Source organism: Gossypium arboreum, chromosome 9 (genome assembly GCF_025698485.1).
Source record: "Gossypium arboreum isolate Shixiya-1 chromosome 9, ASM2569848v2, whole genome shotgun sequence".
NCBI lineage: Eukaryota > Viridiplantae > Streptophyta > Magnoliopsida > Malvales > Malvaceae > Gossypium > Gossypium arboreum.
In genome coordinates, this window is record NC_069078.1 from 51,340,754 (window position 1) to 51,412,842 (window position 72,089).

General features: G+C 33.2%; 1 protein-coding gene and 1 non-coding gene across 4 annotated transcripts; one reads left to right on the top strand and one right to left on the bottom strand.

Annotated features, from left to right (window-relative positions):
- The first annotated feature begins 24,307 nt into the window (after positions 1 to 24,307).
- On the top strand, positions 24,308 to 41,118 carry LOC108456691 (probable serine/threonine-protein kinase SIS8). Of its 3 annotated transcripts, none has more exons than XM_053018851.1 (13): positions 24,308 to 25,711; positions 27,338 to 27,775; positions 28,262 to 28,365; positions 28,727 to 29,988; positions 30,108 to 30,148; positions 31,779 to 31,847; positions 32,434 to 32,534; positions 33,102 to 33,180; positions 33,612 to 33,710; positions 33,794 to 33,862; positions 34,658 to 34,707; positions 34,803 to 34,979; positions 35,847 to 36,669. In XM_053018851.1, the coding sequence occupies exons 1-13, from the start codon at positions 25,217 to 25,219 to the stop codon at positions 35,851 to 35,853; spliced, it is 2,991 nt and encodes a 996-aa protein (XP_052874811.1). In that variant the 5' UTR covers positions 24,308 to 25,216; the 3' UTR covers positions 35,854 to 36,669. The 3 variants fall into 3 exon arrangements, with proteins under 3 accessions (XP_052874811.1, XP_017610775.1, XP_017610776.1); XM_017755286.2 differs by lacking the exon at positions 35,847 to 36,669 and adding an exon at positions 40,671 to 41,118 and having other exon boundaries at positions 24,315 to 25,711; XM_017755287.2 differs by lacking the exon at positions 35,847 to 36,669 and adding an exon at positions 40,671 to 41,118 and having other exon boundaries at positions 25,570 to 25,711; positions 27,319 to 27,775.
- A 29,233-nt stretch (positions 41,119 to 70,351) lies between these two features.
- On the bottom strand, positions 70,352 to 70,458 carry LOC128281069 (small nucleolar RNA R71). The gene has a single exon (XR_008271284.1). It is a non-coding gene; the product is annotated as a small nucleolar RNA R71 (small nucleolar RNA).
- Between the last annotated feature and the right edge of the window lie 1,631 nt (positions 70,459 to 72,089).

The following is a 72,089-nucleotide window of genomic DNA, read 5'->3' on the forward strand; positions in this document are numbered from 1 at the left end:
CGGGGTTAGGTAAAACTTCTGAACAATGGTGCCATGAAATTCGAGAGGAAAAGACCAAAGCTGATTGATGGGAAAGGAAATTCCGATAAGCTCAGGCATGAAATAAAGATTTAGAGAAGAGTCTATCAGAAAGCAGAAATGAACGAGGTGAATTAAGGGCTAGAGTGGAGGAACTCGAGAAGTCTCTTCATCAGTATCTAAACCGTAATACCGTAATGGAGTTGAGGGCAAGTTTGAGCAAGGTAGAAGAAATAAAAAGAAAAGTAGAAAAATTAGAAACGTCACTACAAAACTGTGAAATGCGGATTCAGTTTTTGGAGGTAAATGAGGAGCGTTGGAAGGAGCAACTTCACCATGCCCAAAACCAAATCAGAAACAGGGATTACCTTATGGGCAAGGCCATAACCCAGATTCGGGAGGTAGCTTATTACTTGCAAGTTTTAGCGATACAGGCGGACACACTGAGCGTAAAGTACGAGTTGGAGTCAGATCGCAGGCAGGAGTTGGCCTTGTTGCTTAGGAAAATTAAGATTTTGAGCATTAGAGCAAAGTTTTATTTGTAACTCAGCTTTATGTAAAAGAATTTTATTTTCTAGTGAAGTTTTCTAAAGGGAATTGAATCAAAATTGATGCCTCCTTTTCATTCATGCATTTGCATTACATCACATCAGTATGCATTAAAGGTCATAAAAAGTTTCTAATTAATTAAAAATCATTTCAGTAATCTGGAAACTAATGAAAACAAACCAACTACGCACCCCTAAGGTACAAGGAAAAAGTCAATGGATAAAAGACTTGAGAAATTGGAGCAAATGCAAAAGGACATGCAAACAGATCACGATCCACAGATGCAAGAAGCGGACTAGCCAAGATTCAGTGAAAGATGAAAGAGCAAATGATGGAATCCCAAAGAGAGATGATGAGTCAGTTATCCCAATTGCTGATGGGAAGAATGGATAAAGGAAAAGGTCCCATGGACAATATTAGAGAAACTAATGAAGACCCTCAATACCCTCCCGGCTTCACTCCGACACATGTACCGACGCAGTCTGAGATTAATCTACAAAGACCATCTGTTACGATTATGCCTCAGCAGATTCAGGCCGGAGCTTCGATACCGATGAATTTCTAAGCCGGCTCAGGCTCTAACCCTGTTAATAACCCAAATTATCCACTTGTTCCCGATTTAGATGAAGTTGCAGAAGAAGAAAAGGTGAGGATAGAATCGCAGAAACAATTAGAGGAACGTTGTAAATGGCTGGAGGAAAAATTTAGAGCTATGGAAAGTGCCGATAGTCATCACGGGGTATATGCTAAGGACCTGAGTTTGGTCCTAGACTTGGTCCTTCCCCCCAAATTCAAAATGCCTGAATTTGAGAAGTACAATGGAACGAGCTGCCCCGAAGCTCATATCACTATGTTTTGTAGGTGAATGACGGGATACGTCAACAATAACCAGCTATTAATTCACTGCTTTCAGGACAGTCTGGTTGGGGCGGCATCTAAATGGTATAACCAATTGAGCCGTGCTAAAATTAACTCATGAAAAGACCTAGCTCAAGCCTTTATGAAACAGTATAGTCATGTGACGGACATGACCCCCGACAGGATCACTCTCTAGAATATAGAGAAAAAATCAGTTTCAGATAGTATGCGCAAATATGGAGAGAAGTTTCCATACAAGTTCAGCCGTCGCTTCTAGAAAAGGAAACCACGATGCTCTTTATCAACACTTTGAAGACCCCTTTTATCACTTATATGTTGGGAAGCTCCACCAAAAGCTTCTCAGACATAGTGATGACAGGTGAAATGATTGAAATATTGTGAGGAACGGTAAAATAGAAGCAAGAGAAAGCACCAAAAGGTCGGCCCCGAGGAAAAGAGATAACGAAGTGAACAACACGAGCACATTCAGTAAGGGTTAGTCTAAGTCACTCACTGTAAATCAACCAAAGATAGTGACCACCAATCAACATAGCACTGTGAGACAAGAATCCAACGCGAGGGAGAGCACAGAAAGGCCACAGTTTACCCCTATACCCATGACGTATAGGGAGCTGTACTAGAACCTATTCAACGCTCATGTAGTGTCCCCTTTTTACCTGAAGCCACTGCAGCCCCTGTATCTCAAATGGTATGACACAAACGTCTAATGCGAATACCACGCGGGAATCACCAAGCACTCGATCGAAAACTGCACCGCGTTTAAGAAGCTGGTTGAAAGACTCATCAAAATGAGGATTGTGAGGTTTGATGACCCAGCTGTACCCAATGTAGCAGGAAACCCACTCCCCAATCATATTGACCAAGGAGTAAACGGGATAAACAAATACGGAAGTAAGAAGATCAAATATAAGATTGCAGAGGTCAGGACCCCATTGAGACGGTGTGGAAGAAGGTGGTCAAGAGAGGATTGATCGTGTTGGATTCGAGAGAAGAATCTGGAGAAGAGAGGAACTACTATGACTTTCACAACGAGGTGGGGCATGAAATTCAAAAGTGTGTGGAGTTCAAGGCCCTCGTACAAGACATGATGAACAATAGAGAAGTGGAGTTTTATGAAGAAACCGAAAACCCCAGAGAGGGAGATATATGCACGTCAGAGGGAGAACTGACAGCGCAAAACCAAAAAGTTAACTACCCCGTGGTCATCATATCGCACCCCAAAAATAATGAAGCAGGAGTGCAAATGCCACTGAGAGTCATAATCCAAAGACCTACAGTCTTCCCCTATAAAGACAGCAAGAGGGTCCCATGGAATTAAGACTGTAACGTGACGATCCCAGGAAAAGAGAACCTGGTTGACGCTTCAAAAAAGAACTAAGATAGAGGCTCTTATACACCTAGCGGGAGACGTTATGATATAGCAAGCGAGAAGGCACAACCCGTAAAAGGAAAAGCCCCAGTGGTCGAAGAGATGAAGGAAAAAGAGGCCAAATCTGAACTTCCTGTTAACGAGCCAGTTAACAAGGAGGAGGCTAAGGAGTTTTTAAAATTCCTAAAGCACAGCGAGTACAGTGTGGTGGAACAGCTATGTAAACAACCAGCTCATATCTCGGTGCTAGCCTTACTACTAAGTTCAGAAATCCATCGCAGCGCACTGATGAAGGTCTTGAATGAAACATATGTTGCCAATGATATCTCCGTCAACAAGCTAGACCGCTTAGTTAGCAACATAAGTGCCGATAATTTTATTTTCTTCAATGACGACGAGATACCACCCGATGGCAAAGGGTCGACTAAAGCTTTACATATTACCACGCGCTGTAAGGGGTATACGCTGCCAGGCGTACTGATTGACAACGGGTTGGCCTTGAACGTCCTGCCATTGACTACACTAAACAGATTACCCATAGACAGCTCTCACATGAAAGAGTGCCAGAACATAGTGAAAGCATTCAATGGCACGGAGAGAAGGGTGATGAGCAGAATCGAGGTACCTCTTCAGATCGGGCCAAACACATATGAGATGGATTTCCTCACGATGGATATCAAGCCTTCATACAACTGTTTATTGGGAAGGTCCTGGATACATTCAGCTGGGGCAGTGCCTTCATCGTTACATCAAAAGTTGAAGTTAGTATCAGAGGGGCGATTGATAACGATCGATGCTGAAGAGGATATCATTGCAACTGTAAGCAGTAATGCACCCTATTTGGAGATAGATGATGAAGCAATCGAATGCTCATTTCGGTTTTTAGAATTTGTTAATGCGACATTCATTACCGAGGGAAGCAAGATTTTGATGCCGAAATTGTCCAAAACTACGAGGATGAATCTACAGTTGATGGTTGAAAAAGGGGCTCTACCGGGAAGAGGACTCGGGAGACTTCTCCAAGGAAGGGTTGCAACGCCAGTATTGAAGGATAAGAGAGATCGCTTTGGCTTAGGATTTAAGCTAGATGCGAAGCAAAGGAAAAATGAGCTGGAAAAGAAACAAGAAATAAGGAGAGTACTGTTAACGGGGGAGGAAATCAGATGGGAGCCAATGATATTCCCCCATATATCAAAAACTTTTGTATCCGGAGGAATCATTCATCCCGAGTGGGGCACGCCAATAAAGAAAGCCATAGAAGAAAGGTTGGAAAGTTTGGACATTAACGCTGTAATAGCCAATTTTGGCCTAAAAGAACCTAAACCAAATAAACAAAAAAAACAGTCTAATACATGGCCCAAAATTAAAACAAAACCTAATTAAAACCCAATACCCAGATTTTAGCCCAAAACTACCCAAAACCAATTTACATCAAACCCTAGCCCAAATAATAGCCCATTTGTTTAAGATTTGTCAGCAACCTAAGCCTCCTTCAGCCTCAGCCGTCACTTCTCCCTCTGCTCTTGGCCATCACGCGCGCTACCACCACCGCTCGGGGCACCAACCACTGGCCTCGCATGCCTCTGACACACCTGCAAAGAGAGACTAACACGCAAAATACATGGAAACGACAAAAAGAATAAAACAAAAAACGAATCTTGTATTTTCGGCTTTAAAAGCCACATCTCTTCCTTGTAGTTTTTTTTACGCATACAAAAACAAAAAAAAAGAAGAAATAGAATCAAAGTTCAAAAAGGTTTATTTTTGTTCTTTATTTCCCTTTTTTTCCTTCTTTCGTTCTCTGCTTACCTTGTTTTTTCATATTTATTCATTGTTTTTTTTCCCTTTCTTTTTTGAAGAAAACCTTTTTTTAACATAGAAACATAAAAAAATTTAAAGTAGGCGTGCACAGGTTGCGCTCCTTATTTATACAGACGGTCACCGCCACCGTTGGTTATGATGGCGGGTCTCTGAGGAACCCAATCGACAGAAAGGAAAAGGGGGAGGGGAAGAGAGCATAAAAGCTTTCTGTTCTTTTTTTAAAATTGGGGGCTGAAAATGAAACACAAAAAAAAAATCTTTGCTTTAAATAATAGTGTTGAAACGGCACTGTTTGGTATGATGGGGTCTGTGCACTTTCCCTAAAAGGGAAATTTATGCATTTAGTCATCCTCTCTCGCAATTCCACGCAATCGGGCCCCATTTTCTATTTTCTTTTGTTTTTTAATTCTAACCTTCAGATTTCGTTTGGTTTTTTATTAGGTCCCTTATTAACTTTCCAGTATTTATAATTTTGTACCCCAAATTTTAACTTGTTTTCAACCATGTCCTAAATCTATTTAATCCATTTATTAACTTTTTTAAAAAAAAATATTTCATTTATATGCTATTTCAAAATTTTTATGTTATTTATTTTACATCTATTCTAACTTATTTTAATGTATTATTTGTTCAAATTCTTATTATTTATTCTAACTTGCTTTATGTGCATATGTTATCTTAATCTATTTTATATGAATCATTTATTTTATATTCTTTATATTATACATATGTATACATATAGTTTATTTCAAGTTTTTTGTATTTATAATTCTTTTAAAAATCATTTTGTTATATATTTATTTCAAATTATTTTATATTTTTAAGTTATTATATATTATGTATTTCAAATAACTCTCTTTATATTACCCTTGAACTGTTACTATTATAAAATATAATTATATTATCTATTTTAATTCTTTTATGTATTATATATTTTAAACTTCTTATTATTATTTTAAATTAACTTATATATTATTTATTTTAAAATTATTCATATATGTCATTTTTAATTTGCTTTGTGCATTATAGATTTTAAAATACTTTATACATTATCTATTTTAAACTTGTTTTATGTATTATTCATTTTAAATTGTTTTATTATTTACTTTAATTTTTATATATTATCAATTTCAAATTTTTATATGTATTATCTATTTTTATATACCATTTATTTTAAGGTGTTTTGTATATTACTTATTTTAAATTTCTCACTACATAATATTCATTTTAAACTTATTTTCATTATTTATCTTAAATTACCTTACATATCATTAATTTTAAACCCTTTTTACATAAGTCATTTTGAATTATTATATATATGTTAATCACTTTACATTTGCTTTTTATTTATTTATTTTAAACCCTTTTTATATATTATTTTAAATAGCTTATTATTTTAAGTTTATAGAATGTTGATTCTTAAACTTTCTTTTGTATGGATTATTTATTTTCAAATTTTCATATGTTTTTATCTTAAACTCTTTACACATTATTTTTTAAATATATATTTATATGAAGTTGTTTTTTTTATATACTATGTATATCATTTGTTGTAAATTTCTTTTTACGTATCATTTATTTTAGACTTTTCATTAATGATTTTAAATTATGCTTTATCATTCACTTTAAGTTGCTTTTGCAAGTATTTATTTTAAACCCTTTACATATATATTTTATATTTAAGATTATCTTATTATTTGATTTAAGTTGTTTTATACTATTATTTCATTTCTATGTTTATTAAGCTTAATGTTAAATAATGTATGTTGTGAAACTATTGCTATTGCGTGTATGTTAATCTGCTTACTCGTGTTCATATTATTGCCATGAGCTTGTGGAATATTTTATGCATGAATTATTGTTCCATGTCGTGCTATACTTCATTTCATATCATTGCCTCAAATTAGACCCCAATATATTTATCCAACAAATCGCTTTATTTTAACCTAAATAAATAATACACGTCGTTTAAATATTGTATTCATTACTATTCAAAGACGAAATTTTCCAAATAGGGCAATGTTATGCATTTCGAAATATCGAGGAATTGTGTCCTAACTTACGGCGTTTCGATTTTCTCGTTGTTTCTAAATAGCTAAATATCCTTTTCGAGTTTTAAAACACATGAAATTCTCATTTAAATTAAAAGACGACGTTGTGCTCGGGAATTTATGGTATTGTGTCCTAACTTACGGGATGTGATACTCCGATATCTCGAGATAAGGAAATCTTTAAACAATCGATTTAAGCTAATTCAAGAATTTTAAAATAAATATTAATAAAAAAGATCGTATTTCAAATCCCTTCCCGATTTTCAATTTTCGACATTAAGACACTAACTAATCAATTCGGTACCAAATTTTGGGTGTGTCGAGTGTGCTAATCCTTCCTCGCACGTAATCGACTCTCAAACTCATTCTCTCAAGTTCCGTCGACCAAAGACACTGTTTTAGTAAACTAGAATTGATTTATTAAAACAAAGGTGATCTGATCACACCTAATAAAGATCGGTGGCGACTCCCATTTTAATCTTAGCTTTCAAACCAAGTCGATTCCCATTTTTAAAAAAATGGTTTCGACAAACGCCACATATAAAGAAGAGGCTGGAGGAGAAAATTTGTTGGGCATTTGCCCCTACATACCTGGAAGTGTTTTGGATAACTAGACTGCGGAAGAGATTCCTGTAGTTTTTAGAGCTGACTCAGAGTAATGTCCAAAATACACTTATTGCTCTAGGCCTAGGAGTGATAAGAATCTTTTGTGAAATAGGCTTATGTTCAAAAACGTTATTTCAATGAAATGCACACTTATTATCATTTTGAGCAGATATTTTTTTAATTTCATTCATGATCATATTATACAAACGATTACTTTCGGATTCTTTTGTTCTTTGAACATTCTTTTAAATACTCTTTCATTCTTCATTCATAATCATACCATACAGATAAGTATTCTTAAAGTCTTTTGGTTATTTGTATCTTCCTTCATCCTTATAACAGGTCCCCAGATGTCAATGACATAAGTGACACTACTAGTGACTCAGAGTCTCCTTTTGAGCGAGATATGTGCATGGAGGATTCTCAGAATTTCGAAGATGACCAAGGCTGTAACTTATCTCCTAATTTGTTGAGGATGGTAGAACAAGATGAGAAACAAATCCTACCTCACAAAGAATCAGTAGAAATTGTGAGCTTAGAAGGACAAGAGGTGAAGATCGGAACTTGTATCACTACAGAAATGAAGTGAGACCTTATCGAATTACTTCAAGAATTCAAAGATGTCTTTCCATGGTCATACCAAGATATGCCCGGGTTGAACACTGATATCGTGGTGCATCGACTCCCCATAAACGAAGAATGTAAGCCAGTTTAGCAAAAACTCAGAAGAATGAAACCCGACGTCTTGTTAAAAATAAAAGAAGAGGTTAGAAAGCAGTTCGACGTTGGATTTTTAAAGGTGGTGAAATATTCAGAGTGGGTAGCCAACATCGTCCCCGTCTCTAAGAAGGATGGAAAAGTGCGAATGTGTGTAGACTACAGAGATTTGAATAAATACAGCCCGAAAGATAATTTCCCACTGCCTCATATTGACACCCTAGTGGACAACACTGTAGGACACTCACTGTTTTCTTTCATGGACGGTTTCTCCGAATATAACCAGATCAAGATGCATATTGAAGACATGAAGAAGACCACATTTGTAACCATGTGAGGCACGTTCTGCTACAAGGTGATGCCGTTTCAACTGAAAAATGCGGGAGCAACATATCAAAGGGCTATGGTAACCCTGTTTCACGACATAATGCATAAAGAAATTTAAGTTTATGTTAATAATATGATCACAAAGTCCCGAACAGAGAAGGAGCACATACAAGTCCTGAGGAAGTTGTTCTTAAGGTTAAGGAAGTTTCAGCTAAAACTTAATCCGGCCAAATGTACCTTTGGAGCCAAGTTTGGAAAGCTTTTCAGATTCGTGGTTAGTGAGAAAGGGATTGAGATCGATCCAGACAAAGTCAAAGCCATACAAGAGCTATCTTTGTCGCATACCCAGAAAGAGGTTCGAGGCTTTCTAGGAATATTAAATTACATCACTCGGTTCATTTCACAACTAACCAAGAAATGTGACCCTGTTTTCCGCCTCCTCAAGAAACACAACCCAAGTGAATGGGATGAAAAATGCCAAAGGGCTTTCGACAAGGTCAAACAGTACTTATCCAACACTCCGGTATTGATGCCACCTAACCCCGATAAGCCATTGATACTATATTTGACAGTATTTGAGAATTCCATGAGATGCGTACTGGGTCAGCATGATGAGTCAGGAAGAAAAGAAAAAGCTATTTACTACCTTAGTAAAAAGTTCACTGAATGTGAGACAAGATATCCGCCGATAGAAAAGTTGTGTTGTGCCCTGGTTTGGACAACCCGAAGGTTGAGGTAGTATATGTTGTATCACACTACTTGGCTCATCTCAAAACTAGACCCTCTAAAATACATGATGGAGTCAACAGCTTTAAACAGAAGGATAGCCCGTTGGCAAATTCTGCTCTCCGAATTCGACATAGTTTATGTGAATCAGAAAGCAATAAAAGGGAGTGCAATAGCAGATTTTCTAGCCAGTAGAGCTTTAGAAGACTACGAGCCCTTGAACTTCAATTTCCCGAATGAAGACCTGATGTGTGTTGCTACCACTGAAGAAGGTGATCTGGAAGAACTTCCTTGGAAACTAAACTTCGATGGGGTATCAAATACTGTGGGTAATGGAATCGGGGCAATCTTGGTATCTCCAAACGGAGATCACTATCCATTTACTAGTAAATTGGATTTTGATTGTACGAATAACATGGCAGAATACGAAGTGTACATCATGGGTATCCGTGCAGCCATAGAACGTAAAATTAAAGTGCTAAAGGTGTATGGAGATTCTGCGCTAGTGATTTATCAACTCAAGGGAAAATGGAAGACCAGAGACCCCAAGCTGATCGATTATCGAAAACTGGTCCTTGAATTAGTTAAAGAGTTTGATGACATTACCTTCCACTACCTTCCACGGGACAAAAATCAGATGGCCGATGCTTTGGCCACCTTAGCTTCCATGATCAAGGTGAACAAACAAGAAGATGTCAAACCTATCCGGATGAGCATTTATGAAACTCTGGCTCACTGTTACAATATTGAAGAAGACGAGGAAAAAGACGAGGAAAAAGACGATCACTCTTGGTATCATGATATATTGCAATATGTGAAGAATCGTGAGAACCTGGACCAAACAAGCGAGAATGATAAAAGGACGTTGAGAAGATTGGCAATTGACTATGTCTTAGATGGGGAGATCCTATACAAAAGAAGAAAGGATCAAGTGCTATTAAGATGCGTTGACGCTGTAGAGGCTAAGAAAATCTTGGAAGAAGTCCATGAGGGCGTCTACGGGACACACGCTAATGGCTTTACAATGGCCAGGCAAATTATGAGATTCGGGTATTATTGGTCTACCATGGAAGGAGACTATGTCAATTACGCCAAGAGATGTCATAAATGTCAAATCTATAGAGACAAAATTCATGTGCCTCCTCACTGCTGCATGTCATGACTTCCCCATGGCCTTTCTCTATGTGGGGTATGGATGTGATTAGACCAATATCGCCGAAAGCTTTCAATGGGCATCGGTTCATCTTTGTCGTTATCGACTACTTCACCAAATGGGTAGAAACCGCTTCATATGCCAACGTTACAAAGTCGAAAGTAAGCAAATTTCTGAAAAAAGAGATCATATGTCAATATGGAATGCCGGAGAGGATCATATCTGACAATGCATTAAACTTGAACAATAGTACGATAGTGGAAGTCTGCAGTTAATTCAAGATCAGACATCACAACTCGTCACCATATCGCCCGAAAATAAATGGGGCAGTGGAAGCGGCCAATAAAAACATTAAGAAGATTGTGGGGAAGATGACCGAGACCTACAAAGATTGGCATGAGAAGTTACTATTTGCCCTCTTTGCTTATCGAACATCAGTTAGAACCTCAACTGGGGCAACGCCTTTCTCTTTGGTCTACGGAATGGAAGCGGTTTTGCTAATCGAAGTCGAGATCCCATCCTTTCGAGTATTGTCAGAGCTAAAGTTAGATGAAGCAGAGTGGATCCAGTCTCGATATGATCATTTGAACTTGATTGAAGAAAAGAGGCTAAGAGCTATCCGTCATGGTCAGATGTACCAAAAACGAATGATACGGGCTTATGACAAAAAGGTTCGCCCGAGGGAATTCCATGAGGAGGACCTAGTCTTGAAAATGATCCTTCCTATACAGAAGGATTTTAGAGGAAAATGGATGCCTAATTGGGAGGGGCCTTACGTGGTGAAGAAAGAGGAGCATTAATTCTAGCCAAAATGGATGGGAAAAATCTGCCTAATCCTATGAATTCGGATTCCATCAAGAAGTATTTTACCTAAAGAGGGAGAAGCCAAGGCGAAAACCCGCAAAGGGCGCTTTGAGACTAAAAAAAAATATGGAGAGGCCAAGGTGAAAACCCGCAAAGGGCACTTTGAGACCAAAGGGGTTTTTGAGTTGAAAACCTGAAAACAGGCAGCTCAAATTTTAAATATGGGGCATGTGGTAGTCTTGTCCTCTCAAATTAACAAGAGGGAAGAACCGTACATCTTGGAGCATCAACAAAATACGCGGGATCTCCTGAACACATATTTAGCTCGAAATGGCCTTTGAGAAGTTGGAATAGTGAAGCTCGTACTGCGATATCCGGGGCACCTTTTTCTTATCCTATATTGTACTTTAGCAGATTTGCTATCCTGTTTAATCTATTCACTTTGAGTTTTGCTCTCAATAAAATTTCATCTTATCTATTATGATAGTCTCTTTCAAGCATTTTTGCTGAAATTACGATTTTTGGATTTATAATATTCACATAAAAGAAGTTATGCATATTACTCTGGAAGTCTCTAAATAGTACAAGGACCTGAAAAAAGGCCACTAGTCAAGACTAACCAGGTTCAAAAGATTGGGAACATTGGAAAAAGAATAGTCCAAATTGTGGCTATTTCTTCAAATTTTCTGTCAAAGATACAGACTAAACAAAAAGACACGATGGCATCAATGATAGAACCCTGATGAACTATGAGCAATGAAACCTTAAGCATTTAAAAAGGAATCACTCTCATAACATTTCTACATTCATAATCATTCCTCTAGTTAGGAGCATTTGACTAATTTTGATCATGGCATCCTAACTATTTGGCATAAACATATGTACAGGAAATTGATTCTACAAATCACGCCCCTAGAGGACAGTGTAGCAACATCGGTGAATTCACAGATCTTGTCTCCCTGAAGTTGCAGTGGAACAGATCAAAGAAGCAAGCCTTAACCCCCTAAGTAGTAGGGTAACAGACTGAAGATTGCAGATCTCGTCTCCAGTGGAGCAGATCAAAAAAGCAGGCCTTAACCCCCTAAGTAGTAGGGTAACAAGCTGAAGATTTCAGATCTCGTCTCCCTGAAATTGCAGTAGAGCAGACTGAAGATAGCAGATCTTATCTCCCTGAAGTTGCAGTAGAGTAGATCGAAGTTACAATCCTTATCTCTCTGAAGTTGCAGTAGAGCAGCATTAAAATACACGAACCATATCTCCCTAAGGTTGTAGTAGAGCAGTTGCGGCAGAGTAGATTAAAGCTGCAAGGCTAGTTTCTCTAAAGCTATAGCTGAGCAGATTGGAGCAACAATTCTTATATCCCTGATGTTGCAGAAGATCGGAACAAAGCTACCTCGAAAAAGAAGAACACCAAAGAAGTCATGATTCTGCGAGACCGAGCAAAATTGGTCCTCTTTGAAGTCTTTGCTCTATTCTTGTTACACGACAATGAGCAAAGAGGGGCAGTTGTAAGCAGGCCAATTTGCCCAGGTCTACATTAAAGCCCAAATAAAGAAAGAAAAAACCAAAACAATCCATTAAATGTCCAATTACATAACAAAAATAAAATAAAATAAAAAATATAATGATTTGCCCAATTACAAATCCCTAACCCAAAACTCTGATGGCCCAATAGGCCCAATGCCTAACCCAAATCTCAGCCAAGGCAAACCCCAGCCTAATGCTTACGCCGCAACCAGACAACGCCTCCTTACGCTCCAGCAGCCTCAGCCACGTCCGCACCTCCGTACGCCTCATGCCAAGGGCCATCGCATGCTCCGTACTCCGTACCTGCAAACAAAAGAAACAAAAACAGCAACAAATAGGAAATAATGAAAAGAAAATTGTATTTTGATTTTGATTTTCTTTCTTTTCGGCTATAAAGCCAAGAGTTTTGATTCTTGTAAGGGGGTTACACACATATTACGCATACTAAAAATACATACTGAATAGAAAGTTCAAAGAGCAATTGAAAAAAAGGTGATCCCGAGTGCTTCATCGGCTTTTCTCTTGAATCTGTTTCATCTATTTTCTTTTCTATATTTTACACACTTTATTTACATAAGAAAGTAAGAAAGGAAAGCATACCTTCAAATGAGCTATCAGAGACCATCTCTTCTTCGTTGAAATTGAAGCTTGAGATAGGTTTTTGGGGCTAAAAATCTGACATTCTGAGACGAGGTTTAGAGTAGGAAAATGGAATGTTTCCATGGCGAGCTACCTTCCATCGGCTTCAATGGTGGAATGGTGGCAGTTGATGTAATGGCCTAAATTCAAATTATCGGAACAGTGGTTTCGTAACCACAAATCCGATTTAAAGAGAAATTTATTTCAATATTTTTACATGAAAATTGATATGATAGGAAAATCGTATGAAAATATTGATAGAAAAATTTTACCGATTTAGTGATTAGATAGAAAAAGAAATTATTGAAGAAATTAGGTAAAAACAAGGTATCGAGACCTCTATCTCGTAAAACCGAGTCAAAAATAATTTTATAAATATTTATGAAATGCTATTAATGTGGTATTAAAATTTCGTTAGGAAATTTTAATGTTTGGGTAGTCAATTAAATGAAAAGGACTAAATTGTAATAGGTGTAAAAGTTGCTAGAATGATTAAATAGCTTAAAAGTCTAATGAGAAAGGATTTAAAAGGAAATCAGACCCAAAAGTTATTTGGGCTGGACGGCAAGGGTATGAAATCAGCAGAAAAATTGATAAATTAAGGGTAAAATTGAAATATTGCAAAATTAACTAAATAAAACTAGGACTAAATAGGAAATATCTAGATTTCTCTTCATTTCTCTTCAATTCCAGCAGCTAAAAATGCCATAGGAGGGTTATCTAAGCTGGTATTTCATAATTTTTGCACCAAGTGAGTTAATCCTTGCCTTTTTCTTGTAATTTTTGTGTTTCTAAGACTTTTACAACTAGGTCCTACTATTAAATTCATTAGTTTTTGATTTCATGGATGAAATTGAAAGTCCCCATGGTTGAGTGCTATAAGTTTATGATGAAATAGAATGAAATTAAAGCTTTAATTTGTTTATGAGATGATTTTATTAGGTAATTTCAATAGAAATTGATTTTTAGGACCTAATTGTGAAAATGCTTGGAATTAAAGTCTATTGCTGAAATTCTGATTCCTAAAGGTTGTAAACTAGTTTAAGGTGATAGAATGACATGTTGATTGAGAAAAATCAGCTCAATTGAGAGGCTAATTGAGTAGGGACGAAATTATCATTTATTAAAAGCTTAGGGGAAAAATGGTAATAAACAGCTTGCACAAAAACAGTTTGGACAGCAGCAGTAGACTAACTTTGAAAAATCACCATAAATTTTAGAAATTGAATTAGAAGATTAAAAAAATATGAAATTAAAGCTTATTGAGTCTAGTTTCTCATAGAAGAAATATGTAAGCAATGGATTTGTAAATTTTGAGATATAATGAATTTTGTGAGACAAGGTCAGAATGAATTCGGGTTCCCCTGTTCTGACTTTGAAAAATCATAAAAAATAGAAGAAAAACAATTATTGGATTAAATTTATATGTCTAGAATCCTTAATGAGTCTATTTTTAAGATAAACAAACGAGAACATTATTTGAATTCTGTATGAAGAGATAATTAATTTTTAATGAAGAAGGGTCAGAACTGTCGACAGCAGAACAGGGGTGACTTTAAAGAATAAACTGTACTTATTGGATAAACAAAAAATTCTGAAAATTTTATGGTAAAAAGATATATGAGTCTAGTTTCAGGAAAAATTAACGGATCTTAATTTGGAGTTCCGTAGCTCAAGTTATAAATAATTTAGTGACTATGACTCAAGTAGACAGCTTTGAATGAACTATAAATAATAGTTGAATTATAGAGAATGTTGCATATGAACATGAAATGTATTAAATTGATAATTAAATTTATTTATTTAGATCCGGAAGATTCAAATACGAAGCTAGATCGAGGAAAGGAAAAAGTTCGGGATTAGTAGATTTTTGTTGTTTACAAACAAGTATCAAGGTAAGTTCGTGTAACTTGAATTATATTCTTAAATTGCTTGAGATTGTATGTTATTGATGTGAATATGATTTGAATGTTCATTGTATGAAAATTAATGAAACATTGATATATTTGATAAAATGGGAAGAAATCCCGTTTGAATGAAAGGAAAATTCGATGGATCTCGAAAAGGAATTGACGGTAAAAGGATCTAGCCGGACGGGTGATCCTATCTGATATAGCCCTCTGAAGAATATGTGTAAAATGGATTTAGCCGGACGGGTAATCCGAATTAGGTCTGAATTTAGCTTTGACTGGTAATTCAGATCCAAGTTCATTAGACTAATTGTCGTTTGGGATTTAGCCTGGACTGGTAATCCCGACAATACTCTATGAGTTTATATTGCAGGGGATTTAGCCTGGACTGGTAATCCCGCTGCAAGGTTGAGGTTCGTTGGAGTGTGCCCTCTGAAATGGAAATGTGCACACATGAATATGAATTGACGGACTCGGAATTGTACACTAAATGTGTACCTCTGAAAATCCATCGAAATTCCGATAAATTCAATGGGATAAATATGAAAAAATAACAAGGAAACGGAAATCATGGTATTGACGAGCTCATCAATTATGGTATATATATTATTGATACATGAAAATTATTGTACTAACTTGAATGTTGAGTTTGTGCATATTAGGGTAATAATGCATTGAATGGATATATGGATGTTTATTGTATTGTATTGAAAATATTAGGTAAGTATAATTCTTGTTACATGAGCTTACTAAGCATGAAGTGCTTACCCCGTTTCCTTTTTCCCTGTTTTGTAGTGTTAAGAGCTCGGAGGTCGGATTTGGTCGGAGACACATCACACTGTCAACCTCAGGATTTCGGTATATAAAGAAACTTTATTTTGGAAATCAATGGCATGTATAAGCTAACAAAGTAAATGTTAACATGAAATGAATGTAAAGTTAGCCATTAGTATGGTTAACAAACCTGGTTTTAGATATGTGATGACGTTATCTTATAAATATGCATGAATTTATCTTGAAAATATGTTGAATTGATTTGGTTGATGTGGATTGGTCTCGATTTAATATTGCGAGGAAGGTTAGATATTTATAAATGGGCTATATTGAATATAAAAAAATTTAATTAAGTAAACTCCGGTAATGCCTCGTACCCTATTCCGGCAATGAATACGGGTAGGGGTATTACAGTTGAAAGGACGAAAGGGGTTGGAAAAGCCCTAAAATTGCGGCGCCGAAACCCTAGCAAATGGGTATTCGGTTTCTGATTTGAAAAATGTCTGATTGCCATTCCTTTTTTTTATTTTTTTGAGAATGAAACGAAACGGCGCGGTTTCAAGGGGAAGGGTCCGCGCGTCGACTCACTCCAGGACCCAAACCTGAGCCTTTGTGCCTCAAATGGGCTATTTGCGATATGAGTCCCTCCCTTTTGCGCCGCATTTCAGCTGACCCTTATTGGCATTTCATGTTTTTTTTTTAATTTTCCCCAAAAGTCCGTGCGTTATTTCATTTGAGCCCGCGCTTGTGCGCTGCGTTTTGGGAGCCTGCAATATTTTCAGCTTGAGCCCCTACTCATTTGTGTGCTTTGCCCATTGATCCTCTTTTTTATTATTTTATTAATAAATTAGCCCATTCATTTTAATTGTTTTAATTGTTTTTTAATTAAATCCCTCTGATTTGTGTGGTTCATTCCTTTTCTAATTTAATTCACTTAATTTTATATATATATATATATATACACGTGTGAATGCACATTTTTTTAGTCTTCATGATGATTTTACCTCCTCTTACATGACATCTTTATTTTTAAATTTTTTATCGTATTATTTTAAAACATTTTTGTATAAATACTTCATTTGAATACTCTTATATACTATTATATCTATGGAATTCAGGATTAACTTAGTTTTCTTATTCTACATATATCATATTAATTCTATGTTACTTTATATACATGTTCTCTTTTAAATCTACTTGTACATATTCTTAAACCTTATATATATATAACATGTTTTATTATACAATGTTGTCATTTTAAAAAAAAAACTTCATGGTGTATGTTATTTAAATTATTTTCCCTTTTATATGTATATGATCATCTTTAGATAGATATTTGAAAAAAATACTTTGTACATATGAGTATGTTTATAAGTCTATTATGTATATAATTTATAATTAATTTAATCTTAAATGCATTATTAAGTGCATGTCCTTTTTGCAAATAACTATTTCTAAATTTATTTATGCATATATATGTTTTATAAACCTATTGCATGCATTTCTTAAAGTTATATTTTACAATGTATTTTTGTTATTCTTGCATATCCTATACATTATTTAAATTTTCACATATATATTCCAATAAACATTTTTCCCCTTTTGTATATTTCTTGATTTTAAAATTTTCTAATAATTGCATGCGTATATTTAGTTTGTCTTTATAAATGATTTTTAATTGATCAATCCATCAACTCATACATCATATATATTACGTGCTTATCATTACTTTAAACTTGTTTCATATCACATTTTTTATTTTGTTTTGTATATCTTGCGTTAATTATGTTATATTAGGCTATGAATATTATTTGTGGCATATTATTTTCATTTTGTATCAATTATTCTCCATACATGATTGAAATTGGGTTTTATTCTTGGTTAGTTATATTTAATTATTTGTTAGTTGATTAAATAAATTATATTATCTTCATTCATCTATTGGCGTCTTTTATCCCATATCATTGTTTTCCACTTGGTTTACGAAACGTGGTTTTATAAGGTCCAAATCTTCAAGATTAATTTTGTCTTATTTCAAGTAAAATTAATGCGTTTTAAGCTAGTTTTATAACTATTCATTTAAAAATTTTCAAAACGAAGGCAACATTCAAGGTTTGGGAATTTGGGGAATCGTGCCCAATCGTGCTGGGTTGTAATTTCCCGTTTCTTCAAAATAATCGAATATTCCTTTCGAATTTCAATCATGCCTTTAAAAATTCTTTAAAACGAAGGCAACGTTCGATGTTTGGCAACGTTCTTTAATAATGGTTTGTGGTACGAGTTGAGCCCATATGATAATTCACAAGACTTAATAAAACATACTTCAAAAAGTTGAAGATTATTTAGACTACTACAAGATTACTTAGAAGAGTCCAAGATGAAATATATTTGGTGAAGCTGATGTTGGGGATAAAATATTCTAGTTAAAATAAATTGGATAGACAACTTATCTGAAGCTAGGTGAAAGAGTTTTATGAGCTTCAAACAATCGACCTTTAAAGCTTATATATTAGGTACTTTATTTCGTGGGAATATAGGGAATTGAGAGAGTAATTTTATGTTTATTGTAATCAACATTGTTGAAAATGTTTTTTTTTTTTTCACATTTAAATGGTTAGCTAACAATGGAAATGTTGTTTGGGTAACTGTGGTGAGATTGCAATTATTAAAAGATATATCATGAGTTTAGTTGTGGATTTCTCAAAAGATGATGAGTTTAATACTTGATTTTTTTTTTAGAAAATTAGGATAATTTAGTTGTAGATTGCTTGTACCATAAGTTTAGTAGTGAATTCTATTCTCTAGCAAAGGATGTGTAGCGAAAGGTGATACATTGAACTGCATTACTAATTTTCATGCATTTTTTTTTAGTATTTACTCATTATATTACTAATTTTCTTATATTCTTTCTACTATTTCGTGTTTTGTTCGTATAATTAAATGCATTTATAGTCATTTATAATTAAAATGTAAAAATAATTTATTTAAAACAATCATATAAATTTTAACCATTAAAATCAGAGCTACTATTTGGTAAATTGATAATGTATTTTTTATTCCACAAAAACTTAAAAATATTATCACGTCTTTTTTTTTAAAATATTAATTTTTAATATTTTACTATATCGAACACTTGTCAACCCTCTAACTCTACTTATGAAGACTAAAACTCCATTAATATTGTGTCAAATATTTTTCCATAAAATAATTCTTTATCTCTCATGTTTCTAATAAATTTTAACAATTTTAACCCATAAAATAGGTTTTCTAATTTTAATATATATATATATATATTTGCATATAATAGTATATTTAGTTACTACCATTGCATATTTTTATCATTTAGTCCTCCACCATTAAATTGTCATTATATACACTCATTTTAGTCACCCACCTTTAGTTAATTTTTATTTTAGTCATCATTTTATCTTTTTAATTTCCTTTATTTTTTGCTTTTAAGAATTAATTTTATTTTTCTTTCGGGAAAAATTTAGATTTTTAAGAGAAAATCTGGGTTAGAAAAAACAGTTTATCTTTTTATTTTCTTTATTTTTAGAATTAATTTTAATTTTTCTCAAGGAATGAAAAAATTTAGGGTTTTACAAGGAATTATCTGGATTTTTAAAAGAAAACATTGAGTTCTTACGGGAAAACCAATTTATCTTTTTCTTTTCCTTTTCCTATTCCTTTTTATGGTAAGAGGAAAAAAATGGGGTTTTATAAGAAATTACTTGGTTTTTATATGAAAATTTTGGATTTTTATAGAAAAAGTTATTTCATCTTTTAATTTCTTTTTAGAATTAATTTTAGTTTTTAGTGAAACGAAAAATCTGGAATTTTATAGGGAGTTATCTGGTTTTACAAAAAAAAAAAGAAAAAAGAGAAGAGTTTTTACATAGAATTGAGTTATAGGTGAAAATTTTGGCATCTTAGCAGCTGAATAACTCAATTTCTTATAAAACTCTTTTTCTAAAAAAATAAAATTAATTCTAAAAAATTGACTAAAATAAAAATTTACTAAAGTTGGGTGACTAAAATAAATATGTATGACGGTGACTAAAATGATAAATGTATGTAACAATAATGACTAAAATAATAAAAGTATGTAAGAATAGTGTTTGATACCACAATTTTTTAAAAATTTTGATATCTAAAATAGTAAAAAAATATAAAAGTTGAGTATAGTTGACAATTTAGAAATAAACTGAACTGAATTTCAAATAAAAATAAAACTTTTCCATATTTATTTTCTGAATTCAAAATCCAATAAAAGTTAGTAAGGTCAATCCATATTCAAGGTTTTAGGCTATGGAACCACGTGATACTTGTTTAATTATTTACAAAATTGCATTGATATGATAAAAATGGTTAGTCTAAATAAATTATAGACAATTCATCCAATAACTATGGAAAGATTGATTAGTCAACATTTTGGATGTACAACAAATTTCAATTCTAAAGTTGAATAATATGGAAACTTTGAATTACAAGGTTTGCCTTGGAATTCTGACGAACTTATTAAGGTTTCTTTAACTTTTCTCTTTTAAATTTCTACATTCTCATATATGGTTGTAACTTTTTTATCAAACAATTGAGTATGCTTAAATATAAATGGTTCGATTAGATTGAAGATGCGTTCACTGTAGTTGCAGAGCTTTTGCGTGATCGAAATGGGGTGGATATTGGCTTTAATAGGTATTTGGGTAATTGTGCAGTATCGAGTTCTGAACTTTGGGGTATTTTCGATAAGTTGAAACTTGTGCTAAATCAGGGGTTTGAGAGATTCTTAATTCAAACAGACAATCTTAAAGTAGCTAACATCATTCAAGATGGAATAACTGAAAATTTCAATTCCGCTTTGGTAAGTAGAATCCATATATTATTGAAGCTTCTAAGGCAATGGAGTCTTTAGCATATTTCTTGAGAGCATAATAAACTCGCAAACAAAATTGTTAAAGCGGTACGAAATGGAAAAATTGATTTATGGAAAACCCTATCCAGATAACTTAATATTAATATTGATTATTTGAGAAGTTGAATAATATGCGAATTTTGTTTTTATATATTGTTTCAATTAAAGTGACAATCAATAAATTTAAATTTGAATATTAAGATCTCCACCTCTTTTAATTTAATGACATGATGGGTTATAATAATTTTGAGATCTTAAATTCAAATTATATTAGTTTTGGGTTTGTTTTAAAATTTCATTCATGTAAAAAATAACATATTTAGATGTTATTTGATAAATTTTAAAAAATTAAGTGTTAAATATTCAATCTTGAATCTTATAAGTACTTAATTTATATTAGAAAATTGCTAAATATATTAACGAAATTAAGTATTAAATGTAATTATGTTGTTTGATAAAATTAATCTTGTTTTTAAAATTATTTATTTCTTAAATTTAAGCTTATTAATATTAAATATTATTTTATCTATTTTTCATAAAATTAAATATAATAATTTAGATATCACACTTTCTAACAATTTAAATATATATATATACAAATATATATGCTTAAATATTCTTAGCATTAAATGATACGTAGCTATCTACCTACTTATTCAACAATTTTGTTGAATAATTTGTATTAATTATAAAATTAATATGATTATCAAATACATTTAAAAATGTAAAAATTTTCATTTTCAATGAAATGAAAATTTTCAACAATTTATCAAACATGGGCGCCAATGAATTTTTATTTTATTTGATGTAAAAAAGAAGGTTATGCCTTAGCCATATGAAATATGAAATAGTAAGTAATAATAGCATGATACTTAAAATTTGATATGAATTTTTTATATTTCAAAATATTAAATTATGTATCGAAAGAATAGTACAAGAGAAAGAACATTTCTAATTTTATCTTAGTTGTCGTGGACTTAACTCAGCATCACAAACTTTTTCTTTTCATACCAGAGGTTATTAATAATATTTATGTTATAAAAGAGTACGAAAAAATATGTTTTATTTTATTTTTTCAAAAAAAAAAGAAAGAAATTTTGGGATTATTGAATTAAATACGAAATGAATATATAAAGCAACGGAGCCATCATTATATTGTTGAAATTTTTCGGAAAAAAAAAGGTGGTAATTGAATTATTTAGTGACCTGGATCAGGGGCGAAGTTAGAAAATTTTTTTAGGGGGACCGAAATGAAATTTTAATTTTAATAGTCTATCTCTTGTAATTTTTAAAGGATTAAATTAAATTTTCATAATTTTAGGCGGTAAAGTGTAATTTTACCTTTACTAATTTAAAATTTTAAAATTTCGTAAATGGCCAAAACAACAAATTTTCATCTTATGAGGGTCAGGGCCCCTGCCAGCCCCCTGGATTCCTCTCTGACCTGGATCTAATAGAAACTCGTAAAAAAACCTTAAGAAACATCATTATATTTGTAAGAAAACTTTGTGATCACATAGATCTTTTTGTAATTATTCGAATGTATAGATTATAATTGTAATTGAATTTATACTCATAATTATATGGATAATCTCTTAAAAGAAAATTATTAAACATACAGTTATACATTTTCTATATGACTTTATAACGAAGATTTTATAATAACATCTAAACATATTTTTAATTAAAACCTATCTAAAATATTTAATAAAAGTCTCTACGTTTCATGTATTTAAAATTTAGTCTTTTCATTTTTATTTTTAAGAATTTAATCTCTCTACTTTTTAGATTTAAAAATTAGTTTTTAAATTATATATAACCACATAACATTTTAATTAAAAATAAATAGAAACTATTTGAACTAATTAAGAACATTATAAAATATAAAGAATAAATAATGTTAGAAATTAAAATATAAAATTAAATTTCGATTTTAAACACATTAAAGGGACTAAAATAAAAAAATTAATCATTTTATAAAACGCAATAAAGAACATGGTGGGTGTGCGCCACGCACCAACAAAAGACTTTGGACTTTCCTTTAATATATATGTATATAGATATTGAAATTAACTAATTTTATATTTAAACTAATTCTTTTATTCGTGCAATACACATATTAATTGTGTATTAATTAAAATATATTAAAGATTTTCAAATTCACCCTTACCATAAGTCTATATTATATTTTAAAAAATATATTGAATCAATCAATTTATAAAAAATAGTATATTTAAAACTATTACATTATACATGCATTCAATTGAGATTAATTAAATATTATTTCTAAAATTCGACTTTGAATATAATAGATTTCAATCAACAATTTTTAGATCGAATTGGTGATCGAATCAGTTAGGTTATTGGTTCGTCGATCCGACCAGTTTAATTAAAATTTATATTAAAAAAATCCAATTCAGCTGTCGGTTCAATCGATTTGTATCAATTCTCAATTTAATTGATTTAAAATTACTTTTTGAACCAATATCTCGATCGGTTCTTGATCCAACCGATCTAACTAACCGATCGATCGATTCAAACAATATTAATTTTAATGTACAATTTTTTATATATATTGAACTGATTAAATATTTTTAAAATATAAACTTAAGTATGTATATGTGTATGTATTAACTATATAAAATATTTATTTGATAAGTAGAGTTTTATTTATATCAAATTTCTTTTATAAGGGTTACTAGATGTATTAGATAAATTCTTACAAAGTACATTTGATTCTAATTTTATTATTACAAAAGTTTTCATTGTAGTTCACTCAAAACAAAATATTTAGATAAAATTTGAGTAACAATTGTTGTTAGTCCATGTACTTGGATAAAATTTAAAATTTAATTTCTATAATTAAGAGGTTAAAAATTAAGTCTTTTTATTTTTAATTTAAAGTTTTAGTTCAAATCATTAATATTCTTGATACTTTTTGTCAAAATTTGTCAAGTTGGCATATTGATAAGACTGTTTTAGTATAATATTGAATATGATTGACAACAAATTAAAATTGTAAAATTGACAAATTTTGACAAAATTACAAATAACGATAATGATTGGACTACAATTTTAAATTGAAAAAATAAGAGGATTGAAATTTTAACTTTTAAAGTATAGGGACTAAATTTCAAATTCTAGATAAGTATAGATACTAATTGCACATTTTAACCTTAAAATTTTACAAAAAATGAAAAGCTTTACAAAAGCGGCCGTAATTTGTTATTGCTTTACAGAAGGTGTAATCTTCAAAAAAAGAAAAAAAAAACATTTTTTTTACTTTCCGTTGCAGTAAATTTCATGGCAATAGCAGTTAGAACAACTTTTTGGCTTCAAACTTGGTATCGAATAGAAGCTGACAAAACGAAAATCACGTTAAAAATAGGCAGAAGAAACCCAAAACCAAACAATAATAATAAAAAGTAAATGACTTTTTTTAATCCTCTAATTTTATAAAAAAATTATTTTAACCATTTATTTAATTTTTTATTTTTTAAAATCCTTAAATAATTATTCACCACAAAGAACAGAAAAAAAGCATCAGCAAGTCATTGAAATGAAGTTCATGGTTAAATATGATTCCATTAACCTCAAATTTCCAGCTCATGCCACCACCTTCCAAGTTGTAACCAGAGTTTGGGGACGACAAGAATATAGAGAGAGAGATAGAGATAGAGAGAAAGAAAGAAACAAAGAAAGAAAAAGAAAGTATTTTTGCCACCAAAAACTGGAAAACTTTTTTTCCTTTTTCATTTGGGACCTCGAAAATCCTTGTTGGCTGTTGCCTCTATAAATCAAGTGGGTCAGAGTTTGTTGTTGTTTTTCGAGAGGTCCTACAATCCCACTTGTTAGTCCTTTGCTCCTTCTCTCTCTCTCTCTCTCTACCCTCTGTTTAGTGTTTACCTTCACTACTTGTTTTTAAATATATATATATATTTTCCAAACTACTCCCCTTTTCTATGCTTTCTTCTCTACTATCTATATCCGAAAAAGGAAGATCCATTCTTTTTCTTAATCTGGGTATTGGAATTTTTTGTTGTTTTTTATTTAGTTGTTGAAGTTGAAAGAAAGTGTTTACTTCTTTGTATGCTGTTAAACTCTTCTTTTTTTTTTTTTGGTGGATTTCTTTGTATGAGGAAAGTGGGGGTGTTTCCTTTGAACTGAAGTATCTGGGTCTTTCTGATATTTGACTAACTTTGCTTGGTTGTTTTGTGATTATGGTGGTTTTGGATTTTGGATTTGATGGGTTGATTTTTTGGGAAATCTCGAGAGGTGGAAGGTAATTGGGTTTTTTTTAAAAAAAGGGGGTTCTTAAATTTGTTTTTGGATTAGTTTGAACTTTAGATTTCATGCTTGGTCCAAGACAATGGAGATGTTTATGGCCAGATTTTTATTTCTTTAGCATTGGCTGCTATATCTTAGTGAAATAATATGAAGAACTTCCTCAAGAAACTGCATATGATGTCTAATCAATCGGAAGATGTACAAGGGTCAACTTCATCGAAGAGTAACAAGTCCAGTGATGTATCATCATCTAGTGATAGGCCTTTACAGTCAAGGCCTCATCATAGTCCTGACAACAATAAACCATTATCTGGTCTTTCCAATTGGTTAAATTCAGTTGCTAATAGAAAAAGTCCCAGTCCACCATCTTCTTCAAATGTGAAGAGGGAGGAAACTATGGACCCTGCTGATTTAGCTACTACTAGTGCTTTAGAGGCTGCTTTGGATGCAGTAAGGCGTGATTCAGGGTCTAGTAACTCAAGGGATCCTGATGTAGAAGAGGAATATCAAATACAACTGGCTTTGGAGTTGAGTGCCAGAGAGGATCCTGAGGCAGCTCAGATTGAAGCTGTTAAGCAAATTAGTTTAGGCTCTTGTGCTCCAGAGAATACCCCAGCTGAAGTTATTGCATATAGATATTGGGTATGTTTCCCTCTTCATTCCTTTCTTTAATCTAATTATCTCGGTTGAGTTTAAGCAATTTATCCAAGTATATACTATAGGTTTAGCTAGCTTTAGCCAACTGTTTTGCATTGCATGAAATGTATATTATCTTTTCTCCTTAATTTATTTATATTTCTTTTCTGTTTCATCTTGAACTGCATGTAAACTTTATTTCGTAAATTGGAAAAGTTTGGCATATAAATTTCTGGCATGACGGTAATTTATGCTTTAAGGGGAGAAATACTTTCAAAACCAAATTCAATAATGTTCTGAGGAGGGGTCTCCCTTGCGCTTGTGGTGATTGTGAGTCGTGATCCTTTTCATTTTTTCATTCCACTAAGAAATATGATTTAAATAGCATCATCAAAGCTTAAGCAAAGTTTCCAAATTCCCTATTAGTGCCGCTTTACATTTATCATCTTCCCAATAGAAAGGCAGTATTGTGGTTCAAGTCACTGGTGACAACCTTTTGCTAGAGTTGGTAAAATGTTGAGAAGGCTTATCATTGAAACTAGGTATATGCTGGCAAAAGTCTAGGGACATCTAGTTTCATAATCTTCGATTTTGATGGCTTTTTTTTAGGAATTAGTATGAGGGTTTTTCATTTTGGCTAGTTGTTTATTTCTTGTCTGTTGGTTAATCTTATTGGACTTGAATTTATCCCATTTAGATCTAGCCTCAAGGTTTATTTAAATCATCGTCTGACATTCTGTTCTTTTAAGTGTTAAGTCCATAATCCATTTATTTCTTATCATCAGCTAACATAGTCAGAAACTGAAATTGGTCTTTTAGATAAAGCTCTTTTGTAAGTTTATCATTGCTGCTTCTTAGTTGAATGGACATACTAAATTATATTTGTAAGCTCATGGATCCTTTCAATCCATTGTGAAAAGCATATGTTTTGAGACTTTCACTGTAATAGTCTGGTTTATGTATTACACTGAACTCATGAACTTTGCTTATTTTGTTATTCTTCCAAGAAATTAAATGTGAAAGTCGAGCAATTAGAGGGTTGAATCAAATCTCGGTCTTTTTGTTTTCCAGTTGCTTTAGATTTAAGTAATCTTGGGTTTGGAATTTTGAATTTGATATTTTTGGGGGTTGGGTTCAAGCTGTTGTTTTTTAACTTTATTTTTTAGGATTCAAATTCAATTAGATTTGGATTGCTCTTTCAAATCAAGGAAGATTTTATCAACTGTTGTTAGATTATTCCAGGTCATATTTTAGTGAACTTGTGGTGTACTCCAAAATTTGATTTTTGATGTCATATAAATAAGATATTCATGGCGCTAAATATTTTAAGTGATTCTCGGTAATTATGGTTTTAACTTATATACAAAGGTCATCTATAACTCCAAAAGTCAGAAGTGGTTTAATTGCTTTTCTGAATGGTTAGAATTTTATTGAGTGTTTAAAAAAAAAAAAACATTTGAACATTGGATTATTATGGCTAAATTTGCTAGTGTATCATTTTGGATTTTCTGAATATCTACTTTTGATTGCTAGATTCCTTCCCACTGCCGAGTTAGCTTTCTGGGGTTTATTTGCTATATGTTTATTCCTTGCTAACCCAGCTCATATCGTAGATTTGTCCGTGCTTCACAGAATTATAATTCCCTTGATTATGATGACAAGATCCTGGATGGCTTTTATGATCTGTATGGAATTCTAACTGAATCCACTTCAGAAAGAATGCCTTCACTTCTTATTCTGCAAGGGACGTCGGTGTTGGACAATGTCTCTCAGGAAGCAGTTTTGGTCAATAGGGCTTTTGATGCAAATTTGTTGAAACTTGAACGAAAAGCACTAGTGATGACTGCAAAGTTAAGATCAGAACCTTTGGCTTTTGTAAGCAGCAATCTGGTGCAAAAACTTGCAGTTCTAGTTTCTGATTATATGGGTGGACCTGTTGCTGATCCAGACAATATGTCACGAGCCTGGAGAAGTCTTAGTTACAGTTTAAAAGCTACCCTGGGCAGCATGGTTTTGCCTCTTGGCTCTTTAACAATTGGGTTGGCTCGTCATCGTGCATTGTTATTCAAGGTATTTGCCCCGTTTGTTTATTTTTCTTTTCTTTTTATTCAGGTGTTAGCCTGCCAAGTGCTAACTGGATTTCTCAAGATTTACAAGAACAATGAAAAAAAATAATTCCATACAACCAATGCCATGTTGTTGGAATTGACAATTAGTTCAGTGATGTTGATAGTTTATTAGATATTTCCAGTACAAATAACTATGATTGTCAGGAGAAGTGGAAGCAGTTAATGATTTCAAAATGGCCCTCTAAGCATATCATTCTCCAGCATGCGCTTTAGATATTTTTGGTTAGTTTGATGCTCTTCATTGTTGCTTTTTTCCCACCCACAAAACTTGTCCCATTCATGTTGCTTATTTGTTTTAGGTCATGTACAATGAGCACCCACCTCTCGCATACTTGCCTTTAGGAAGAGTAGTTTGGTTTATGGCGTGATTGTGATGATCTTTGAAAACTTCTCTGTAAGTAATGGTTGTTTCTTTGTGGTTGCCTAGGTTTTGGCTGACAGTGCTGGCATTCCTTGCCGGTTGGTGAAGGGTCAGAGATACACAGGTTCTGACGACGTAGCAATAAATTTTGTGAAGATTGATGATGGAAGGTGATTTCTATTATGATATATATTTTTATTTTTTTTTACCTTACAAGTTCTTTTTGTTCGGCAGTAGAACATATTTTATCATTTCTTATGTAGGCAACTGTAGATGATTTCATTTGATTCAATGTATTTCTTTTGTTTGATTATGTTCTGTACTACCTTGTATACAGACGTCTATATTTTTCATACATATATGTATGTCTATTTCTGGATTTGCATTGTGATTCTTGCATTCTTATTCAAACGTTGGTTGACTAGATTTTCTGTAGGCTAGAGTAGGCTAGAAGTGCTTCTAGGTTTGAAAATTGTTGAAATAGGTTGCAAAAACTCAACTATTTATCAAAGGGGTTCATATGTTTTTCAGGGAATACATTGTTGACCTAATGGCTGATCCTGGCACACTTATTCCTTCTGATGTAGCTGGATCTCATGTGGAATATGATGATTCTTTCTTTTCCAGTCCTTTGTCTAGAGACATTGATTCATCTCATATGGCCTCTTCTAGTAGTGGGGTTGGGAGTTCTATTGAAGATAATTCTGAATTTGGGACAATGGAGAGGAGATCCAGGTTAAAAAATTTTGCTGCTGGAGGAAACCAATCTGATGAAAGAGGTGATTTTAATGCTTTTGTAGATTTATCTGGGGCAACTACAAAACTGGAGCAATCCAAGGAACCCATAGAAGACCTGAAAGTCCCTTACAACATGGAGAAGGTGCTTGTTCGAGAGCTTCCAAACAGACCTAGTTATCCTTATGCACATGCGAGATCTCCTTCCTGGACAGAAGGTATTAGCTCTCCTGCCGTGCGTAGGATGAAGGTGAAAGATGTCTCACAGTATATGATTGATGCTGCCAAGGAGAATCCACAATTAGCTCAAAAGCTTCATGATGTATTGCTTGAGAGTGGTGTTGTCGCTCCTCCCAACTTATTTACTGAGATTTATTCCGAGCAGTTAGCTAGATCGACTGTTGAAGTCAGGTTGTCAGCTGAGACTAAGGATGAAAGCAGACAGAGCACTGGGCTTCGTGAAGCTAAGAATCAAAATGATTTTGGACCTTCTCATTGCTTGCCTCCTCTACCCCATCGCAAAGTATATGCTAAAGCAAGCTCTCCTCATAACCAACCTGAGCATCTTATACATGGGGAAGGCCTAAGGATCACTTATCCAGTGGATACCAGGGAAGCCATTGGACCTCCTGTGTCATCACAAGTTGATGCAGTTCCCATTCAATATTCCAGAAATGTTCCAGTTGCTGCAGCAGCGGCAGCAGCGGCTGCTGTTGTTGCATCTTCAATGGTAGTTGCTGCATCAAAGTCTTGCACTGATTCAAATGTTGAACTTCCTGTAGCAGCTGCTGCTACTGCTGCTGCTGCTATGGTGGCAACTAGTGCAGCGGTGTCTAAGCAAAATGAGCATAATGATGTAGTTGCTGACTCAGCTGGCAGTGAGCCACGAGGTAGTGGTGAAAGGGAGCATGATGCTTTGGGGGTCAATTCTGAAGGTGAGAGAATATCTGATAAATCAGCTGGTAATGATAGTTCAAAGTCGGATGTTGCACTTGAAGATATTGCAGATTGTGAGATTCCATGGGAGGATATCACCTTGGGCGAGCGTATTGGACTTGGTATTGACCAATTCAATTCCTATATATCCATGCTTTTTCTTGGGTAGATATTTTGATTGCAGTTTTTTTCAGTTAATGTGATCTATTACCTTTATTTGGGTGCATCTTTTCTGTTGCAGGATCATATGGTGAGGTTTATCGTGGAGACTGGCATGGGACTGTGAGTTTTCTCGTGCTTAGTTTTTATGTCTAATGTCCTTCTGGGTCTAAATATTTTATTTTTGCTGTCATTGAGAAACATTAAGAATGTTCTACTATCATATATAGAATGGATGATTTTCTATCATGCTTATTGGCTGGTAAGTTCACTTGGATGATTTGCAATAACCTTTTTGGGTGTAAGGCTGTAAGCTACAAAATATAAGCTGCTAATGTGGCTTAAAAGAATACAGGAGACTTCATTGAAAAGATTGGCTTGAAGACAATGGGATTTTAAGAAAAACTTGCACAAAAAATGAGTATAGTGCAAGATATTATTCGAAGAGCATATTGAAATTGAATCTTAAGTCTTTTTCCTTGTATCATGTGTTTGGTAACCAATCTGTCAGGCTTCACAAGATCCTTTGGCTAATTGTTGTGATTTTTACTTATTATTAGTAGAAATAAATATGGGAAACACTGATTTGCGAAATTTACTTCCTCAAACTTTCATGTATTCTCTTTCTTAAATGAGCTTTGTGTTAGTTGGTAAAAGAGTAATGTATATCTTAAGATATATCGATCTTACAATTTCAAACCCATTTTAACTTTTGACTTGGAGATTAAGTAATGCAATCAAATTTTCTTCAGGACCAAGATTGGGGATATGATGGCCATCATATAATATCATTTTTAAAGATTCAGCTGAAACAGAACCTCTTGATGGTTTTATGCTTGTGTGAACACTTTTTTGGGCCTGTTTGTGGTCCTCGTTTCGTTCAAAGTTCAGCATTGTCAAGCTGATAGATACCTAGTTGGAATGTCATTATATTTCACGGTAACAATTCTAAGTAGAGTAAATTTGCCTTGATCTATCCCCTGTCTTATTTGGAGAGTGGTAACAGAACTCAGACATTGAAAATTAAATTGAGTTTGTTCCAATTAAGCATTGCATGTTCAGTCTATTTAACACATGTTAAGTGGAAAGTGTGATATCTCTCGGTTTAAGTTTAGAGTTCATTATGGGGCTTGTATTGAGGTTGGCCTTTCTGCATGTTGCTAATTGGTTTTTGGTTGATAGCTTCAAAATAGTAAGGCCGAGTTGTTTGTTCTTATTTATCATCCGCATGCTAGGGCCATTTCCTTTGAGTTGTAGTGTTGGGCTTCCACATGGAGTGTTAATTGTTGTTAGCCCTCATCTTTTTATAATTTTTCTCCGATCTTATTTTCGTGTTTAGCTTCTTTACTGATTACAAGTTGGTTTTAGATCGGATATTACACTACTGAAAATTAGCAGTTCCCAAACAAATTCTGACTCCCGGTTCTGTTTCATTTATATATCTAAATAAATTTTGGATAGGCTACCGCAACTATGATATTTCATGATTCTTTTCTATCTTATTTAACTGGTATTGCCAGATAATGCATTCCATATTTGTTAACTATGAATTATTTCATTCACAAAGGTTAGCTTGTTTATACACGATGTCAATTTGATTGTCAATCAATGTTGTAGCATGAGTGGTTTCTTTCCCGCCTTTTGAATGGAAATCATTTGTTGCCTAACCCTTGCACTGGATAAAATTTTCTATCTTATGTTGCTCTGTTTTGAAGGAGAATATTAACAATTTTCTCACTCTTCGATTTCGTAGGAAGTTGCTGTGAAAAAGTTCCTGGATCAAGACATATCTGGGGAATTACTTGAAGAATTTAAAAGCGAGGTATTGGCCTTTCCTATCTATCCTGTTGCTATTGTTTTCATCTACTTGCCCTATGCCAAAGCCTAATTTGGCTTGTTTTTAATGTCATTGGAGATGTTTTAACCTTCAGTTACTGATTACCATGCAACTTCGGACCATCTTTGATACCTAAATTGAGTCAATATTGCCCCTCTTTATGTCTATCTATACTTCTCTGGTGGCCATTATGGCTAGAGTTGTCCAAGGGCCGAGAAGCCTTGCCAGCTCATTATCTCACTTCATGTTCTGATATCTCAGCGCACCACTTTTAGAAGTATTATGGTGGGTTAAGCCTGCTAAAGCATGCAAAAACTCCAACAGCTTAGCCCGATAAAATAAAATTTTATTATGTATAATAGAAGAAATTTATTGTACTGATTCTTGACTACCATTCCATTTCGTTTAGGAAAACTGTACAAAAAGTAGGCTTAATGAATGGTTCTGATTTTCAAAGCTCAAGGTCCATACCGCTTACCAGACTGGTTGAACCCAAGGAAACCCTAAAAGTTATTGCCTGTTTTCATGAGGAACTAAAGCCTTTGTTTTCCACTTTTAACCAACTTTGCAGGTCCTAATCATGAAAAAATTAAGACATCCCAATGTTGTTCTTTTCATGGGAGCTGTAACTCGTCCTCCAAACCTTTCAATTGTAACAGAATTTCTTCATAGGTATGTTGTCACTATTTCCTATCATAATTTTATAGGAATTTTATTTCCATTTTGAGAAAACGGTCTGATTTTACTTTTCATCGTATACTACAACATGATACTTTTGAATAACTTCTTGTGGTGACTTTCTAAAATAGATTATGAGAACTAGTTATTCTCTGAGTAGCTTAAGGGAAAAGATGCTTTAACTTGCAAGTAGAGCTATTCCATAAATCCTCATCATTGAGTCATGTGCCAGTATTTTATTAGCAATTGAATTGTGAGAAAAAGAAGAAGAGGGCTAAAAGCTGAAATTACCGTAAGCTGAATTTTACCCTAATGAATAAACTTCTGTTCGAGGCATGTTCTTGATTCTGAACTTCCTCATCTTGGAATTGTTGGTTTCTTTTGTTCTTGTTCTTTTGGTTTTTGAATCTTTTATTTTTCTTTTCTTTTGTTCTTGTTCTTTTGGTTTTTGAATCTTTTATTTTTCTTTCTTATTTCTTAGTTGCTGAGGCTTAGCAGTTCATTTATTCTCTTTGATAGATATATTCTGTCTAAGCACTTTTGCATCTTGCTTATTTGCAGAGGTAGTTTGTATAGGTTACTCCACCGGCCAAACAATCAATTAGATGAGCGGAGGCGTTTGAGAATGGCACTTGATGCTGTATGGTTCTGTTATTTTATTATTACTAATATCTTATGTCATATGCAATGTGTGGTGAATTTTGTTTTTTCATTTTATTTTTAAACGATGCTTATATATTAAACATATAATTGCATTCTTCTTTTTATCTATATTTGAATAATAATTAATTGTTGCACTTTGAATTGCATATACACAAATAACTGAAACTAATTAAAGGCATATAATTTAAAGTTATTTAATATGTAAGGTCGTCATGTTTTCAAAATATATCTGATTAATATGAAGTTTAATGTTTTACAAACAACCGTGCTTATATGTATAGACACTCATACATGCACACACAGAATGATTATGTTATTTTTGTCTTATATTTTATTTATCTGGTTTGCTTAAAGTTCATTTGATGGTTTTTCTGGGTATCTTTCTCTTTTGGATGCTTGAACTTTCAGGCTCGGGGAATGAATTACCTGCACAATTGCACTCCGATGATAGTACACCGTGATTTGAAGACCCCAAATCTTTTAGTTGATAAAAATTGGGTTGTAAAGGTTGTCTTCGTCTCTTCTTTGCTGTTGCCGATCCCGTTAGAAACTTTTATGATTAACTGAACCAGGCATGAAATTTGATTTAGGTTTGTGATTTTGGTTTATCACGGATAAAGCACAGCACATATCTATCATCGAGGTCAACTGCAGGGACGGTAATGCCAAACAACTTGTTTGCTCCTTTCTTTTGTATGGATACTTTATACGTATTCATTTATTTTCTGTTATATATAGCTGATCATTTTGAACCAATGTCAAAGGAAATCAATTTGAGAGAGTGGCAAGGCTAGGGGTGGGTGGGTTGGATTGAACTAATATATCCTTAAATACAAACTATTTGAAGAATTTGGAATCTCATTTCTTATTGTCCCTATTCTATTTTTCCTTCAAAATTTCTGTTGACCGAATAACATTTAGAAAAAATAAATAAATTAGGGGGGTGAAGGAATTCTGCATATGTCAGAGTTTGAGATCCTCACCTAGCTATTTTCTTATCTCATAATGTTGCAATAAACGAGCTGTAGAGCTACTTAAATATAACTAGATTAAAATGAAAGGATAACAAATTGAATAATATTAAACAGTTAGAAAAACCACATGCCTTTTGAAATAGTGGAATTATTGATGGAAGGTTTTTATGCCATGGGATAAATTTCTTTTGCCAAGTGTTATAAGAGTACAATAGACTTGTACATGAGGGGGGAAAAGTTCCATTTATGGGTAATCCCAAAAGTTATCCTGGTGCAAGTTGCAACTATTATATTATTGGTAGCTTAGTTTCTTCTTGTTTTATTCTATATATTAGAATGGGTCTGCTTGTTTGATATTTGGAACAAAGAATGATTTTAATGTCATCAATTATGCTCTGCACATCACCCGCGTTTTTTCATTGTTTGCCAATGTCAACTTTTATTTGTACCATACATGATGTACCTTTGAATTTAACCCAGGCTGAGTGGATGGCTCCAGAAGTACTACGAAATGAACCTTCAAATGAGAAGTAGGCTTTTTCTTTTCCCACTCTATTTTACATCTTTGTTTTCATCAACATCCGAGAATCATTTAGCGGTCATATAAAATATGGTCAACATGCAGGTCTGATGTATATAGCTTCGGAGTTATCTTATGGGAGCTCTCTACATTACGACAACCATGGGGAGGGATGAATCCAATGCAAGTTGTTGGTGCAGTAGGATTTCAGCATCGTCGACTTGACATTCCTGATGACATGGATCCGACTATTGCAGAAATTATTAGAAGGTGTTGGCAGACGTGAGTATATTTTTATTACTGCCTTTAACTTTTGGTCTTTGATTAAATATTGTGATTTAATGCATCCAAGTCCAATAAGCTCATGTTCATATAGTTGCACAGTACCATCTGCGATATCTTAAACCTAGATTTGACATTCTATTTATATTCCATAGTAGCTATAGTTCCATTTGTTAAAGGGCAGATTAAAAGGACACTCTAGTCTAGATGCTCATGTTTTGACTTGGTCTATATTTTTGTGATTTAATGCATCCAAGTCCAATAAGCTCATGTTCATATAGTTGCACAGTACCATATGCGATATCTTAAACCTAGATTTGATATGCTATTTATGTTCCATAGTAGCTATAGTTCCATTTGTTAATGGGCAGATTAAAAGGACACTCTAGATGCTGATGTTTTGACTTGGTCTATATTTTTAAACATTGTTGCTTCAAACTATTTTCTATTGCTTGTTCGCTGAACCTGTTATTTGGCCTGACCGATTCTTTCTTTGAATTTTTTCATTAGTTTAGTTGACACTTCCCTGGTTTTATCTTTATAGTCATTTTCAGTCCCTTATTTATGCTCTTTAAATCTTCAAAGGTTGATTTAGACCTTTGTCACATGCCTATGTATGTGCCAAAAAACATGCATTCCTTAATTGCAAGCAATTTGCAACTAAAGAGTGCATGAATTTGTCGAAACATTTTCAAAATAACCTTTCCTAAATGAAAGGTCATGTCTTTAATAAGAGTTCTGTCTCCTAATTATAAATTAAAGAGTTGCAACTCTTGGTTATTCACCAAGAAATGTTACTATCCAAATAGATTTCTATTTCAGTAGTTAGACCTGTATAAATAGACATGGAATTATTTATTTTCTCAGGTTTTGAGTAGGGAGAGATACTAGAAGAAAGAAAAACGTGTAGAGAGATTGGATAATTTGTTCTCCCTCCATATGTTAGAATTTATCAGATTCTTTTATGAAGTTTTGCTGTAAAAAAAAATTCTGTAGAAGTTTGATAGTTTTGTTTGACACTTTTCAGTGGTCAATGGATTGATTTCGTCAATTCAAAATGCAGTCAATCTGTTGGTTCCATGGTATCCCCTAGGTTTATATGCTAGTAACTATCATTTGAGGTAAAATTTATGATGTTTTATTCAGCAATAGTGTTCCCATATATATACAAAGATTAGTTTCCCTCTAACAATATTATTAAATGAATACAGGAAGTCAAGAAAGAAATAAGAGAATAAATCAGAGAATTTAACTCCTAAAATTATAATTATTGTCCTAAAATATCTCCTAACTACTTGTTTCCTCACATTGCCCTTGATGTGGTTTAGAGAAGAAAACAAGCCTAATTAAATAAATAGGTTTGTACAACGAGTTAGAAAAGTTGGAACTTTAGAAAGTTGGAACTTTAGAAAACATAGGGTTATAGAAAACCTCGAGATTTCTTTACTAATTTAAAGATAATAATTAGAAAAGTTGTTGATAAGGGAGCAAGCGGAAGACAATCGTATTCAAATTGTTTGACTCAAGAAAGAAAGATTCGGATCTGACCTGAAAAGAAGAAACCAAATAAATTTAGAAAAACAAGAAAAACAAAGAAAATAACTAAAATAAAAAATTTAAGAATAAAAAATAAATAATTAAAATAATAAATAAACAGATAGAATAAGAAGTGGAAGATGGATAGAATAAACTGATGGATATGATAGATAGATGGATAAATGTTCAATTGAACCCTTTGAGATATAAATTCGAACAAACTCAATTAATAGTTCTAATCAACCTTCCAAGAAATAATCTTTGGCAAATTGAAGGATGAAGAATGAATTTCTATGACTCCTTGAAGAAGATCGAGAAGAAAATTGAATCTTAAAATAAAGCAATCTTGCACAAAGAAACTAACTCCTAGAGTTGAAAATTTTATTAATGAACAAAAACAATGGTGGATATAATGAACAATGAAAAGGCTTATAGGTTAGCAAAATTCTCAAGTATAGTGAAACTCTAATTAATCTAAATAAAGAAGTAGTTTTAAAACTTTCTTATTAACTAAAACATAAAATACTTTAAAAATCCAAAATTCCAAATAAATAAATAATAAAATAATGTAACCTAATAATACAATATTGAGTTCATATATAATAAAAATTAAGCTTAAAAATCGAGTCCAATATGATTTACACTCGAATTAAAAGTTCGAAATTCGTAATTTTCATAATAATCCTATCTTGAAATTTTGCTGGCACAGCTTTTACTAAAACGGTCATAATTTGAATTTCCGAACTCGAAATCGAGTGATTTAAAGTGCGTTTTGAAGCTAAGAGATAGATCTTTGAATCTATAAGACATCTCAACCTAGTAATGTCTGGATCCTATTCAAAAAGTCGTCGTAAGTCGGCTGATTTTCCAAACTTAAAAATTGGCAGTCGTTGAATGGAATTTTATAAATTTCGCCCCATATGTGCATGTATCAGTTGTTGCAGCAAGCCTGTTACATCAAATATGTAATAGACTTACTTACAAGGAAAGTTACTAAACTTTCTTGCAAATAAAGTTTTATTATTAACCCTAAGCTTAACCTTTAAGAAACTAATAATCCTAGCTCTTCGAAAAATATATTTAATACTTTAAAATTAAATATTATAAAATAAAGTGAAATTAACGTAAAATAATAAAATAAAATATTAAAAATTAAGCTCGTGTGTCTTCTCCCTAGCTTGGAGTGTAACACCCTTACTCGGTTTGGAAGCTTGGTCAGATAATGAGCATCACATTAGCCGCTGAAGCAACTTGAACGATCAATTATATAATCAAATGTATTGAAATACAAGTTAATAACATGCAAGTATACAATTCAAGCATTGTTGAGATGTTATAAATGAAATTTGAGCTCAAATAGGCTTTAAAACAAAACTTGGGGGCCTAAAATACGAAAACTATGAGCCATGTCTCAATACCTAGTCTAATGTATCGATACAGGATTTGTTGTCTTGAGACTTGTCTCTCCTAAAACTAACTTTATGACTTTTGACTTCGAATGTCGCGAGACAATGAGCAATGTCTTGAGACTTTGCCTACCATGTCTTGAGACATGCACCCAAAAATACATGCTTAGCTCAAATTTACTCATCTTGTCTCGAGACATGTTCGTCCTGTCTCGAGACAAGCCCAAAAATGCAGAAAAATAAGTTTCTAAACCATGCAATCATGCCTCAAAACACTCCTAAACATGTTAGACATATTACCAAACAATACCAGCAAGTTTAGCACACTAAAACATGTCAAAACATACACATCCATAACCTTAAACTCATTAAATCAAAATTCGGCCATATAAGTAGTTTAAACATGGTTAACATGCAACATTAATGTAATTCTCAACATTTAAACAAAACAAGGGCATCATAAGTACCAATAGTGTCAAAATCAAGTGCCATGATGTCAACGTGCCCCGAAACAACAAGGAATGTCAAAACATCCATAATAGCATTATAAGGCCTAGGTACATAAAGCTATTAAAAAGGCCAAAATGTCTTTACAAAAGCAATTGATTAGTTGAGACTTCAAGAAGCGACACTGTTTTGACTTCAAGAAGCACCTCTCAAAACTTGTAATCTGCACATGGAATACAAATGCGCATGCTGAGCTTTCTTCAAAGCTCAATGGTGCTCAATGAAATTCCAATAATACCATATATAATTTGCAAAATTAAAAGCATGCTAGCACATACTCATATTCACATACTACTAACATTTGATTAAATTAAAGGCATCATACAATTAAACATATCAGCATGTTTCTATCACAAGCATATGAACATTAACCTTTCATACCACATCATGTACATATTTATTCATTACATACCATAAATGCTCATATATTTAGCATTAATGAATTCATTCATCATATACACAACCAAATCATTTCAAAACATTGCCCTAGTTAACCAAACTTAGAATCGTAATTGGATACACGAATATCCATCCAAATCCCTGAAAAGTGGTGCATAAAGCACAACAATAAGGTACACAATAATGAATTTCTAGTGCATGTAAAACACAACATATCTAAATCATCGAAATGTGTTATATTTCATTGTCTACAATAGGAAATAAATAAAAGAAATCAAATCAAACCCTATCCTATCCTAGAATTAAGCCTAATATCATGTACACCATCTATGACCAAGAATCTATAGCTATAACGTAACAATGTTTTTAAGTGTAGGAAATTTGGAAAAGTTAGAGCCATTCCGATATGTTCCAAGTAATACTTGGGGACTACATTTTGAAAAGCATTTTTTGTGCTCTAAAGAAAATGCAATGCTAGTTTGTGGTTGATGCAAGGAGTTTAGAAGTATCTTTCACTGTTAGGTCTCACAAAACTGATAAGAGTAAGCATTACGTTCTCTAGCATCTGGTGAGAGTCAACTTCTTGAGTGAATGGAGTATAAAATTAAATAAAAAGATAGGAAGGAAAGAGAAGATTAGGATTATTTGGTGTTGCTCAATTTTTTTCCCCCAAAATCAAAACTAAGTAACATGTCGATATGTTATTGCCTTGTTTTATTGTTTGTTAATTCTACAAGTTAATTTGCTTCTAACTTAGTGGAGACCAAATTAAACACACCCTTTTACATTAGTATAAAGTATGAATTTTGGGTGGACTCAATGCCTGTATCTGCTGAGTCCTACCTTGATGGAGCCAAATTTCCTTACTTTGGACCATTTATATGTCCACTCTTGGAGGTTGCCTTAGCTACTTTTACATTGCTTTCTATAACATTCTTTACAAGAAGAAAAGAGAAAATCAATGCCCTAGTATGTATATTTTGTTGAAAGGTTTACTTATATATTTATTGAAGCTAGTTTTAGTTATATACCAACTTGAATTTGATTCTTTATAAACAAGCTTTAATCCATATTTTCCTGCATACCCTGAAGACCTTACGAAAGTTTGAGCCTCCAACATAGATGGTAATTCAAATTTATTTTATTTCCCATTCAAGCCTTGTCATGTTGTGGCTTCAGGTGATGACATCTAATCCCATGTATCTGAAAGAAAGCTAAACTATTAAAAAGACTATCAATTTGTATAATTTTGGTAGTCCTTTAGTTTGAAAATCTACCTACTTTTAGAAGTTGATTTGTTACTACAATCTTGGTGCATGTGTAGTTGGCAATCTGGCTGGTATTACAAGCCAATCTTTTGAGCCCTTGTGAATTGAGCTAATTCTAAACAATTAGCACAATTTTGGGGAATTGTGGGCCACATCAATTGTATTTTCCATCTATACTTTGTACAGATCTTGCCACTTAGTTATCTCAACCTGACCTTTATTTGGTAGTCTGAAGTTTCTCTCTTAGTTACTTTTGATTTTGCATTACACTAACAATTATGCTAACCCTGTAGAAGTTGTGCTGAAAATTTTATTCACTTGCAGATAGCTACCTTCATCATTCCATGGATAGTATAAGTTAATTTAACATTCATTGATGGTCCTAGTTTACTGTTTTTTAAAAAGATTAATCATATAAACATGTTTACCATTAAACTTGGGTGAATGATGAGGTTGAATGGAGATGAACTGTATGGTGTCATGGTCCTTGCAATCTATAGGTTGTAGATGTAGATGCATCTAAATATGTGTTACAACCAATAGGCAGAACTGACTGATGTTCTCTAAAACTGTAGAGATCCAAAACTGAGGCCGACATTTGCAGAAATTATGGCTGCTTTGAAGCCCCTACAAAAGCCTATAGCAAGTGCACAAGTAGCTAGATCAACTGCATCTTTAAGTAGTGGCCATGAGAGGGTTCAGCCATGAAGTTTTGTTGAAGGGTTAACGGGCAAAGAGAGAAAGCCGGGATAAAGTTGACTCGCGGCCTTATCAATTTGCCAGCAGTTGGTTGGTCATGAAATGTTTGGGACAAAGTATGATTACACATAATTGAAGAATACACAACATAGATGTACTCCAATTTGGGATGATATGATTCTTTTTGCACGTTTTCCTTTCTGTTTTTGTTTTTGCTGCTTTCTTTTTCAAAATTTTTTTGGGGGTCTTCAGTGACAATCATTTTCAATGTTGTGCATTTGTTTGTAAAAAGAAGAAAAAAAAAGTGGAAGTTGTTGTAATCAATGTTTTGCCTCCATTTGGGTTGACAGGGTTTTGTGGGGGGGGAGGGGGTTCCAGGTGATAATGTGTACTCAAACCTAACCCATTTATAAACTGTTTAGAGTGAAGGTAGGGAAGGGAGTTAAAATTGCAGATATTTAATCAGCTAAACCTTCACCATGGAATAGGAATAGGAATCTGTTGAATGGCAGCAAAATTTGAAGAATGGTGCAGCTTACTTGATAGTTGTTTCAAAACTCCATTTCTTGGGGGTGTAAGCTATTCATACGGTTCATTTTTGCTCCCTTTTCATTTAAAATTTGGGCTTTAACTTTTCTTTTTTACTGACAAGCAATTCCCAATAGGAAGGAATAGAATGGAAGTTGGGGAATATTCGAGCCTAACCATTTTTCCCCCTTTTTTTTAAGTTCAAGTTCAATTTAAGACACCCAAAGCTTAAATAATCAACTAGCTTTTGTACTTGAATTTGATGTTTTTTTTTTTTTACTCGAGTATCTACAGAAATTTGCTGTCATATTGATATCTGAATTTTTTTATTCTGTTTTTTATAAATTAGTGATGTGTTTTTCTTATCCAATAATGCACGTCCACACTTGGTCAACCAGATTTTAAGAGCGGTTAATGTATATTTTAACCATAACGTGTTCTTGGGATTTTTTTTTTAATTTAACTGGTATTTGAACTTAAAAATGGTTAATGAATTTGATTTTTTTATTGGTACTTGGGTAATAACGTTATATTTTACATTAATAGTTACCCGAATGCTCATACATGTTTTAAAAAATGATTATGAAAATTAAAAAGATTTAGGAACTTTTAGAGTTCAAATGCATAATGAATTTCGGCTATTATTTTTCTAATTAATTCTGATGGTTTCTTTTTAGTAATTTTATATTTTAATAATTTTGAAAAAATGAGGTGAACTATAATAATAGTCTTTCAATTATGAGAAATTATAAAATAGTTATCAATTATTTGATTTTTTTCCTTTTTTAGTTGCCCATGGTTAAAAAGCAAATGAGCAAATGGAAATAGGATGTGATAATTTTTAAAATTGACATAATTATAAATTTAGCCCTCAACGTTTATACATTGTCTCAATTTAGTCTTAATTTCTAAAATTTTAGCCTTCAATATTTACATATTACCAAATTTTATCCCCTTTTTTTTATAAGAAAACATAATTCAATACACATTGTGTAATTATTAGACAATGTGTAAACGTTGAAGGTTCAATTTTTTATAATCAATACTAAATTGACACAATGTATAAATGTTGAGAATTAATGTAACACCCTAAACTCGGCCTAGACGTTACGACAGGATTCTGAAGGTCACATTGGCCACCAAAAGGGCTAAGTAAAAACGATCAGGCCTTCAGAAATTGATTTTTTTAAAGTGTTTGCTTATTTTTTGGAAAATTGTAGTGGACTTTTCTTTACTTATAAAAATATTAATGTTGTCGAGTTTAAAAAAAAAATCCAATTAAACAAAAGTTCTTATTAATTTTGGAAACATATTTGACTTATAAATTACTTTTCAGAAATTCAAGTACGGATTTTGCAGCAGGAAAATACAATGACTTTAGCTTGTTATTTAAAACCGTGTTTCAAACTTATATGATCGAATTTTTGGTTTGCCAATCATCTAACCTGGCCTCCGAACCTAGAGAAGTTACACAAACTCGTTTAAAAACCAAGAAATCTAACTTGAAAAGGTAAAATAGTGTTTACTTTGATTATTTGTTTTCCAATTTTAAGGAAAAATTCTCTTTAAAATCATTTATATTATTATTTTGGAAAACCATTTAAGTGATCGTTCCAATTTGCAGCGAAATTTCTTCAAGTTAATAAGCTTTGAAAATTGTGGTTTGATTTGTACCTTGATAACATTGCAGTTTGAAATATACTTTAGTTTTAAATACAGTAAAACAATTCAAAAACAAGAAATAAGCCCAAAACCATTTACGGTCCAAAAAATCTCGAATAGTCCAAATTTAACAAAAAGTCCTTAGTTTAACCATTTTTAACCAGTAACCAATTCCTTAGTTTAACCATTTTTAACCAGTAACCAATTCCGAGATCCCACGGGCCGTCTGATCCTAAGTTTACTAATTACCTGGGAGAAAACAAACAAAAGGGTGAGCTACGAGCTTAGTGTATAACTCAACCCAACAAACAAATCAGATACAGATACAAAATCAAATTCAACTACAAATGCAGATTCAAATACATATATGTAGATTCAGAACAAATATAAATCCTACTCCTATTCGTTACATATCATCTCCGTCCATCACTACACACCAATTAGGGTAATAAATACCCATCCAATCCCGTACACCTATAAGTGAGCGTATGTCACTTTTTAGAATATTGCAGTTAAGCTGCCAAATATAATACAGTAAACCGCCAGATTCAGATATATATGATCAAGCCACCAGACAGATATATGTGGTTTTAACCACAAGATAAGACAAATTATTAAACTGTTAACACTTCTTCCATCAATTCATGTTCCCACCCCAATGCTCATGCAAATACTAATAGATAACAAATGTACATATGTCGTGCATGCTTTTCACATAAGAACATGCTATCAAAATTATCAAATTATAGAACATATATGTATTTCACATTTTTGGCATGCTAGCAAATGATACACATGCTTTATCCATTTCTCCTATAGTAGCAGAATATCAAATTTCATGTTTTAACGTCATATTTACGTATCACAGACCCTACAAAATAGTTAAGTTCAATTTGCACATCAATTATGGCCCTAAGGAAAATTTTCAGAAAATGGGCCCACATGACCCAACTAGCCCAACCCGTGTGGCCCATATGGCCAAACTGACCCAGCCTGTGCGGCCTGCATGGTCTGGCACACGACCGTGTGGTGCTGATAGTCCGCTTTTTGGCATCGCTCCGTTTGCTATTTTTTGGGTTTTTTGTTACACATTTGAACATTTTTTGATGTCCACACCACAGTCGAAATTCCAGTACTTAAAATCAAAATAAGAATGCCCAATTTAGTAACGAAACACTAAAACAAAGCTACTAATTCAACCACAAGCGCTAACCGATAATCCTTAACAACACCAAACAACCACTAGCACAACATTCGATTACTTACACAAATCAAACAACAACTTCCAACAGTTTATCGAAGGAACGTTTGTCTCAAGATCCTTATCTAAAACAAAAATTTTAAAATAAATAAACTTTACGCCATAATAATAACCAATTCCACCTTCACAAATTCCTTATAAGAAACCATTAATAACCACTTACGCAAGACATAATGAAAGATTAATGGCGCGAAACGAACGGAACACAAGAGTAAGAAGGCAACAAAAGATGAAAATGATAAGGAACCCACAAAGTAGCAAAACATGAAAAAGAAACAAAAACTAAGAAAAAGGGAGAAAAGTTGAAAGAGTAGAACGACAAATATTTTTTTAGAGTATTTTTGGGATAATGCTCAAAAGTAATTTTAAAAAAACACTACCTACTTCCCCACAAGCACATGTAGAGATTCGAACATAGGACAAAAAGGTCACCTGAAGCCTTATCGTTGAACCAGTAGGTTCATTCTAACATTAATTGAGCGAAAATAATATATAACTCTAATATCCACAGTCAGGGGATGGACAAAAATTAACAAAATTTAAAGGAAAAGAATTCAAACCAAAAACCTCACACACACACACAAACACAACACTCAACCACTGAACCAGATAAATTTACTTTGTCAAATTTTAACAATTCAAAAACTAAAATTTTGGGGCAATACAATTTAACCATATTACATGCATGCTTAGTCAAAATAAAATTCAAAGTCCAATCCCATGCCATTGTTTGTATAAATTTTTTTACAATCCCAACTAATTATAAAATTATAATTTTGTGTCTGATTTTAACTTTGAGGATTATCTGAAAGGAGAAAATTAGGGGGTTGAGCTTTTAGAAGCTCAGTGTGAGTAAAAAAGTAACAATTCAGTCATAAAGCTATTCTCAGAAAAATGATAAGCCATCTATACAAAGCCAACAACGGTACATAGCAAATTATCAATCAATACCATCAAAACAAAGTTCGTAATAAGCATGACAATTTCCAACCAGCGCATGAGCATGGGTATGATCAAACGATGCAATGCAAAGTGTTAGCGGAACAAATCCTACCCCCATCCATTTCATACCATCTCCGTCCACCCAACACACCAATTAGGGTAATTAGAAACCCTTCCAACCAAATACACTGAAATCCTGGTCTTTAGCCACTAGAAATTATGCAGACAAGCTGCCAGATTTATTACGGAAATACCGCTAGAAATAAATAATGTAGTTTAATTGCCAAATTAGAATTTGCGGGTAAACCGCCAGAATTACAGATCGTAGTTTGCCAGAACTTCCTCCAAATTATACATAACCTAACCCTAATGCACATGCAAATGGCATAACATAACTGAGCTTACTCAAATCATATGTGCCCATATGTAGATAAAACAGATCAGAACATACTAGTTGCACATATAGTTTAACAGATCAAAAACATGCTATTGACATATTCAGATAAAACATATTAGGACATATTAATTGCAAATATAGTTTAACAGATCAGAAACAGGTATTGGCCAATTCAGCCATCACAAATAACCCAAGCAAGTATCTCATTAGCAACATTGTAGAACATACATGTTATCGGTTAACTCTATTAAGGCATACTTACCCTTCAATCATAACACCCAACTTACCTACCCAAATTTGGCCATAACCAAAGCATACCCATAGTCCATCAACTAACACCAACTTAATAGTTAGGGTGATATTTACTTTTGGTCACCACCAGAAAAGGAACACTGATCACAATTGAATGATTTCAAATAAGGCACAATTGTATACGATTATCATCATACCCTTATAGATCGCATAAGATTAGGACTCACACCTAATCTATGTAGAGAATGGCTAGGGGTGGCAAATAAGGGTTATCGAATATTGAGGGAATTAGCCACAATTGCCAAAAGACTGCTGAGAAGGGTTGTTACTGCTGTAGGCTAGTGGCGCATAGGGAGTGACAAATTCGATGGTTGCTGATTGCGTGTGACAAGATACGATAATTGCCGATGACTGTCGATCGCATGCGATAGAGTGTGATGATTGTTGATGGCTGTCGATGATGGTCGATTGCGTGTGATAGAATGTGATAACTGTCGATGTCTGCTGATACAGAATATATGGCGGCAATGAAGTGAATAACATAGTGCTATTTACGATTTAATGGAAACAAATAGAAAGAGAGGAAAAGAAGAGATAGCTAGAAGAAGAAACACTAAAAAATTCAGCAAAGGAGAACTACAACAACAAAAAGAAACAACGTGCAAAAGAAAGTGGAGAAAGAGGGGGAAGTGGGACAAAAAAAGAGAGAGTTTTAGGGAATAATTATAATTTTCATCTTCGCACACTACAAGATTCAAACTTGGAACCTAAAGGTAAGCTAAGGCCTTACCAATAAACCAACAAGCTCATTCTTTTCAATAAACATACATAAATGAAAGATAAACTAGATGTGCCAACCCAGATATTGGGATAAAAAAATAAAAAATTCTAAGGGAAGGGAATCAAACATAGAACCTCAAGCACACAACCAGACACTTAACCAATGAACCATATCAATTTACATGTCACAAATAGCACCCAATATAATAAATTTGGGCCATTACAGAAGGAATTTGAACTTGGATTTCAATGACCATTTCACTAACACTTAACAAATAGACTAGTAACTTATTTATTTTCTAGAAACGCATAATCTAAAAAATTAGGGTGTGAACACACTCTCTCAATTCACAAACCCGATTCTACTAACCCCTAATTTTTGGGATGTTACAATTAAATTTGTTAATATGCCAATGTTAAAAGCTACCACATCAACTTTCTATTAGTAATTAATGGCCAGTGACAAAAAAATCAAATAGTTAAGTGATCATTTTTGAAACTTTTTATAATTGGGTAACCAAAAAAGAAACTTCCTAACAGTTGGGTGACTACTAATTTAGTTTACCCTAAAAAATAAAATAAACATTATTTTTTAAATAAATTTTGTTGAAGGTTCTTTGATAGAGAGAGGAAATGTTGCAAATAAGTGAATGGGATGTACTGGAAGGAAGCGTAGAGGAAGACTGGAGAAGGTTCGATAATACTGAACGTAGTGGTAGGTAGTGGTTGGTAAGGCGGAGAAAGGGAAATGTGGCTGATGATAATGCTAAGCCAAGAAAACAAGTTGTGAGAATTTAAAAGGGCTTTGAGAGTTAGAATGTGAAAGTACCAAAAGTCCCTCACCCAGTTGTGATAGACTCATATTTAGAGTGTCTCAAGAATGAGAGTTACAAAGCTAACAATTAATAATAGTAATCTAATCCATTTTTCTAGTTACAAAGGCATTAATGGCTCTTTTTATTATAAAAGGATTTTGTTGGTTATGTAGATGATAAGTAGTTGTAACACCCCTTACCTGACCAGATTGTCGGGTCAAGGTACTGGGATGTCACATTTGTTGCCAAAGCAACTATATTCATTCGAATGTGATTGAACAATTATATTCATATTGATAAGATCAAAATATGATTTAAATACTGATCCAATCTTAAAACGAGCTTACGAACTCCAAAGGTAATCGGAGGTCATTTAAGGACCAAATTGTAAGGTCTAAACTTGATAAGATCTTGCCTCGATGACTTGATTCGAGTCATTTGTTGTGCCTGATCATTAAATGGAGAAGTTTCGTTCAATTTAGAGTTTAAGGGAATTTAGCTAAATGTAGGCTTAAATGGAAGGTTTTCAAAGAGTTTTAAGATGGATTAAGGATAGGTTCGGCTAGGTGTTGAAACAAAGTAAACCAAAGATGTAACACCCCTCGCCCGTATCCGACGCTAGGATAGGGTTAGTGGTGCTACCTGACTTAAACTCAACCAACTGTATAAAACTGGGACATGAAATCTCAAACAATTTAAAAACTTTTCTTTTCACAAGCAATCTATCTCATATACGGGCTTACGAGGTCTAAAACATACATCCGGGGTGGTTCAGAACCCAACCGAGAACTCATGAAAAATTTGGAAAATTTCATGCATCAAGGCTCCACACGCCCGTGTGGGTATAGAACACAAGACCGTGTGCTAGGGACACGCCCATGTCCCAAAATCATGTCTGAAAACCTGGGCATTCTGTCAAAACCACATGGCCCAAGAACACGCCTGTGTCCTACAACCGTGTTCTTCCCACGGTCAAGACACATGGCCGTGTCTCTTGTCCGTGTACTACTAGCATGCATACTGACTTTATATCATGGCTTGGGCACATGCCCGTGTACTAAAATGACTTTAAAGTTTTAAGTGCAGGGGACGCACGACCATAACACACACCCATGGGCATGAGCCGTGTGGATAAACTAGGTTATTTCCCAAGCCATTTTGTCACCCATTTTGCACAACCTACACAAGATCATGTCAATATACAAATTTCATTACAATGGACACCAATTTATCCATAGAAAGAACATTATATGCATTCATAAAAATGAATAATAGCCATTATTCCAGGTTTGATACAAAGTGAAGGGCCTTTGACTTAAGCCAAAAATACATGAATAATTATTTTAATACAACATCCTAGTCTAGCCCTATACATGTCACCTTCAAAAATATAAATCAAACTATACTGAGTGCTGCGGCTGATGGTGTGATCGATATCTCTGACTTTATGGGATTCTTAAGCTAGCCTGGCGATACTGAAAGAAGAAGGAAAGGAAAAAGAGTAAGCATAAAGCTTAGTAAGTTGCATATAAATAAATATACAACAACTATCTCACCATTTACCATCATGCTTATAGCTCAAAGGTAAACATAACTTAACTTACTCATTATCATCTACTCGAGTCTCATTTTCTAAATTAAGCTCATTACTCATGCTTATCATATAAGTACCTGAAACACTCACAACATGATCATCCTTTCTTTATCAAAATTGAACTATAACTTTCACCAGTGAACCGTTTGGAATACTACTAGATATTCTATGAACCTTCAACATGGGATAAATTGCCGATGCCATGTCCCAGACATGGTCTTAACCTTCAACATGGGATAAATTGCCGATGCCATGTCCCAGACATGGTCTTACACTGGTTCTCATATATGCGTGCTGATGCATGTCCTAGACATGTCTTACACTAGCACAACCCTTGGCCGATACGTATCCCAGACACGTCTTACACTGGCTATCTCTGTCGAGGCCGATGAATGTCCCAAACATGTCTTACTCTGGCACTCATCTCTGTGCCGATGCCATGTCCCCAACATGGTCTTACACTGGCTCTTATAATATAGCTGATGCATGTCCCAGACATGTCTTACACTAGCCCTCATCTGGATGCCAATGCCATGCCCCAGACATGGTCTTACACTGGCGCACAAATCACCTAATGTCTTGGCACGAATATCCAGTTCATATCCTAAGGTTTCAACGGGATATTTCTACTATCTCAAATATTACAAGGCATTCTCAATTTATAACTTAACAACTCGTACAATATCAATTCAATGGCAATATGAATACAAGTATTAACAATGTAGTTATATTATTTACATACAACTTTCCTCGGATTACAAAAAGTGCTTGACCAGACGGCTTAATCTGATTGCTTGGCTTTGCCCCGGTTTAGGCTCGATTTTGGCAAATCTTGATCTATATTAACAATATACATCCATTTAGTCACTAAACATAATTAGGCATTCATAAATTCACATCTTTGGTAAAATAACCATTTTGCCCCTAGGCCTTGGCAAAATGACCATTTTACCCCTATGCTTGAAATTTGATTTTTTATCGAATTTCTTCGTATTTCAAGCCTAGTTAAACTCTTTTCACTACTAGATAAATCCCAAATTCTCACTATTTCACACACTTACCACCTATCTTGCAACTTATGCAAAATAGTCCCTTTTAGGTGTTTTCATGCTAACACCTTTCACAAAAGTTGTTTATAACACAACTAGGACTCATTTTCTTCCATTAAAACTCAGAAAACCTCATAAATATTTTCATGACAAAAACCCTAAACCATTCATCATTTTACAAAATAGCACCCTCACTTGAAAGCTCATGCTTCAAAGGTCTCAAAAATGCAAAAAAAATCATTAAGAGACTATCAAAATCATTTACTTATGAGTGCTTCAAGTTGCTAAAATTTCAAGCTCTTAAACGTTAAATATTTTTTGATATTTTTGACTAAGAAGGCAGAAAAGATGATAGCTCTTTCCTTCTTTTTCTTTTTCTTTTATTAGAAATGAAACTAGTCAAAATTGGTGACTTAAGCTTCACCTAACTTTGACAATTTTGTCTCCCCTCACTCCATGGCCAGCTAACACTATTAAAAAGGGTGTAATTGCCCTTTAAAAGCCCTCAAATTTGATTTTCTAGCTATTTAACACATTTGGGCACTAAAATGTAACTTTTGCCTTTTATGCGATTTAGTCATTTTTTGAAATTGGACTAGAAATTGCTAAAATTAACTTACCAAAATTTACATGCACTTATATAATAGTACCATAACCTCATAAAAATAATAAAAATAATTTTATAACTTCAAATTTGTGGTCCCGAGACCACTGTTCCGATTAAGCCCTAAATCGGGTTGTTATAAAAGATGATAGTTGAAATGGCTAAGTGAAAGGGTGATGAAGATTCAAATAACAACAAACAAAGTGAATAAGTTGATAGTTGTGGATGGAATGGAAATGGAGTTTAAGGGTCAAGAATGAACTAATACTATGAGTGAGTATTGACCCGAGACTTATAAGGTGGACTGATGATGTAGATAGGACCTTGACCCGCTATCTAGGAAGATAGGAACTAAAGGCATCAATGGGGTGAATGCCACACTTGGAATTGAGTGATAAGTTCAAAAAGAAACAGGGTAGACGCCACTAGTGATGCTAGATAAGTCAGCTTGAGTCTTAAATGAAATTAGAGAGTTGAATAACTTACAAATGTTATAAACATTCATCAAATGAGCAAAAAGTCTAATTTACATCAAATGAGCTTTATATTTATAGCTCAAACATTAGCTAGCTGAATGGACACTAGGTAAGCAAAATGGTCAGCTTTAATTCAGCTTAATTAAGCTAAAAATAACTATTGGACTCTTCAACATATCTCTAGAAGTATTCTGCTCCTTGGTGACGCCAACAACCATTTCCATTGATAATTCGAATTAGCTGGTTTTAAATGAGTTCATGAAGGAGCTAAATTAGCTTGGAAAGTGATCAGCCAAGTTTGTGTGAACAAGCTAAGATGCTGCCTTGAAAAACCAAATGGTCATATAGCTCATAAAGGCACCTTGGGCGCATGAATAGTTATCCAATTGATTAGCTGAATTTTAGTAGCCATTTAGGTGTGAACTCATGAAATTGGATGGCCACAAAGGTGTGAACATGATTATTCAGCTGAAGAACAAGTGTGAAAACACTTGATGCCTTGCTGAACCCAAAATGGCTCTTGGGAGGTTGTGTTCAGCTTATAATGGTGCCATATGAACAGCCAAAGGAAGCTTCCTAGCAGCAGCCAATGTGAACACCTTAATGCTGTCCATTCACAATTCCTACAAGACACATTAAACACAACTTAGACATATTTAATTGGTCTAAAATAAGTCATGTATTAAAGATGTCTAAAACTAAGACACATTAAAAGGCCTATTTAATATATACTAAACTAAGACATATTTAAAACCCGCATTTAAATTGTTCAGCTTAAGACACATTAAATGCTGTACCAATTAACATGCATTAATAGACTTAAGATATATTTAAGACTCAACTGTAATTAACTAAAAATAACTAAATCATAATTAATGTTTTATTCCAACAAATAAAATGCATAAATTAAAATGAGATAAAATTGAGCTTAATGAGCTAGGAGCGAGCTAGATAAGCTGGGGAAAACTAAGATTGAGCTCGTTGAGTTGAAATTAAGCTTCATTTTGCACTTGGGCCCCTCGTGTTTAGGCCAATCTCAGTGTCGTCGAGTTGTATCGAAACATGATGCGGCCTGGTCCGTATCAAAACTATTGGGTACTTGTTGTGACTTCATGGTTTCCATGTCGCGACGTCACTTTCAGACTTATGCTCATTACGATTTCACTCACTGAGTAGGGATCGTCGCGACTTCACGAGCCCGACGTCACAACTCCAGTCCTGCCACCTTAAAACTTAAACAATTTGCTCCTTATTACTTAGAGCAACATTTATATGGTATATATCATCCATATGAACCAACAAACCATTTAAACATGTTAGTTTCCAACCTTGAACATGAATTAATTCAAATCAATACCATATATATATATATATATCCAAATTACAAAATTTACAAAGTGGTCCAAAAGCAACATAACTTCCATTGAATTCATCCATAAACATTTCTCAACATATATGCCTATGTGCATGCCAAAAACTAATGCCCAAAAATTTAGATTCATACTCTCTTCTAAGCTTGATTTGTGATGAGATGAGTAGAGTTCAACCTTCCCTTTTTAAAGCTTCAAAACAAGTCCTCACCTACGCCTTCGAAAAGAAACACGTTAAGCTCGCGAGAGCTTAGTAAGCATATCAAGAATTAAGTTTGTAATTTAAATCAAATCATTACTTTTATATTTATATATATATAACACTTATAATCCATACCATCATACATAAATCTATCTCAATAAGAACTATAGTAAGGTACCAATTCAACAAGTTACAAGCTATTTACCAATGTCATTTTTAAGTTCACTTACCTTGTAATTTTATTTCCTAATTGTAGACTTAATAGATTGTATAGTGTAACACCCTTAACTCGTCTCTGTCGCCGGATTAAGGTTATGAGATGCTACAGCAATTAACAAGTCCAAAAAAATCAAAATAATTTAGAGTTAAATTTAATCATCATAATTCAATAGCCAATCATTGTTCATAGCATATAGGCAAAAAAAAAAAAAAACTTAAGTCGGGCCTATAGAACTTAAAAATCAATTTAGAAACAAGGACTAATCTAAAAAAAAGTAGAAAAATGTGAAAAATACTGTAAATAAGGGTCACACGATCGTGTGACATGAATGAGGCTGTGTGGTGCCACTTTACATGCCTGTGTCCTCAAACTATGTACAATTTGAAAATAGGGTCACACGGCCGTGTCGCCAGGCTGTGTAACATTTGTAAACCGTGTGAAAAAATTCCTGAACTTAAAAAATCAATAAGACACACGACCATGTGGGGAGGTTGTGTGTGGGACACAGCCATGTGGCAGCCAATGTCCCAGGCCATGTGTAACCAAAATGACTTAAAAAATAAGCTATTCAAACACCATTTCTTAGGTACCAAACCAAGTCATTTCCAACCATTTTCACCTATTCAAAACACATTCAAACATGACAAAAAACATACAAAAAACAATCATCCTAAGTGTCTAATGAATGTACCTTCATTGGTACTGTAATAACCCGAAAGATAGTGGAGTCAGAAACAATGGTTTCCAAATTCTTTTTTTTATGATAGAGTTAGTGGTTTTAGAAATTGAGGTATCGGGAACTCGTTTCTGTAAACTAAACTCATAAATATTTTTATTAAATATTTACGGAGTTATTACATAGATGAATTGAATTTTTTAAAGGTAACTTTACTAAAAAAGTGAACAATTACGGTATAAGGAATAAATTGTAGAAGTTGCAAAAGTTAGATTTTTTATTGCCTAACGACTTTTAAGATAATTAAATTAAGGATGAAATGGTAAAAATACCATTTCAATATAAGATGGAAGGTTAAATTTTGTTTTTTTTTCTTTTGTAAATTAAATAAAGTTAAAATTCATGTGTACTAACTCAACAGGCATTCTTTTTATTTCAGTTCATAACCTTGGTTTATGAGGGAATTTTGGTTTCATTGTAACACCCTTAACCTATATCCGTTGCCAGAATAGGGTTACGATGCATTACTGATCAAATCACATCAATATTACATACTTTAAAAATTCATAGTCATAATTACGAAAACACAATCATTTTGTCCCTTACGAGACTCTTCAAGGCCTCAAAACATGCTTAGAAGTGGTTCAAGACTAAACTAATAATATTTGCAAACTTTGTGAAACTTATAAAATTTTCAAACGTTCAGGGGTCACACGTCCTTGTGAATAGGCCGTGTGCCTCACACGGCTACCAGACACGCCCGTGTCACAGACCATGCAAAAAGAGGGCATACATATTGACTTGTACCACATGACCGAGGACACGCCCGTGTGCCATGGCTGTGGGAAATCTGGAGAGGTTACTGACTTGGGTCACATGGCCAGCTACACGCCCATGTGCCAGCCTGTGTGTCGCACACGGCCAGTAGACACGCCCGTGTGTTTAGGCCGTGCCAAACCTGTAGGGTTTACTGACTTAAATTCGAAGGGCTACCCCAGAGGACACACAGCCGTATAACATGACCGTGTGTCGCACACGATTGAGACACATGCTCGTGTGGACAAAAATAGGCTTGGTAAAAGCCACATTTCTCACCCTCCTCAAGCATACCTAAAACACAACATTTTGCACCATTTCAATACATTAATAGGTAGCCAAAACATGTTATTATATGCATCAAACATATCATACCAATTCCCTTCATTTCATCAACTCAAATCATAACCATTTCCTGTACAAAACACATACCAAAACTAGCATGATTCATTTCTCATTTTATACCTATTCCATCATATACCAAAACACATATGACATTCATTAATCAAGTTTAAAATCATGCATTATATAAATAAGTACTCATTACTTACCAAATAATCAAGTAAACAACTTGAACCACCACAAAGTATACCAAAATTATGCCATAACATAAGGCATCCTTTACACATAAAAATAACATCATTTTCAAGCCACATCTCATGACTAATTGCATCAAACACATAGGCATCAGTTACCAAATTAGTTGTACTCAGCAAATAACCATAAATCCTATACATGCCATATAATCTAAATTAAAAAGCTTACATGTACGAAACCATAGCTGGATAGTGTGATACGATCTCTGACTACTTCCAACCTGAGCAAGCCTTTGAATCACTATAAACATAGGAAAAAGAACATAAAGTAAGCTTTAAAAGCTTAATAAACTTGTATGGAAATAAATTCATATTATTAAATAACCGTATTTTAACACTTACTCAAAACATGATATAATTCATATGATTTCACCATTCTATCTCAAATTCATGCGCATAGTTAATCAAGATTTTAATGAGTTTATTCATTCAAAACACGTATGGTTTGAATACTTCTTATCAATTTATTCACATTTTCATCTGCAAAGCAATTATATAAATAAACTATATTCAATTCAATATTCATCACCTTTTTCTTTAGCCAAGTGAATTATGTGAAATATCATCAAATAACGATGTTTCGCACACTATGTGCCATATGTATATTTAGTTAAAACAACTGTAACTCATATCTCACATATCATTCAATTCATACCTCATTATAGCCAAATAAACACATTTTGGCATGAAACATACTTACACATAAATCTTTCTCATTTCATATACATGATACACTAGAAACTTACCAAATTACCTTTAATTGATTCTCATATAGGTTCTGTTCATACTTGTATCACTTAATTTGATTGTACTTTCATTCTCGTCTTGACCTTGCCCGTTGAACCCTTTGGAATCGCTAAGGATACTCGGATATCACATAAGGCTCATACAATGCCATATCCCAGATATGGTCTAACATGTTACCACATATCGATGCCACTGTCCCAGACATGGTCTTACACGAAATCATATAACGATGCCAATGTCCTAGACATGGTCTTACACGTAATCACAATACAATGCCAATGTCTCAGACATGGTCTTACATGTAATCACATCTCGATAACTTAATGTCATGACATTTGTATCCTATACTATTCCTAAGGTTCGTACGAGACTTTTGGATATCAAAACTCTATTGATTCTTGCTCGTAATCATGACCATTCAACATTCAATTCAATTAAAAAATAAATAAGCATTTATAACACAATTTAAGTACATTTATTAGCATACGAACTTACCTCATTTGCTGTAACGACGAATTAGGTCGACTAATCCGATACTTTGTTTTCCCCCGTTCTAGATTCGAATATCATTTTTCTCAATCTATATAATAACAAAATTTACTTACTTAATCATTAATTCATTCAATTTAACACAATTTACACATTTTGGCAAAATTACACTTTTGCCCTTTTTATTTCACATTTTTGTAATTTAGTCCTTATCACATAAAATCACAATTTCATGCACTTTCATCCTACCCAAGCTTAGTCGAATTCTTTTTATTTCCTTAACAGCCCATATTTTCCAAATAACCACACTTTTAACCACATAATTTCAATATTTCACAATTTAATCCCTAATTTGCATTTTCATAAAAAATCACTTTATAAAATATGAAAATCTAACATCAAATATTCATATTTCACCATTAAACATCAAAGAACATATAAGCTCAACAATGGAAACTATCAAAATCGTTAACAATTTCAAAATCGGAGGTACGGACTAGCTAGATTACAAAACAACGATATCAAAAATGTAGAAATTATTAAAAACTGAGCAAAAATCACTCACCCATTAATCTCCAAAGCTTGGCCGAATATATCTTCATCCATGGCTGTTTTTTTCATGCATTTTCAGTGGTGGAAGCTAAATGGTGAAGATGACACCATGTTTTTATTATTTAACTTAATTTATTTCATAATTACCATTATAACCTTATTAATTAACCTTGTAATTTTCATTAATGTTAGGATCGATCCGATTAAGCAACGAACAAGTAAAAATAGCAGAAGAAATTGAGAATTGAACACACAAATTTAACATGGAAAAAATCCTCCAAAGAGGATAAAAAACTACGGGCAAAGATAATTTTGCTATAATGGAAAAAGAACGAAGAGTACAAAAGATAAAGATAAAAAACTAAACCCCAAAAACCCGAAAATAAAGAACCCTTAAAACGTAAACAAAAAATTCTCTAAATGTGTTGTGAGTTCTAATATCTAATGGACGTATTTTTCTAAGGTTAGAAAAGAGCCTATTTATAGGCTAAATTCATAGGTCAAATAATAATAAAATAATCTAAACTAATCAGTGTTTGATTGAAACAAGTAAACAGAGTTTAACTGAAAGATTATTTCTCAAATTTGACTGAAAATATGAGTCATATTTAACAAATCTCCACCTTGACTCATATTTCCACAACGCCATCTTTGCCAAAGCCCGCCACGAGCCTATCTTGAACTATGCAGGGAATTAACTGAGTCAAATTTGTGTTCAGAAACTAGAAGACTTCTAGCCTTCGACTTGTACACTGCCAAATCAAAACTAAACCGGGTCTGATTTTCACGAACATAGTGCCCTAACTTTTCAAAACCTGCATCTAAAAGAGAACCTTTCTTCAACGAAATGGTCATACCTTTTTCCCTCCTATGACCAAGTTGCCTCTGCTCCAAACGAGTTGACTTCAACTCTGTAACGGACGAGGGACGTTTGATTTCACCGATCACTGTAGAACTTTCCAATATATAAAGACTGTCGGTTCTTTTACCTTTTAACAAAACGAGAGCTCCACGATATACTTTAATGCCGCTCGACTCGATGTTGATTCTGCATCATTTCAAGTCTAAAATACTCAAGGAGATGAGATTCTTTCGTAAATCAAGTACATACTTGACGTCTGAGAGTGTCCTAATCGTCCCATCGTGCATTTTAATTTTAATAGTACCAATACCAGTTACCTTACTAGATGAATCATTTTCCATGCATACAACTCCACCTTCAATCGAACTGTATGTGGAGAACCATTCTCTATCGGGATACATGTGGAAAGAACATCTTGAATCTAGGATCCATTTGGATGTGAGCTTGGAGTTATCGCTCGTTGACACTAGCAAGAAATCATCACCATTTTCATCGGCCAAATTAGCACCACTTACATCTCCCTCGTTACTCTTAGCAGCTTTTTTATTTCGCAGTTTATAACAATCTACTTTGACGTGACCTAACTTTTTACAATAGCGACACCTTTTGTCTCGTTTCTTTGATGCTATGAAAACGGAAGCTTGCTTATCTGTCTTGCTATCCAAATGAAGCTTATTGTCGAGTTTGTCTCTACTCAACAAATGACCCTTCACATCTTCAAATGAGAGTTTGTCTCTGCCATAAATCAGGGTCTCCCTAAAAGACTTGTATGAAGGAGGTAAATAGCACAATAATAGCATAGCTTGATCTTCATCATCAATATGAGCCTCAACGTTCTTTAAATCATTTAAAAGAGTAATGAATTGATTGATGTGATCTCTAAGAGGCTCACCTTTGTTCATGCGAAACGTAAATAGACGTTGTTTCAACACTAAACAGTTAGCCAGAGACTTAGTCGCATAAAGAGTTTCTAACCTTTTCCACAAGGCAGATGAGGTCTTCTCCATCAATACCTCTTGCAATACCATATTCGTGAGGCACAACTAGATTACAGACAAAGCCTTTTCATCAAGCTCTTCCCATTCTGTTTTATTTAGATTCTTAGGTTTTTTTTCCGGTAACAACCTTTTTCAAACCAGATTGAACTAGAATTACCATCATCCGAACTTGCCATAGATTAAAATTTGTCTTACCATCGAACTTCTCAATTTCAAACATTGTTGTTGCCATCTCTGAATGAGCTGATCTATGAAAACTGAACTAGCTCTGATACCACTTGTTAGGATCGATTCGATTAAGCAACGAACAAGTAAAAATAGCATAAGAAATTGAGAAATTAAACGCACAAATTTAACGTGGAAAAACTCCTCCAAAAAGGATAAAAAATCACGGAAAAAGATAATTTTACTATAATGGAAAAAGAACGAAGAGTACAAAAGATAAATATAAAAAACTAAACCTCAAAAACCCGAAAATAAAGAACCCTCAAAACGTAAACACAAAATTCTCTAAATGTGTTATGAGTTCTAATATGTAATGGGTGTATTTTTCTAAGGTTATAAAAGAGCCTATTTGTAAGCTAAATTCATATGTCAAATAATAATAAAATAATCGAAACTAATCAGTGTTTGATTGAAACAAGTAAACAGAGTTTAACTGAAAGATTATTTCTCAAATTTGACTGAAAATAAGAGTCATATTTAACAATTAGTAAAGCACATATTTGTCCATTCATAAATCCAATTGGTTAATTACCACCTAAAACCCTCAACTTTGAAATTTCATAACTATTTAATGCTTTTAGCGTATAGAATTCAACTTTTATGCCTTACGCAATTTAGTACTTTTTACCGAATTAAGCCTTTAAACGATAAAATTTCTTTATGAAAATTTCACACATTAGTTCTATCATTCTGTAAACCATAAATAAATATTAAAATAAATATTTTAACTTTGAATTTGTAGTTCCAAAATCACTGTTTCGATTAACCCTAAAAACAGGCTGTTACTTTGATTGTTGGGCTAGTAGTGCGGGTTATATACATAGTTAAACTTTACAAATGTGTGTTTGAAATGAAACTAGATAGTTAGATGATGGTGGTGTTAATCATTATGCTTAATATTTTATAATATTAACTAATAGGTTTAGGGGGTGGGTGGCTTTTGGTTGTGACTAGACTGAAAGGTAAGAGGGGAAAAAGGCTTGAACATTTTGATTTTCTTTCCTTATGCTCATCTTTGCTAACGATTCAGAAAAAAAGTGAGGTTAAGCTAATTCCTAGTCACACTGGGCTCATTAGGAGCTAATTATTAAAAAAAAAGAAGGTAATTTTCTGAACTCGTCTTTGCCTCTAAACCACTGGTGGGAATGGGACTTTGGAGAGGTTAGTTTAAAATTTGACCGAAGGTCCCTCTTCCAGCTGAGTTATTGCATGTTCAATGTTGATAAGTTCATGAAGTGTTTTAGCAGAAATATAAGGTTGCCGAATGTGTTTTCTTCTGTTTTAACAAGGAAATAGTTGTGTACAACTAAGGGAGAAGCTGGAAACTACGGTAAGAAAGGGAAAGGCATGACTTCAGAGTAGTTTCAGCTGGATTTTTTCTCGTGAGATTTTCACACCCTTGTTCTTTCTCTTCTTTCCCTTATTGTTCTGTCAAATGGTGAAACTGGTAAGAATGGTAGGAGGTGGAAGTTTAACAGTTGTTGTATGCAGAAAGCATGCATGCTAATATGTTGGTATTCCTGGTGGTGTGGTTCGACTGATATGGAAAAAAATGGATAGTAGTGATGTATTTAATGCTGCTGAATTATTGTTTGAATGCAATTTATTGTGTCAAATTAATGCTATGGAAATTAGTTTGTGTTCTAAGATGTCTAAAAGTTGGTCATTTATGTGGTTAATGCTGCCATTACGAGGACTGTTCGGTGAGACTAAATACAAAGCATAGGTTGCTGAACTTATATCTAAGGGTTATTGAATCTGCTGACTTTGGTGAGTTCGTGAACTCTATACTTTAAATTTTTTATTTATTTTAATGTCTTTTCATTGTTGCTTTCGATTGAAATTGGTTGAAGTTACACTTAGATATTTGGTGGATAAAAAGGTGTTGGAGAAAATACGTTAGTGAGTAAATATAAATAAAAATAATTATATTTAATATAAGATCTGAATAAATATTATATACAAATATTTATATTTATGTAAAAATACCATATTTAAATAAAATAAATTAGATAAATATTTATATTTATTTAAAACATCATATTTGAAAACAATTAAATAAAAAAGATTTTGGAAAACTAAAATCGAATAAGGGAATCGAGTTTTATTAGATGTTGAGGCCTGTTTTTACTATTTCTTTAAGATAGATTCGGCCGCTTCTATGGTACTTGGAGAAACATTGGTCGACTGTCTCCCAGGATACAACAACAAAATGATCGCGGAGATAATACCTTTGCAGTGATCAACGAACAAACCTTACCTTCTTCTATCACCGAAATGTTTGCAAATTTTGGAGAGAAAATTTCCATGAATAAAAATACAAATCTGCATTAAAGGAGCTTTTAAATCAATTTGAATAAAATCAATCAACTCAAATAGAGATATTTGTCCTTTTAAAATAGATTCTATATAATATCTATTGAGAAAAAATAAATTACGTATTGGGATAAAATATCCGCATGCTCCTTTTGAGCTTGATCGGTCCGAACATTTTGCGTCACCCACATCGTGCAAGTGTGCCCTCAACCCCGATGGATTTGGATTCACACCCCCTGTGCGTGAGAGAGAGCATTAGTTTATTCATTGAATAACCATTAAGTTGGTTTACACATATGTATACAAGTTCCACACTTGATTCTCAATCAACGTGGGACTAATGTTGTAACACCCCCTACCCGTATTCATTGCTGGAATAGGGTACGAGGCATTACCAGAGTTTATTGAACATTTTCAGATAATTTTGAGTCATTTATTATTCATATTTTGAAATAATCATAACGTCTCTCTATTGGGCCCTCGAAGCCCAAAACATACATTAGAAACCAACTGGAATAAAATCGAGATCATAAAAAATTTCACAAAATCTTAAATTATATTTTCATCTAAGTACTTACCATTTCAATGCTCCTTATAATTAAACATGTTACCATTCAATCAATAGCTTGGCACTTGTCTAAGCGTCAAACAACAACATTGTTAGTATACTTGCACATATTTCATATAAATTCAACATTGATATACCTATTTTCTCAACATATCACACTTGAGTTTAATAATAGTCTCAACTTACATAATTTCCTTGTATCAACATATCAAAGATAATTATATATGTACATGTCACAAAATATATTATTCTCTTCTTGTTTCTTCATAAGCATATATCATTCATTTCGTTATATCAATATTTCATGCACCATCATTTCCTTATATCTTGTATATATTTATTTCGGTAATAGTTAGTATTAAACTTAACATAAATTAAATTCCATGTACTTATCTTGATTTCATTTATCTATCTTCTTAATTATTTCATACAACTATTTTGTACATATATTTCCATATGACCAATTCACGTAAACATTTCACACAACCATTTCATTTAACCATTCCATCGATACATATTACACGAATATCGATTGTTCAATAGATATCTTGGCGTTTCTCTTCCTCGATCTTATTTATCTTCGACATGATGTCATAGTATCTTTGAACTATGGTTTTACTCGTTTTCTGTCATGTTGCCATGGTATCTTTCAACCATTGTCTTATTCATTTTCCCGTCATGTTGCCATGGTATCTTTCAACCATGGTCTTACTCATTTCATGTCAGGTTGCCATGGTATCTTTCAACCATGGTCTTATTCATTTCATATCACGTTGCCATGGTATCTTTCAACCATGGTCTTACACATTTCATATCACGCTGCCATGGTATCTTTCAACCATGGTCTTATTCATTCCATATCAGAGAGCACACTCCCGCGAACCTCATCCTTACAGTGGGATTACCAGTCCAGGCTAAATCCCTTGTAATATAAACTCATAGAGTATTGTCGGGATTACCAGTCCAGACTAAATCCCCTGCAACGACAATTACTCTAATGAGCTTGGATCTGAATTACCAGTCCAGGCTAAATTCAGACCCTAACTCGGATTACCCGTCCGGGCTAAATCCATTTTCTATATATTCTTCGGGAGGGCTATATCAGGATAGGATCACCCGTCCGGGCTAGATCCTTTTTACCGTCAATTCATTTTCAGAGTTCCATCAAATTTTCCTTCCATTCAACCGAGATTTTTTCCCATTTTTTTTCAAATATATCAATGTTTCATAAATTTCCATATAATGAACATTCAAATCATATTCATATAAAAAAACATGCATTTCAAGCATTTAAGAATATAATTCAAGTCACACGAACTTACTTGGCGAAATTGCAGAAATATCAAGATTAAGGGGCATTTTGGTAATTTACCATTTTCCCAATTTTCACCCGATCTTAAATTGAAAATTTCATTCAATTTATTAATTTAGATAATAAAAAAATTCATTCCCTTCAATTTGGTCATTTTTGACAATTTTACAAAATTACCCCCTAAAGTTTTACTTTTATTCAATTCAGTCCTTAAGCCTAAAACATGCAAATTAGCCATGCTAGCTGGATATTGATATATATTTTCCTCCTCCTCCTCTCCATTTCACATCCTTAATGTATATAACACACTTGTAAGTAACATTATCTATAATCTTTATTATTTACTTTTATGAATATTCAAGCTGTCCATCTGTATCATAGCCACTAAATTATTTATATCTGGAGCTATATAACTCCAAGTTAAGATCCGAGAATTTTCTATGAAACTAGACTCATATATATTCTTACCATAAAATTTTCAGAATTTTTGGTTTAGCCAATAAGTACAGTTTATGCTTTAAAGTTACCTCTGTTCTGCTGTTTAACAGTTCCGACTCTTTTTCACTAAAAATTAATTATATCCTCGTACAAGATTCAAATGATGTTATTGTTTGTTTCTATGGAAAATAGGCTTATTAAGGATTCTAAACATATAAATTTAAGCTCCTAATTATTTTTATCCAATTTTTTATGATTTTCCAAAGTCAAAACAAAGGAACCCGAAATCATTCTGACCTTATCTCATAAAATTTATTATATCTCATGATTCACAATTCCATTGCTTACATCGTTTCTTTTATAAGAAACTAAACTCAATAAGCTTTGATTTCATTTTTATTCATCCTTTAATTCGATTTATAAAATTTTTGGTGATTTTTCAAAGTTACACTACTGCTGCTGTCCAAAACAGTTTTAGTGAAAAATGTTGATTTCCATTTTGCCCCAAATTTCACAGTTTATACAATTCAGTCCTTGCTCAATTAACCCCTCAATTGAGATAATTTTTCTCAATTAATACTTTATTCTATCATTTTAAACTTCTTCATAACCCCTAAAAATCAGAACTTTAGCATTAGACATTAATTCCAAACTCTTTCTTAATTATGTCCTAAAATGAATTTCCATCAATTTTACTTGATAATTTCATTATATACCAAAAGTAAAGCTTCAATTCTATGATTATTCATCATATTATTTCAGCACTCATCCATAAGAACTTTAAAAATGAGCCATGGAATCAAAAACTAATGAAATAGTAAGTTGGACCCAATTGTAAAATTCCAAAAATATAGAAATTTCAAGGAGAAAGCAAGAGTTAAACTTACATGAAGCTAGAGCATGAAAACCAGCTTGAACCCCCTTCCATGGCTATTTTTCAGCTGATGAATATGAAGAGAAATGAAGAGAATTCTAGATATTCTAATTTAGTCCCATTTTTATTTAGCTAATTTTGGCAATTTTCCAATTTTGCCCTTATTTCACCCATTTCCTGATTTTTCTCAGCTATTGCCGCCCAAAATATCTCCTTTGGGCTTATTTAGGTCATTCCTTATTTGACAATTGAGCTATTTAATCATTTTAGCAACTTTTACACATTTTTCAATTTAATCCTTTTTATTTAATTGACCACCCAAACGTCAAAATTTTCTAACGAAATTTTAATACTACCTTATTGACATTCCGTAAGTATTTATAAAAATATTTATGGCTCGGTTTATAACATCGAGATCTCAATACCTCTTTTTCTCAATTTCTTGACCAAATAAATCTTTATAAAACACAATTTACTATTCCAAAAATCTTTTAAAAACTACATTTGGCTCGTAAATATTAAATAATATAATCTATGAGTTCATTTGTCGGATTTGATGGTCTCGAACCACTATTTTCGACATCGTTGAAATTCAGGCTATTACAAATGTTTTTCATTTTTCTCAACATAATTCACAAGTAGCTTACTTTGAGCATTTATTTCTCATTCATCACTCAACCATTTGGGGTATATGATATACCGTTGTAAAGGTCTCATGGAGTAGAATATAAAATCACAATTTTATGATTCAACTCTCTACCTTTACCAATTGAGAATATACCTCAAAGTTTCTAAAAATTACATTTTTCCAACAAAAGGTTAATTAATTTTGATAATAGCTATTTGGGTGGTGAATGGTATAGTAAAGTCTAACAAGTGGATGTTTAAAGTTAACTTACATGTCGGTTTGTCCTGCATGAGGGAGTTGAAGTTGAACTTTAGACAATTTATTACTAATTAATATGCTGCTATTATATTGTAAATCATTGGTTGTCCAAATTAGGACAAATTCGTGGTGTTTAGCTAATTAATATGCTGCTGTTATATTGTAAACCATTGACTGTCCAAATTAGGACAAATTCATGGTGTTTAGCTAATGAAAATGCTGTTGTTATAGTATGAATCATTGGCTGTCCAAATTAGGGCATACTTATGGTATTTAGATAATTAAAATGCTAATGTTATGATGTGATTGTCCGATCTAAAACACACGTATTGTATTTTAGTTGTTAAATGTTCTCGTTAGGAGGATTATGGCTGTCCAAAGCATGTAATTATGCTGTCCAAAATTTTTTGGTTATGTCATACTGACCTTAAATGCTTGTAATAATAAAGATTAAAGCTAACTGAAACACGTAGCAATGCTGTCCAAAAGTGGCATTAGTTGTGTCTATTCATGTTTCAAGATTTGGTCCAATTTTGTAAGTAAATTATTGACCAATTTGTTAATAAAAATATCTATTACATGATTCAAAAAATTCTAACTGAACATGAATGTTAAGTATTGGTCAAATTGGTACCAATTCTATCCATTTCATGCTTTAAAGAATTATCTGAATTTGATGTTATACATAATAATATGTTCAATGTGTATAACAATCCATTTTGTGTATAATGGGGTGGTCCAAATAAATGTATTAAAATATTATTTGAAATTTGTATGTTTAATTATTGTCTAAGAATAAAAGTAATAAAAATATAATTAATTAATTAATTAAATTGTTGCTCGGAAATGCATAGCTAGAAACGACCAAATTAATGCATTAAATGGTTAATCAAATTATATGCTTGGTTGCTGTCTAAATTGTTGTCTTAACGGTTAGAAGGTGAATTTTGTTTTATGTTGTTTCGAATGTTGTTTATTGCTATGGGTTGAAATACTTGGTAGATTATTTATGAGTAATGTTAGGATGAAGTCAATGTAAACGAAGTTGAATATGCAATTGGTATGAATTGTTATAAGCATGATTATGTGAATGTAAACGATTATTTAATGTTTAATTGAATTTTGAAGTTTACACGTCAAAAATTTGAAGATGAATATGTGATAACCAGTTGGTCTGACTATAAATGCGATATGAAAGGATTATGTTCTTATAATATAATTTAACATTTATTTTATTTATGACCTTAGAGAATTTATGTCATGTTATAATATTAGTTATAGAAATGCCATCGAGTTGATTACTCAGTGTTTAGTTTGTTTTCCGTGCGTAGGTTATGTTTAATCGTGTGCAGTTGTGGTTTCTAGCATTCAGTAGAAAATCCTGCACTCATCGAGTTGGTGAAATTTTTGTTATTTTGGTCAGCATTTATCTATAGGACTTTATGTTATATTAAGTTTAGTAAGACAATTCTTTTTTTCCATACTTCAAGATATTTCATAAATAAGCAAATATGGTAGTTGATAATGACTTGTACTATGTATATGTTTGGTGTTGATGTTGTTATGCAAGTATATAGATGAAGTTATAATGCTTTGGATGTGAATCGACATATATATATATATATATATATATATATATATATATATATATAGTTGGAATAAAGAATGCATGAAATGCAATGAATAAACATTTTAATAGTTGAGGTATTGATATATTAATCATGACATGGTTATGGGTCTAAATGTATGATTTGAATTTAATATAATATGAATGATGTTTGTTGCTTTAGCAACAAAGTGATATCTCATTGCTCGAACCTGATGATTGGGGTCGAGTAATGGGGTGTTATATTTAGTGGTATTAGAGCTATAGGTTTAGCTGATTCTTGGACTAAATTGAGCTCAGAATTGAGTTTAGAGGTACATGCCAATGTTGAGTCGAATTTGAGTCGTGATTTTGATGTTGATGAGTAAATTATTTTGTTTTATAGTTGAAAATGTCGAGGGAACTGAGAAAGGTTGATAATGATGACTTGAATAATAGTGGACACTTGGTTGAGAATGAAAATTGGTTCGAGGTCGAAACACATAGTGAAGATTTAGCCAGTGCTCGATGAAATAAAACTGTGATATATCGACAAAAAGATCAAGGTAATGAAGGATTATCTCGCAAGATAGCGGAGATCTTTCAGAGAATAGCAAGACCTACTCTATTGACTAATTCAACAACTACAACTAGACGAGCTCCAATAAAAGAACTACGAAAATATGATGCTATAGAGTTTATGGGAATTAAAGGGATTGATCCTTTGGCAACTAAGATGTGACTAGAGGCAGCAAATCGAGTACTCCAACAGTTAGAATGCACGCCCCATGAGTGTGTTATGTGTGCCGTTTCTCTTCTGCAATGAGAAGCACATAATTGGTGGCAGACCATTATTCGTCATATGCTCGCTCATCTGATTGACTGTGATTTCTTTCAATTTGAATTCCAGAAAAAATATGTTGGTGAACTATATTTAGAGAATAAAAAACAAGAGTTCTTATTGCTGAAGCAAGGTGAGATGACAGTAATTGATTATAAACACAAATTTCTGTGACTCAATAAGTACGCTCTAGAACTTGTTCCGATTGAAGAAGAAAGTTGTAAGCGATTCCTTAGGGGAGTACGAGACGAGCTTCTAGTTCATTTGGTCTCGCACAAAATAAAAGAGTTTACTGATATAGCTGAATAAGCAAAAATGGTTGAACAAGCCTTGAGCTTAGATAAGAAAGATGAGTCTTTCCAAGTATTTGGGAAGAGCGTAGAGACTATATGCTTACAACCTCTATTTAAGCGAACTAGGGAGTCTTGAGGTTTTGAGAAATCAGTTCCATCGAATGTAGACTTTAAGAAGGTCAAGTTAAAGAGCCATCAGTATCTTTTGGCAATAATAAGAAGTCGCAAAAGGACATAACTATTCTGAATTGTGAACTTTGTGGCAGAAAACACAAAAGTGAATGTTAGAAGAAAATGGGAGCATGTTTTCAATGTGGATTTTTAGAGCATATCGCTTGGAATTTTCCAAGAAATGCTGATAATATTCCTACTGCTGCCCAGAGATCTACTCCGACATAAAAAGGGAGAGGAAACATTATGGGTGAATATAGCATGAGGATTGGTACATATATTTTCATAATTTAAGATCAAATTATTTTTCATAGATTTATGATGTATGCATGATTGTGGATTAAAATGAGTTACAATTACTGTATAAATTGAATTGTGATTACGAGTACTGAATATTGAGAATTGGAATGAATTGAGTAGGGTAGAAAATTTTGGACTTAATTGGTATTAGATCATTGGTATAAATTTAATTAAAGCATATAATGATATTTGATAAATTGATAGTTGATAATAAGATTGGGATTGATAGATTGTGAGATGAACACGTAATGATATTGAAAATTTGTTTGGTTATTAAATGTATAGGTTATACTTTGGTTTATCCGATGATGCACTGATGTGCCAGTATATTTAATTCGGTTTATCCGGTGATGCATTGTGTGTGCCGATATATTTTCTTTGATTTATTCGATGATGTACTGTGTGTGCCAGTATATTTTTTTGGGTTTATTTGATTTCTGAAGTACATGATAAATACTTGATTCTTGTTCTTAATTATGTATGCTTATTTCGTGTTTTAATATTTTTAGGATATTAATTCATGTTTAATGTGCTTATTTCAATGGAGCAAAAGTTCCTATTTAAGAGTATATCTAGCATAATTGAGTGGAGTTGCATGCAATCCTAGAAATAGGACGACATAAATCTATCGGATCAGAGTCAAATCTAATAGGGGAATCCACAGATCGAATTAATGCGACAATAGGGGTTTTAATTAGAAAGAGATTTCAATTAATCAACTTAGAGTCAGTTGTTCTTACTCTTGAAAGACATATTAACATTATTTTGGGATTTCTACGGATCAAGACACAAGTGAATAAATTGTTTAACTCAGATTCAGAATAATAGGTGAAGTCTAGGTGGACTCTTTCCTGGGTATTGTCTATCTCATTGGTTTTATTTGATTATTTTCCTAATTCATTCTCTATTATGTTCTTAGTAATTAGTGTAGTTAATTTTAGATTAAAAAAATTTTCATCAATTTGTTAGCTAAATAATAGAAAAACAGTAATTACTAGTACTTTTAGTCCTAGTGGATACGATATTCCCTACTCACCATAGCTATACTATTGTTTGATAGGTGCGCTTACCTTTGTCGTAATTATAGTTAGTTTAGTGACCATCAAGTTTTTGACGCCGTTGCCAGGGACTTAAAATATTAGGAACACTCAATTTTTACTAATTTAGCCATTTTTGTTTTTATTGCATTTTATTTTTATTTTTAGATTAATTTTTGGTTTCTAATTTTTCTTTTATTTTCTTCTGGCAGGTTCCTTTAGTTTATGACTAGAAGAAACCCATCGGGACCATTAGTATTTGACAGAGAAATTGAAAGTACAGCTCGCAGAAACTGAAGAGAAGCAAGCCAGAGTCAATAGAATATAGTGAAGAGCAAGAGGACGTTATAATTATTACTGAGGAGATGGCTAAAAATCAGAATAATCAGCTACCTCCTATGGTTGCTGCAAGTCCTATAAATCTAAATCTTGCTCTTCATACTATGTACGATTATGCCAAGCCCACTCTAACTGGGGCTAAATCGAGTATTGTGAGACCTATCATTGCTGCGAATAATTTTGAACTGAAGCCGAACACTATTCAGATGGTTTAACAGTTTGTTTAGTTCGATGGTGGGCAAGACAAAGATCCAAATACTCATTTGGCTAATTTTCTGGAATGCTGCGACACTTTTAAGATAAATGGCGTTTCTAACGATGCCATTCGCTGACAGTTGTTTCCATTCTCGTTGAGGAATAAAGCTAAATAGTGGTTGAACTCCTTACCACTAGGTTCTATCACTACATGGGACCAAATGACCGAGAAATTTCTTTTGAACTACTTTCCATCGGCTAAGACAGCTAAGTTGAGGAATGATATCTCTTCCTTTGTACTGATATCTCTTCTTTTGTACAGATGAACTTAGAGACCCTATATGATGCATGGAAAAGATATAAGGATTTATTGAGAAGGTGCCCTCACCATGGGTTACCTCTATGGTTACAAGTTTAAACTTTCTACAACGGTTTGAACCCCTCAACTAGGAAATTGATACTTTGAATAATAAAACACCTAAAGAGGCTTATGAGTTTATAGAGGAGATATCACTGAATAATTATCAGTGGCAAGTCATGAGGACGAATCCGACAAAAGGAGCTGATGTATTTAACTTAGATGCGGTCACCATGTTATCAAATCAGGTAGAACTTTTGAATAAAAAATTGATGGTTTATGTGTTTCTATGCAGGTAGATCCGGTGATGCAATGCGATGCAACTAGAGGTGGAATGAATAATTCAGAATATTTACCCTACTGTCCCAACATGGAGAATGAGCAGATAAATTATATGGCTAATAATTCTAAACCTTAAAATAATCCTTATAGTAATAATTATAATGCAGGATGGAGGAACCACCTAAATTTCTCATGGGGTGGTCAAGGAATTCAAAGACCACAAACCCCTCCAGGTTTTCAACAACAACCTTATCAGCAAGAGAAGAAATCGAACGATGTTAGCAAAATTTATTTCGATGTCAGAGACCTATTTTCAAAACACTGAGATGGCTTTGAAAAATTAGCAAGCATCGATACATGGGCTCGAAAATCAAATTAGACGTCTTGCTAAATTAGTTTCAAAAAGGCAGCAAGGTAGTTTACCTAAAAGAGCATGTGAAAGCAGTTACACTAAGGAATAGGAAAGTGTTGGCTGAACTTGAAAAGAAGCTGCAATAGAAATCTGATAAGGAAAAAGATGAGGGGGTAAAACCCGAAGTGAGTGAAACACCAGTACTTAAGGCATATAAACCACCGATCCCATATCCAACAAAGTTAAAGAAAGACTGCATGGATGCACAATTTGGTAAATTTCTTGAAATTTTTAAACAATTGCATATTAACTTACCTTTTGTTGAAACTATTTCATAGATGCCCACATATGCAAAATTTTTGAAAGAGCTATTAACAAATAAAAGGAAGTTTGAAGAGCTATCCATTGTGGAACTCAATGAGGAACGTTCAACTATTCTTCAAAATAAACTACCAACTAAGTTGAAGGATCTAGGAAGTTTTACTATTCCCTATCTTATTGGTAGTTTAAATATTGAAAAAGCATTGGCTGATTTAGGTGCTAGCATTAATTTGATACCTTATAAAATGTTCAAGCAGCTTGGTCTTGGGGAACCAAAACCCACTAGGATGACTATTTGATTAGCTGATAGATCTGTTAAATGTCCTAGAGGTATTATTGAAGATGTCCTTGTAAAAGTAGATAAATTCATATTCCCTGTTTATTTTGTTGTGCTTGACATGGACGAGGATGTTGAGGTGCCTTTAATTTTAGGTCGTCCTTTTCTAGCTGCTACTAGGGCTATCATTGATGTGGGCGATAGTAAACTTGTGCTTAGGTTAGGTAACGAAGAGATTATTTTTAAAATCTATGATGCAATGCGATTTTCTAGAGAACAAGATGATTCTTGTTATTTTATTGATTCTATTGACCATGTTATTCAAGATTAATTATAGGAAATTGTTCATAAGGACACGTTGGAATTGTGTCTTGTCTAAGGAGAGGAGGTAGATGATGATATTGCGGTTATAGGTAAGACAAAAATTGATTTAGATT

Excerpts from the sequence above, each read along its gene's own strand:
- LOC108456691 (XM_017755286.2), top strand. The coding sequence starts at position 25,217 with ATGAAGAACTTCCTCAAGAAACTGCATATGATGTCTAATCAATCGGAA. Across the intron at positions 29,989-30,107 it reads GGGCGAGCGTATTGGACTTG|GATCATATGGTGAGGTTTAT; the intron begins GTATTGACCAAT and ends TTTCTGTTGCAG. Across the intron at positions 33,711-33,793 it reads ATAAAAATTGGGTTGTAAAG|GTTTGTGATTTTGGTTTATC; the intron begins GTTGTCTTCGTC and ends AATTTGATTTAG.